Source organism: Bacillus rossius, chromosome 15 (assembly GCF_032445375.1).
Source record: "Bacillus rossius redtenbacheri isolate Brsri chromosome 15, Brsri_v3, whole genome shotgun sequence".
NCBI lineage: Eukaryota > Metazoa > Arthropoda > Insecta > Phasmatodea > Bacillidae > Bacillus > Bacillus rossius.
This window is the reverse complement of record NC_086342.1, coordinates 34608192-34680280: the sequence shown is the minus strand read 5'-3', so window position 1 is coordinate 34680280 and position 72089 is coordinate 34608192.

The following is a 72089-nucleotide window of genomic DNA, read 5'->3' as shown; positions in this document are numbered from 1 at the left end:
CAATCATTTCATCTATGTTTTGTTATGACGTTGTCACGTTAAACTATCGTCCGTATACCAACTTTACAGACAACCAAATTTTAATAGAAAAATCTTAAACAATAAGTACGAACATGTGGAAAACAAAGGCGTCACCCACAATAATTTCTGTGAAATAATTTTACTACAGCGACAAGGTTCGCGGTGGTTTTAGAACTTCATTCATTAAACACTATCCAGAAGCTTAATGTTCTATCTTAAATACGTTTTAAATTATTTACTTGAAAAATATAGTTCAGTTTCAACCATAAAGACATATACCAGCCACGGGAATCACTAAGACCATAAGTAATAAAGAATTATGCAAGTTATTTGGCCTAGATGATCCTGCAGCCGAAGTTAGTCCGTCGAATTCAGACTCAGCCTGTATATACGAGCACATACATTCACACAAATACTTCATTTTGTTTCAAATGGCCAAAGAAAAATGTGTGTTTACTTCCCACGCAAATTTTATTTGTATATCTTCACTGAAGAAGTTTTATTTATTGTACGTAACTCATCTAAGAGAGAAGATTTTAAATATGTGTAGTAAAATTTTAAACATTTTTTTTCTTCTCAAATCACGGTGCCTCGAAAACAGTTAAATAAATACGTGCTCTTGAAAACCTTTCAGAAAATAATTGCGTGCATGTTTAGGTAAATAAAGGGGAATTAATGTTGTTGACATTTACTCAACAGCGATCACTTGCCTCGCATTTTCTCTGAGAGTTTTTATTTCAGTTTGTGGCAGTAAACACGATTACCGTAAACGTTTAAAATAAACTTAAATTGATCGATACCGAAAAAACTCACGGTTTAATTTCGCGATGTGTTAGAAAAACAAATAATTAAACCTTTGGACAACTTCTGCGAGATGCCCTCAGATACACCCACAGCCTGAGTCAATGGGAAAAGCTCGACCTAAGAAGTATCGAATCACAGGAAGCCAAATTGAGACAATTCTCAAGTAAATAAAGTTTTTTTTATTTCTTCTTTTTTGGATTCAATATTTTTGTGCTGTCATCATTTGTGTTTTTTTTTCGTTCTCTTCTGTTTTTTGGAAAACTATTGTGTTTGTTTCGTCTTTTCGTTTTGCTGTGTTTTTGTCTCGTTTCAACTGTTGTGCTGAATTTTTTTGGGTTCAATATTTTTGTGCTGTCATCATTTGAGGGGGGTTTTTCGTTCTGTTAGTCCATTTTTTTTGTTTGTTGACCATATTCCTGTTATGGAATATTATGTGGTGTTTATATCCTGTTTACAACAATTTTTTGCTTAATTTGTGTATTTGTCTTTTGTGTTTTTTGTAGTTTTCTTCTACAGACATACATGTGCTTTAGCAATGGCGTATGTCCAAAAGCTTACATCAAGTCATTCACTCCCATTGCACAAATCTTTCAATGATATTATTTCTTCAAACGTTTATAGAAGTGTGGAGGCTATACTGAAAGTAAATGAATCCATGAATCTGTTTAGCATGATACGAGTTACGTTTTTTTAAAATAGTATTGTTTGTTATTGGCATTAATATTTTATTTCAGAAAAAAATATGCAAAAAAATTAAATAATCATTAATCTCAAAGTTCTGTCACTAAAGTCGCGATCCCACACACCATTTGAATTTTTATCATTTTCTCGTCATCATTATTTAAGGGCTATTTCTAAAATTTTAACACTATATCTACGTTGCATTTTTTGTTATGTATAAATATTTTCAACAGATATTCACTAATTGAAACGTTCATGTCGTAAAAAGTCGTTCAAGTGATAATTTTTACTAAAACGTGCGAGATCATTTACACCCATTACATCACACCTACAAGGGGTCCGAATCCGGACTCACCGACTTGGCTTGGACTGTGTGAGTAGAGGCAGGCAGGTCAACGTCCTAACATATCTCACCCGAGTGGAAGCGAGAGAAAGCTCTCTAAAGATTTTAAAGTAATGTTTGAGAGATTTTTGCCTCATTAATTTGTGAGTTAGTGGAGTGGAGCAATAGTCAGGCGCATCGTTTGGCAATCTATTGGGTGAGGTTTGATTCCCAATGAGACAACTTTTTTCATTTTTTTTATTTCTCGCAATATCAAATTAATATTTACCGAAATTAAATATACAGAACAGTTGAATTACATAATTGTGTGAGGTTTCGAATAAAATAAACATTTACGAAAATTCTAGCAAGTTTCTACGCTATTTTTATTTATTATCAGAAGAAACATTACATTTTTTTTTCATTTTCCAATAAAATAATACGTTTTTATGACAGATCACTGCAGACAAGTAGTGAGACGCTGTTCACAACTAAAGAGACTGTTACAAAATGTAGGGGGGAAAAGGTATAGTAATGGCCGACTTTACTGGATTTTAAACAGCTGCTAGAGGATCCGATGGGGATATAACGACTACGAAACGTTGTTATACGTTTGCTAGACGTTTCTATTAAAGGAAAAAAAGTTAAAATCACAAACTACGCTCTACAGTAAATACGATACAAAAAATTATCATTTAAAACAATACCTGCTTAAATAGGTTAATTAACGAAATTAATATTTACTAAACTAAACTTTACTAAATTGAATACATTCATTTTAAATATATACATTTGATTGTTACAATATATATAAATTTTGTAATTAGTAGTTATATAAAGCTTGAAAAAAAAAAACAATACCAGTAGGTATTTAACCCGAGACGGCTGATTGCCATACAATGCACTTGAACACTGCGCCTCGCATCTGACTTGACCATTCGTGAAAATATCCCTCAAAATCTGCTTTAAAATCTTTAGAGAGCTTTTTCTCGCTTCCACTCGGGCGAGATATTTTAGGACGTTAACCTGCCTGCTTCTACTCACACAGTTTAAGCCAAATCGGTGATTGGCGAATATCCGTGGAAATTATCTGCGAGCGAAAAACCAAAATGTGAAGGGTATCGCTTTAAAAATTTTTTGTTTCATCGCTCAAGGAGCCCGCCTGGTCAGGGGTGTACTTATGTTATTGAAGAGGAATGATAAGTGCGACGTTCGCTGGTGCTTCTAGCGCGCTATCGCCTCTAAGCGCAAAGCTGTGGACTTACACACAGTCTTCTCGTCGTCCATAAGGCAACTACGTATGGCATTTGAGAGGTAACCATAACATCATAGGAAGAAGAAATGAAGACACGTGTACTGCAAGGCCCTTGAGTGCTTTCAAGAATCTCCGGGTGTTTCACGCCAAAAAAAATATATTGGAAAATACACATTTTATCCATGTTCACTCATCTAAAAACATACATAGTTTTAAAACTAAATACGGAAACAAAACTACTCATCCGCTCTCAGCGTGATCTTAAATGATTTTCTTGAACAGACACTTCTCTGATTACTTCAGCAGTTTTCAAATCAATTTTTTTTTCTGAAACTCTGTACACAGTAAGTGTACCCAGTTAGGCGTGGCCCTTAAATACCAGCAATGACGAGAAAATTTTAAATTCAACATGGCGTGAGAGTCCTATTGGTCCAATTAAATGGACAAATTTATATCTCAACTTTACGTGGAGTTTATCAAACCTTGAATATGTTGGTTAATGTGTCCTACTTTATTTCTATTAAATAAATCAATTTTATGATACTTTTATTAGTTATTATAACATAATTGTACATTAATATTATAATTATAGCGTAGGATTATTATACAAAAAACAGTTACAATAAAAATTTTAATTAGTTATATATAAGGAATGGACAAAGTGTGCCTGAAAGTGTTAATAGTCGCAATTCTTTCATTCCTACGGACACTGAAATCCACCCGACAGAGAAACAAGTGTGCAATCTTCTGGTTGTTTGTTTTTGACGTGACAACGTCTAATAAATCGATGAACGCCGGCTGCACGAACGAAAAAGTGTTCCGTTACGCACATTGTTACGTTACGCTGTGTCCCATTACGCTCATTGTACGCTTGCGCCGCATATATCTCTCTTCCACTCGATTGGAACAACCATCGATTTGACTTTTTCGAGGCACATTAAACTTGAAACACTCCCATTCGTTTCCTACTTTTCCTATCATCGTCCTATCCTAACAGAATAACACATATTAGAACAAGTTAAATAGCAAACATGTATAAATGTTATAGTTAAAATAATCTCTTCGTTAAAGTAATAAACATATTTGAATTAAAGTGCAAATAAAAGTAAATTTATCAATTAAATTGTAGATTTAATTTCACTCCTTCTTTGTATCCATACAAAATAGTGATAATTCAATAAAAATGATTCAATTTTATTCATAAAAGTATGCAATCATTTCATCAATGTTTTGTTATGACGTTTTCACGTTAAACTATCGTCCGTAAACCGACTTTACAGACAACCAATTTTTTTTATTACTTGTACAAGAAATCTTGGACTGGTTGAGAGGACTGGGTGTTGTATTGTCCCATCGCAATGCTAACCCCCTCTCCTCCTTCCTTCTTTATTACACCAGAGCCATTCATCCATTCATGGTTCGATGATTCGCTTTCGGGAGTAGTGCCGTGGTCGGTCTATCGTGGATTCTTTCTTCCACGCCTTTCCCACGGTCCTCAGAGGGACCAACGTCACGGAACAGCGTGTACTAACGTCGGTCATCAAAACCAAAATACACTGTTAAATATTTTCATCTTAATCTTACGAAGAACGCTGGTTACAAATCGTTAATTAACAGTTATCTTAGTAAAAAAAGGAGGGGGTTTGTCTGTAAAGTCGGTTTCTTTACGGACGATAATTATACGCGATAACGTCATAAGAAAACATTGATGAAAAATTGCATACTTTTTAATTTTCAAATATAATTTACAGTTTTTGCAAATTTAATTTAAATAATTATGTTTGAATATAATCACGAACAATTAGTTAAAAAGCCCGCTTTAACCTGTTTGATATTATAGAAGATTTTCTCGCACGGTGGTTGGCCGGTTCTTGCATTCTCGGCTCAGGCAGAACGTGACAATGAGTCATGCTTTTTCGTGCGTGCAGCCGGCGTTTATCTATTTATAAGACGTTATCACGTCAAATAAATAATATTAAAAAAAACACGCTTTTATAGAAAATCCAACAAAAAAAATAGAAAACAAATTTTAATAAATTTGAATTTAAAATAGTGTGAAATAAAAAATAATGTATGTTATTAAAAAAAAGCGTGGGGTTCATGGTGTCAATAGTTATAATTATTTTATTGACGGATATGAGTATAAGGATTATCATTTTGATAATATCTTAAAAAGCACCCACGCTTTTTTTTTTTAAATAACATACATATCTTAAGGTTGAATGGTCCTTAACTTGCGGCATATTCTACGAGAACTTGTTACATCTTTCCAACTCCACAAGTTTCTAATTAGTAGCAGTACATAACTCGATAGCAGTTTATCAATCTTATTTCTGATTCACCTACTTACACCCATATAACCTGAGATAGGTACTAATTGAAGAGTCCCGATTGAGCTAAAATAAGTTAAAACTTTGTTACATTTGAATATAGCAAGATTTGTAATATCAAGTTCCAAGATATTATTGCAATATAAATATTAAATTTTTATTTGAAGAGGTGTCCTATTACCCAGGTTGTGCAATATTAATCTTTTAAACCATTCTACTGAATATAGTTATTCGTGTAAAAATTCAAATTATAATGTTATAATGTGAAAAAATTTCATTTTCAGTAATACAACTAGTAATATTACAACAGTGAATCGTTGGTGTTATTCTTTGAATTGGAATGAAAATTAAGATTAATGATAAAGTGTAACTTTGTGTGTGTTAATAACACAGTGGATAACCTTAACGTAAAGTGTTAATGACGGTTATTGATTCACCACCAATAATTATAAATATATACTTAGACTAGATAATGCCCGGCATGCGTTGCAATGCCTCAATCAATTTTTTTTTTGTAATTTTTTAAACGTATACTAAGCATCTCTCTTTATCTCTCTAATTCTCTATCTCTCTATGTATATCTCTATAACTCTATCTTTCTATTTATATCTCTATCTCTCTATATATCTTTCTAGCGGACCCGACAGACATTGTCCTGCCCAAATGTACTTTTTGTGAGATATGGATATGGCGGTAAGTATTTCTACGCTGGACATTTTGTATCTTCTCATTATACATACCCCTCCTCTTGGGCACGCCACTGCCGTTACCAAAAACCTTTCCCATGGTTACGCAGAAGGCAACAACAATGCAAAAGCCCGTTGCCATGGAGGCTAATTATCAACAATGCTTAGTTTTTTTGCTTTTAAAGCGTGTATTGTTAGTTTTTCTTAACTCAGAATCGAGATAAAATATCCAATTGTGAATCTAAACCATCCTCGAATCCCCGTGAACTCACACACAAAATTTCATCAAAATCGCGTACAAACAGACAGACAGAAAAAGTACTGTTTTATTATAGTAAGATAGATAGATTATTCTTACATGTTCGCATCCATGCAGTATAGGCCTATGAAAAATCAGCATGCATAGCCCCACACCTATAACTATACGTATCTGCTGCCCACGACTTTTTCCGCATGGAATTTTGTATTATCTTGCACCATTTAGAAATTTAAACATTATAACATAACAGTTGATACAGTTGTAGTAGTTTTCTTATGTTCACAAATGATAATTTTTCTCACCTCTATTTCAGTCTTTGCAATAAAAATATGTTACTACCTAAAGGTTGAGTAAATATGTTTCTACTTTCAAATGTAATGACGGGAAGACACTTCATAAAATGTCTTTGTAAACCACATTTACTGTTTTTTCCGTCTCGAGCTAGAATGTAAAGATTGTCTGCATTACTGACCCGCGAGCAAGCTACATACATTTCAGAGAGAGAGAGTGAGTGAGAGAAAGACACCTATTGAATGTCTATCTAACTAATTTTTTTATGAGAGCATATTTTCATTAAATAAATCATGAAATCATTCAACGATAAAAGCTGTTTATTTAATTAAGCGGACGGGTTCGCTCCAAGGAGAAAATTGACGCGGCGAGACCTCGTGGACATAGAGAAATGACACACACTCACTATTTGTGTGGCTATGAAACATGATTTTTTTCTGCAATTTAAATTGTAATATACAAAAAGGGTATTGAAAATTGAAACAAATATGGCGACACTATAAACTGTCAGGATCTTTATTTTTTTCTTACTCTCTACTTAGTTCCTTACAATAGTAAAACTTAATGGCTTCTAATAATGCGTTGCAATTTTTGCTTTTAAATCGTGTTTTTTTAGTTTTTATTAACTCAGAATCGAGATAAAATATCCAATTGTGAATCCAAACCATCCTCACTATTTGTGTGGCTATGAAACATGATTTTTTTTCTGCAATTTAAATTGTAATATACAAAAAGGGTATTGAAAATTGAAACAAATATGGCGACGCTATAAACTGTCAGGATCTTTATTTTTTTCTTACTCTCTACTTAGTTCCTTACAATAGCAAAACTTAATGGCTTCTAATAATGCGTTCAATTTTTGCTTTTAAAGCGTGTTTTTTTTTAGTTTTTCTTAACTCGGAATCGAGATAAAATATCCAATTGTGAATCTAAACCATCCTCGAATCCCCGTGAACTCACACACAAAATTTCATCAAAATCGGTCCAGCCGTCTAGGAGGAGTTCAGTGACATACACACGCACACAAGAAATCTTTATATATATATTTCTTGTGTGCGTGTGTATGTCACTGAACTCCTCCTAGACGGCTGGACCGATTTTGATGAAATTTTGTGTGTGAGTTCACGGGGATTCGAGGATGGTTTAGATTCACAATTGGATATTTTATCTCGATTCTGAGTTAAGAAAAACTAAAAAAAAACACGCTTTAAAAGCAAATATTGCAACGCATTATTAGAAGCCATTAAGTTTTGCTATTGTAAGGAACTAAGTAGAGAGTAAGAAAAAAATAAAGTTCCTGACAGTTTATAGCGTCGCCATATTTGTTTCAATTTTCAATACCCTTTTTGTATATATCAATTTAAATTGCAGAAAAAAAATCATGTTTCATAGCCACACAAATAGTGAGGATGGTTTAGATTCACAATTGGATATTTTATCTCGATTCTGAGTTAATAAAAACTAAAAAAACACGATTTAAAAGCAAAAATTGCAACGCATTATTAGAAGCCATTAAGTATTTCTATTGTAAGGAACTAAGTAGAGAGTAAGAAAAAAATTAAGATCCTGACAGTTTATAGTGTCGCCATATTTGTTTCAATTTTCAATACCCTTTTTGTATATTACAATTTAAATTTCAGAAAAAAATCATGTTTCATAGCCACACAAATAGTGAGTGTGTGTCATTTCTCAATGTCCACGAGGTCTTGCCGCGTCAATTTTCTCCTTGGAGCGAACCCGTCCGCTTAATTAAATAAACAGCTTTTATCGTTGAATGATTTCATGATTTATTTAATGAAAATATGCTCTCATAAAAAAATTAGTTAGATAGACATTCAATAGGTGTCTTTCTCTCACTCTCTCTCTCTCTCTGAAATGTATGTAGCTTGCTCGCGGGTCAGTAATGCAGACAATCTTTACATTCTAGCTCGAGACGGAAAAAACAGTAAATGTGGTTTACAAAGACATTTTATGAAGTGTCTTCCCGTCATTACATTTGAAAGTAGAAACATATTTACTCAAAATTTAGGTAGTAACATATTTTTATTGCAAAGACTGAAATAGAGGTGAGAAAAATTATCATTTGTGAACATAAGAAAACTACTACAACTGTATCAACTGTTTTGTTATAATGTTTAAATTTCTAAATGGTGCAAGATAATACAAAATTCCATGCGGAAAAAGTCGTGGGCAGCAGATACGTATAGTTATAGGTGTGGGGCTATGCATGCTGATTTTTCATAGGCCTATACTGCATGGATGCGAACATGTAAGAATAATCTATCTATCTTACTATAATAAAACAGTACTTTTTCTGTCTGTCTGTTTGTACGCGATTTTGATGAAATTTTGTGTGTGAGTTCACGGGGATTCGAGGATGGTTTAGATTCACAATTGGATATTTTATCTCGATTCTGAGTTAAGAAAAACTAAAAATACACGCTTTAAAAGCAAAAAAACTAAGCATTGTTGATAATTAGCCTCCATGGCAACGGGCTTTTGCATTGTTGTTGCCTTCTGCGTAACCATGGGAAAGGTTTTTGGTAACGGCAGTGGCGTGCCTAAGAGGAGGGGTATGTATAATGAGAAGATACAAAATGTCCAGCGTAAAATTCTTACCGCCATATCCATATCTCACAAAAAGTACATTTGGGCAAGACAATGTCTGTCGGGTCCGCTAGAAAGATATATAGAGAGATAGAGATATAAATAGAAAGATAGAGAGAGTTATAGAGATATACATAGAGAGATAGAGAATTAGAGAGATAAAGAGAGATGCTTAGTATACGTTTAAAAAATTACAAAAAAAAATTGATTGAGGCATTGCAACGCATGCCGGGCATTATCTAGTATATATATAAAGATATCATATATGTTCTTTAGAGCTTCTCAAATTTGGTAGTAACCAAATTAATATCTTTGTTGGTCTGCCAATTACCGCTGCTAGAGTGTGCTGAGACATGTTAGTATAATTTTCTGTTCCCCATACCTTTGACCTCGACTGTTGGCATTGAACTTTGACCTTGACCTTGAACTTTGACCTTGAAATTCTACCTTGACCTTGAAGTTTGACCTTGGTCTTGAAATTTGACCATGACCTTGAAATTAGACTTAGACCTTGACGACCATCATGGATCCGACATTTTGTGTTCAGTACATGCAACCAGGAACTGCCACCTGCTAGAGGACATTGCCACCATCTTGTTTTCGTCTGCTGGAGGACACCATCTTGTGTGTGTACTCGTCTTATAGAGTACATTACCATCATGCTAGTTTTATTCTAATCTGCTAGAGTGCAGTAATCATTTATTATTACTGAGGTGCCCACCCACTTGAAATTTGGGCGCCATTTTGGAATCGTGTAATTATTTAGCTAGAAATGCGGGAAAAATTCCAGAATTCACCGAAAAAAATCAGTCATTAATTTACATATTGAATCGATGGATTCCTGTCCTCGGTTCGATACTTGAACAGTGACAAGTGTAACAAAATATTAAATAAATTTAATATTTTGGTTTCCATTGCCTTTCCGTAATTATTTAGCTAGGAAATCGTGAAAATTTTGAAATTTATAAAAAAAATTAATTAAATTTTAATAAATTATTATTTTGAAAACACACTTATACGAGGGCAAAATAATAAACATTGCGACCGATACTTTCTCCACAGAAGCTGCTGCTTCATCTACTAATGCCAAGGTATATATCGCCAGCTAGTATAACGTCACGTTCACCATCTTGTTTTCGTCTGCTGGAAGCCACCATATTGTTTTCGTCTGCTATAGTGCGCTACCATCATGTTAGTTTAATTTATACCCACTAGAGTGTAGTAATAATTTATTATTACTGAGGCGCCCGCCATCTTAACATTGGGATACCATCAGATTGATTCGATCGATTCCTGTCCTTTGTTCGATACTTAATAGAAGCAAAAAAATAATTTTATGTTAAAAAAATAATTTCAATTAATACGGCGGAAATTCCTAAAATAAACTTAAATTCCTCATCTACCAGCCTCAAGTAGGCATATGATAACATATTGCCCGCCATCTTGAAAATTCAAAATAAATAATCTAGAAAATCAGTAAATTTCCAAAATTCATAAAAAAGTCACTCATTAATTTACTAATTCTGCAGCGGTCAGCTTCTACTGTCCGCGCACGTTGGATTTCCCTCCCTCTCCCTTCCCCTTCTCCATTGGTTTCCTTGTTCCTCCCCTCCTTGTACCTCCCCTCCTTTTCCCTCCCCTCCTTCCCCTTTTGCCCTCCCTCTCCGCTTTTGTGCTTCCTTTGACGTTTCTGTGACGGGGTCGGCCAGTCGTCTCCGCGCTCGGCAGGGCGCGGGTCTCGCTTACGGGTATGGTTGGCATCGGATTGTTGGAGCGCGGTGACAGTTCCTTTAGGCCGTGTTAGCCATGTAGCTTCTTTCCTCTCCTTCTTGGTTAAATTTTTCTTTCGGCTTGTCACTTCAAAATTTTGTTTCGGGTAACTGTGCGTTTGTTTTTTCTTCGTGCCAACCATGCCAGTTTATATCTGCGCCTTGTACATTTCCTTTTTTTGTGTCCGTGGCTTGCCGCGTTTGACTTATGTACCGACCTAATTTTTGTTACTGTGTTTGCCGTTTTCTATTCCATTATGAGGTTCTGCCTGGCCTGCTGATGACGGCCGGTCGAAGCGCGAAGCGTAGTTTTTGTTTAGTGGTATTTTTGTAGCGCGGGCTGGTCGTTCTCTATTTTTGATAAGCATTAGTAGACACGGGTGTTTCTCTAGGTCCTCGCGCGTGTTTGTGCGGTGTTCGTTCTTGAGTTACGCCGTTCTTTGTTAGGGCCCCTTTTGCCTGACCTGATACTTCATTTCGAGTGTCGTTTGACTCTGCGATTGCATGCGAGTTTGTTGTGTGAGTTATGTTGCGTATTTTTTTGTTACCTTTAATTTTACGGGTGCCTATGTGACGGTACTTGGTGGTGATCTACTCGTCATTGTATGTTGAATTCGTGGTAATAAATTTAAGAATGTTACCTCCGGCGCGAGGCCTTGGGGCTCGTCTTACTATTGAGCTAGGCCATTCTAGAAGGTTTTAGTGACCTTGAGCCTGTTTGAGTGGTTTGTACATTGATCTACTCCTGGTATTGCCGATGACTGCACATACTGTCTATTCTCACTAGGGTAACTTATAATTTATTGAGGATTAGCCTCCAGTTAAGGTTGATGCGACTTGTTTGTAAATGGCCATTTGGGCTGTGGGACCGTGTGGTTTGTAATATAGGGGATATATATGCTTGTTCTTTTGTCTACTTTGTATGCTGGTTTGTTCTCCTTGCGGGGTTTGAGGCCGTGTCCTCTCTCCCATTGTATTACCTTGTTATGATTAATTGTTTTTGCAAATAAAGGGCTATTGAAATAAATATTTTGGGTGTCTCTCATGTTTTTGCTCACTTCATCCTAGCTCTGCTTTCGTCCCTAACTGAAGGGACGCACTCTAGTTTGGTATTCCCTGCAGTTCGGGGGATTTTTTTGTGATTTGCCTGGAGCGCTGAGGTAGCACACTGCGGTGGGGGCTTTCCCCTCCCCGTTAGCCTGCAATTCGATCTATGGATTACGGTACTTGGTTCTATACTTGATAAATGCAAAAAAATATATTTTAACTTATACATAAAATACTTATTTAATAAAACATGTTTAAAATTTTAAAAGCAGTTTAAGTTTTTCATATACCAGCCTCCAGTAAGCCTCTGTGACCGCAATCTTGGAAATTTGTATTTATTGACTTAGACATTCAGAAAACGTTCTAAAAAATCAACAAAAAACACTTAATTTAAATAATGTTTCCATTCTTGGTTTGATTCTAGGCAAAATATAAGAGTAACTAAAGCTTAAAATAAAATTTGAATTCGGTTTCCTATTACATTTCGTGGTGTTTATTAATAAATCACTCTACGAAAAACAACTCTACACAAGATACCTTAACAGACGAATTAAATATGTTGTCGCGCTGCATAAAACAGACACTTTTTTTTCGATGCATGAAATACATTCCATCTAGTTCATGTATAATGCTATAAGTATAGGCCAAACATCTTCGGAACACGAGACCAGGTCATGTACAATATCAGATGTATAGGCCAGATATTCCCAAACCACAAGACCTTCTTCGTCGATAGCTAATATAACATATTTCAAGCAATCAAGAAAACGTATTCGAACTTTCAGACATAAATTATCGATAAAATCAATTACAAGCAATAAGACCGACGAAACATGTTTTATGCTTACTAAAGGACCAGGAATACCTGATAAATGTTTTATCTAGAGAAATGGCTTATGAATCAGTAAATATTCAGAGCTACTACAGATTTGAGTACCCACATTTAAGCACTTCATCTGCTCCAACGATATTAGGCTACATGGCTATATGTCTACGGGCTCCAATTGCTGCATCTGTCTGCGCTGTCGGCGAGTGCAGTTATGTTAAAATTGACTAAAAAATTATGGTGATTCATATAGGCTAATTGATTATAGATATTTGATTACAGTTTATTTATATGAAAACTTGTTCATAATTATATTTAAACTTTATAGCCCAACGCCAATTTTTAAAATTAATTACAAGTCATCTACACGTGAACTCTTTCGTCGACTGTTTATAAAGTGAAGTGAAAAGTTAATGTGGTTTTCATTGCTTATTACAACAACTATTATGGCAATAAAGGTTAATTATTCTTGCATTTAAAAAATCTGATTACTAGTATAATTTCAAGTATTTATTCTTTTATTATTAAAATAAAAATGATTCAATTTTATTCATAAAAGTATGCAATCATTTCATCAATGTTTTGTTATGACGTTGTCACGTTAAACTATCGTCCGTAAACCGACTTTACAGACAACCAATTTTTTTTTTAAAAAAGAGAATGTTCTTAATCTGTATTTTTTCATCTTGAGCGGCCATGAAGTGAGCCGTACTGCAGTTACTGGTTGATGGGTTGCTGCACGGACCCCCCTGTCCCCTGGTCGTGGTGACGTCACGTGCTCGCCCCGGGAACAGGCGGAGACGATGTTACACGCAGGGAACGACCGGGCGAGAATGGCTGGGAGTGCGTGTTTCCCGGACGTATGCAAATTGCAACTTTCTTTATTCCTTGTACTTGCGGGAGTCGACGCTCGAAGAGTGGCCTCCGTAGTCCAGAGATCGCGATGTAAACAACGGTTAATAGCTCGGACGCGACAGGAGTGAGCCTTTTATCTCACTTCTACACTGTTAAAAAATATATATTTCCACCTTAAAATTCACCGAAAGTACACTGGTTACAAAATATACAGGCACCTTCAGGAATTTACAGATTATCCTCGTAAAGGTTACGATTTTTAAGTTTTCTTACTGTGGAAAAAAAAGTGTTGCAAAATTCATGAAGTTTGCTATTTCTGCAACAAAAAAAACTCCTTCCAAGAACATCTTTACCCTGTTTACAAAGAAATGCAAAATTGGGAAAATCGTAAACCAGCGACCATAGTAAAAAAAAATAACATTAGAGCGAGTCTTTCATTAATCGCCAAAGATGTGTAACATCTAACCCCAGTAACGAGCAAATTCACGTGATACACTTCACAATACGAAACTCGGACACAAAATTTAACGTAGAATTCTTGTATAATAATGCTGAGCGTTGTAAATATATACGCAAATTGTGTTTTCAGCTACAATTCTGGAAGCGAGTAACACGTAGTTTCCGCACCCGCCGCTATTATTCGCTGCCGGAGCAGCTACGTTGATTTGTGACTAACATACCGAAATTATATAAATATATACCTAAAGGAACAGCTACGATAAAAGTGGGGGAAAAAAAACCTTGAAAAATACAAAACCCCGGCTTTAAGAAACCTGATTTTCGACAACGAACTTTTATTAAATATTGCCCATCTTGTTAAAATTAAACGGTAAATACCATAAATTCTCTTTCGGTTTATGGAATTTGGTTCGCGCCATCCACCACAGATTGCCGCAACGTGACTGCTACACATTTCCGTTCTTTGACTTCCGTCGCATTCACGAAGTTACTCCCACCAAATGCCGTATACCGGGAGCTAAATTGTTTCACATATAAAAAATAGTAACTATTTTTTTTGTTGTAAAAATGCCATATTTTTAAGGTCACAAAAAATATTTTTTTTTGTAAGCCTGTGTTTTCTGTACTATTACATGAACAGTAACAGTAGAAAAACAAAAGCCACTTTTGTATTACCGTGGAACTTTTGTAAGAGCTCATACCATTGTTAATGGACTTGGGAAGTTACGTCTACTGCCGATAGATGGCTCTGAAAGTTAAATACAACCCAGACAACTGATTTATAATTTATTTTGCTTGTCGCCGGCCATACTCAGCGTGTAACTATATGTGCCTGGACTTAACACTTTGTGATAACCAACTGACGTAATATTACCTCGATCATGTAATAACAATTCCCTTCAGAGAGCGATCCTCTTGTGACAATACAAAGCATTTATTGTGAAAAGTTTAAGCCATATCATGTAATATCACAAGCCAACTTTTGCAACATTACAAAACATTGCCTGCAGATCTTACAAACTATGTGTAGGCTGAACAGTTAATTCCAAGTAACATGTTCCACTGTTCTTGTTACCGAATTGTATACAGTCTACTGAAACCGTACAAACACTTTTGTAGAAATGCGGCATTTTGTTTGTATTGTCCCTATAAATATGCTGCATATATGACAGCATTTTTCTTGTACTTTTAAGGGGGGAAAAATTTGGCAACTGGTTATAACATTTTTTTTGTAACATATCAAACTACGAACAACCATTTGTTTGTTTGATGTGCGTTATTCGTTATAACAGTGTACCCGACCTTCGCGGTTGCTATCCAAGAAGTTTATAGCCCGGAGCACTGCACGCGTGGGGAGAAGATAACACAGCAAGGTTACTGTGAAATGCAACTTAATCCATTGCCGGGATCGTACCTTCATTATGCACTTTATTTCATAGATTTCTATCGAGAAAACTGCGGTCGGCATGTGATGTCGGACTGGAAAGTCTCTTGTCGACCTCGGCGATGTAGTGTAGTGGTCAACATATTAGCTTCTAGCTCCGGCGTCGTGGGGTCGACTTACGCCTCTAGTTTGTAAGCAGCATAAAGTTCCTATAAAACTAATAAACAATATTATATGTAATAACATACACGACTAAATATCATACTTAAATTTATAAAATCGCACATAGAATTTTTTATGCCTAGCTCTTAGTCTTAGAAATTGTATGGTTGTTAGAGACCGGAAACATTTATATGTTCAATGACTAGGGACTGGAAAAATTTGCTCGTCAATGATATTGAGGACATACTTTAAAAGTTATCTGTATACTCGAGAAAATGTCATCCACTCATAAGACACTCTCTGATGAGACGTCCCAACGTAGCAGCTGTGTTTCGACACAGCTTCGATTGAGGGTTTCTCAATGGACCAGAGTCCAGTTCCAGATGAGTTGTGAGCCCATAGCAGAAACAGCACTATATCTATTTGAATTTTAGACTGTAGCGAAATCTTCCTGTCTCTATCAATGACATCCAGGATGAACTCCATAGTACTTCACATATTCGAACCGAGGTCCTTGGGATGTGTCTTAAATGGGTTGCAAGTGATTCGATATTTCTATGGTAGAGTGTTCTTCTTTGGCTCACAGTAGGTACCCTCATCATAAACTGCGGACCAATCATAGAATAATTTCAAAGTTAAAGTTCCGAAATGAAACTGCTATATTTTATAGTCTCAAATGATTACGAGCATCTCACAGTATATAGGAGACAGAAAATGACTGTGTTCCCTGTCGTTCAGTGGTGTATTTGACCAGCAGGCTAGTCTCCTCTGTCTCACTCGTTCTTGAGGGCTGTTAAACTGCTCATGTGTTGCCAATTATGTAAGACACCATCATCCTCTTTGACTTTAACCACACAGAGCTCGCTCAACCGAGAGCTAGATACTTTAAACATTAGCTAGAGTTATTCCAAGGGATGTCAAACTACGACCGTCCAACTACATATGAAGCCAAGATGCAGATGCCTGATAGTAAATTGAAGGATCTTCTTCAACGACCTACAGGTAGAGACCGGTAAACATCGTGGATTCATTTCGAGATAGAATAAAATTCAAATAACAACTATACTTTTGTGCAGCTTCTACTATCGAATCACTGTTCATCTTGTTATGACTCGCTCTGAGCACTCTGGCAAGCGGCTTCGAGGCTCGCCCTGAGTCAAACACGAGGTGTCAGCAATTTCAACACCGCCAGCGAAACAGCGACGCGGGTCGCCGAAGGCCGACCGCCGCTGCGAGAGAAAAGGGGACAACACGGAACATCAACACGGACGCGGACAGAAGGATAAAAACGACAGGAGCTTCTTCTGGTCACCGGCGACTGGACGGCTGAAGTCGCGACATCGGAACCACGGAGCGCCGTGGTCCTCGGCCGCCGCAGTCCGTCGTCGAGAACCTGCCGCGAGCGCGACCCAGCACAGCGTGGGTAAGGAACCTGCCGAGGTGTGGTAGCGAGGCTCCCTAATCATTGTCGGAATTAGGTGACAACTAACACTGTAATAGTACGTGACAGTAAATGAAGTCTCTATATTGAATTGTCTTTCATTCTTAGTCTTGAGCCTCCTATAACCCTGTCTTAGAATAGTCAAGAATTGAGATCATCTTATAGATGAATCATAACAATCTGGAGGACTTTTGGCCAATTAAAGACCCTAAATCAAAGAAGTATTGAATAACAATTATCCAGTTGAGACGACTCACAAGTCAATGAACGTGTGACGTAAGTCTATTGTGGAGTCTATCATTGAACTCGCGAATATTCCCAGTCTCTACTTATAGGATAGACTCCACACTCTTCTACATACTCAAGTAAGCATTATCTGTTCATTAGCTGCTGTCTTGCAAGGCATTTAAACTGGATAGCTGTGATTCGAGACTTCTTGGTTAGAGGGTTTCTCATTGGCTCACGGCTCTACAGTTTTAACAACGGACCAATGAAAGTAACTGAAAAAAGTAAAATTGTTTGAATTTCAGCCTGTCGCAAAGTTAATTCGCGATTTTTCCGGTCTCTAACAATAGGTATAAATAGACCCGGAAAATTCCGATGAATCGTTTGGTTCCATGCTAAAATTCACAGTATATGACACCCATATACGCTTTCCTATATAGATGATACTTTAATGTAGAACCTCCGCTTCTTTTAATTGGGTCGATGTACTTAAGTCACTCCACTGGTAGCTGGTAGTTTACTGGCCCACAATCGTAGAGAGGAGTATTCAATCATCAATGAAGAGACCTGCAAAATTCGCGGTTTCGATGGCCTTCAGGATAGACAGCACATACCCCTGTACACTCGGGCAAATAACGCAAGTTCATTGGCTGCCGACTTGTAAGTCGTCGCAGCTGGTTTGTCTGTGATTCGATCCTTCTTTTGTTGAGGGTTTATAACTGGTTGAGATTCGTCCAGATGAACAGTAAGCCAATAGCAAAATAATCTAAGAGGTATATGTATTTGAATTCTAGCCTATCACCGAATGAATCCGCGAATTTTGCAGGTCTCTATCAATAGGGACTGCAAATATTCACGGTTTCGTTAACATCTAGGATAGACTCCACTATCCTATAAGTACTCGTACAAATTACACTTTCTCATTCGCTGCTGCTTCGTGACACCTGTGTACTGGGATGCTTCTGATATTTTGTTGAGGGTTTTTCATTTGCACACAGTCCTTCACATAAACTGTGGCCCTATCACTGAAGCAGCAAAAAGGTAAAAGTATTTGGATTATAGTCTGTTGCGAAATGAAACCGCTAATTTTAAATGGTCTCTAATCATCAATACAATGCAAAGTTATACGTGTTTGCATTTTCCCTTACCACCAGAAGAATCTGCAAAATTTCCGGGTCTCTAGGTACAGAATATAATAATAATTACAGGTTTAACCTAACTGAAGAAACATTTATCGATTAATGAACGACGCAAAATAGCTCGTTCAACTTAATGTGACACCCGTGACACTACGTCATATGTCAAAACTAATTATTCGAATTAACAAAAATTAGAAGCTACAGTGTTTTGTAGAATTTACCATGGCACCAGACGATTTCGCGATTAACCACCAATCGACTATCTCTACAGATAATCTTACAGTCCCCGTTAGTTAAGTGCAATCCAATCGCTACAATAAGGAATCAGTTGGATGTTAGCGATAAAATATCTATTCCAGTGATTTGCGGTCACATTTCACTGATTGAAAGATACTTACGCTGTGTAACGTAGTGATGGGCAGAACGATCCAAATAGCCGAATCGATTCATTTGAACCAAAAACATAAAAAATTTTGAAATTAAATAAATTCCAAAATGAATTCCAAATTCCATGTAAAATACAATGTGCCAAATTTTTCCACGAAATTATGGAATACTCAGGTGCACAAAAACGGAAAGAAAACATCAAAAAGAAGACAAAAGTAAGGAGGCAGATAATTCACTCAAAATTCCCCATTGTTTTCAAAATTTGAACTCAATATTGTTAAAACTACGTCAAGTGCCGAGTTAGCTACGACTTTAAAGACTTGCCAGATAAGTTATCTCTTCCACTCAAACAAAAATACATAATGGAAACGGGTAATTCCCATAATAGTCTTAATCAGGTAGAAGGGGTGGAACCTGGCAAGTTTGACATTGGATTTCTTACATCTGTGACAATGACCAATAAAGAAATAGAGCAAGCTGTTTTAAGAGGACCAGTTTCATCCAAATACGTAGCCCCCCCCCCCCCCCCCCCCCCCCCCCCCCGATGCTACTTCCTGTGCATTTCCTTTGTCTCAGCATAAGTGCAAACTGCCAAACAATGAAACTGTACCATGAGACTGGCTGGTTTGGAGTGATAGTCGACAAGCATTATTTTCAAATCAACCAGAATCAGTTCGGTACCGATTTGTATCAGGCTATTCCAAAGATTTGAAATGGAGGATGTTGTACGATAAAATCCCTGAACATCAAAACATCAATAGCCACAAAAAATGTTACGTAAAGTGAAAGAATTTAGACATTCATCTAGGTCACTCAAATACAGTATGTCAAAGCTTGGAGAAAAAATTAGCAAATGAATCAAGTTTTTGAAAACCGGTTTTGCAGCGTTCACTTGATGCTACCTTGTTTCTCAGTGAACGTGGCCTGACATTCAGAGGAACAACCGAAACATTTGGGGATCCAAAATTATGGAAATTGTTTAGGACTTATTTAACTGTTGAGTCATTACGGCCCTTTACTAGCAAAACACGTTGATGTAGTTCGAGAGTCTCAGAAATCTAGCAAAAGGCTACAATGTAATTATTTATCTGGAGAAATTCAAACAAAGAACGCTTTGTTTATTTGATGTGTGGAGACCGGAAACAATTTTGTGTTAAGCTAAAAGTTAACAAATTATACCTTTGTGCTACTACTGCTGCTGCTATTGGCTCACAGTTATTCTGGAGGACTCTGACCAGCGAGAAATATTAAACTAAAAATGTATCGAATCACAATTTACTCAGCAGCCAATGAACAGGTGATGTTTGCCCGAGTGTGCAGAGGATGTGGAGTCTATCCTGGAGGTCAATGGACCCGTAAGTTATACCGGTCCCCAATGCAATTTCTAGTAGTTCCAGTAGTAGAGACCGGAAAAAATCGCGGGTTCATTGACCTCTAGGATAGACTCCACAGTACTTAACAAACTCGAGGAAATGACACCTGTTCATTGGCTGCTGATTCGTGAGACGTCTCAACCAATTTGTCCATGATTCGGCACTTTCTTGGTTTAGGTTTTTTCATTGGCGCGAAGTTCCCCAGATAAAATGTGGGCCAATCGCAGAAGCTGTACGAAGGTACACTTTTTTGGATGTCAGTCTATCGCGAAATGAACTCGCGAATTTTTCAGGTCTCTATCCAGTAGGCAAGAGCGTATGCAGAATTTCATTTGGAGGGAAGGGAAATATAATTATTTTTTCAAAGGCTCTTTTGTTGTTGTTTAAAATGATATATATTTTTTATGATTGCTTAGGATTTTAGAAGGAAGGGGGTACGTTTGGCGTTGGAATACTTAAATATTAATGGTCTCAAATACTGAAACTATTCGATATAAATAAAAATGTTAAATGTTAGTTCCTTCAAAACCTTAAATATCAGAAACTTCTTCACCGATTGCTTTAAAATGTTGACAACACGTTGCAATCAAATATTCGTGTGTTTTTTATATACCTACGCTACACTGTGACAGCTTAAAAGAGAGCTAAAACTAAATAAGTAAACACATATATTTTTTTTTTAATTTTCATTGCTATAGAGTAACATATATAGAGATATATAGATATAGGTATATTTAGGAGATAGTGATATATAGAGAGATGTGTATATAGAGAGAGCTAAAGAGAGATAGATGTATATATGAAGATGGAGGTATATATAGATAAATATAGAGAGATAGAGAATTAGAGAGGTATATATGTTTGTATATCTGTGTCTACTTAAAACAGATAAAAAAAAGAAATTATGGAGGCATTGCAACGCATGTCGAGCATTAGCTAGTAGTTTCATAAAAATGTTGATCCATGAAAAGTTTTTAACACATATATATAGTTAAATATACCCTCTAAAAAAATGGTTGTCTGTAAAGTCGGTTTACGGACGATAGTTTAACGTGACAACATCATAACAAAACACTGATGAAATGATTGCATACTTTTATGAATAAAATTGAATCATTTTTATTTTAATAATAAAAGAATAAATACTTGAAATTATACTAGTAATCAGATTTTTAAAATGCAAGAATAATTAACCTTTACTGCCGAAATTGTTGTAATAAGCAATGAAAACCACATAACTTTTCACTTCACTTTATAAACAGTCGACGAAACAGTTCACGTGTAGATGACTTGTAATTGATTTTAAAAACTGGCGTTTAGCTATAAAGTTTAAATATAATTATGAACAAGTTTTCATATAACTAAGCTGTTATCAAATATCTATAATCAATTATATGAATCACCATAATTTTTTAGTCAATTGTAACATAACCTATTATTACTGCACTCGCCGACAGCGTAACGGAACATGGGCGTAGCCAGATTTCAGTTTTGGGGGGGGTTTACAAAATAAAATGACAAAACAATGCAACATTAATATACACGTGAATAGAAAGTGCATACTGCATACACAATTACACTTATAGAATTATTCTTCTGTTTTTCATTTTGAATATGTCCACTACTTCATCCGCATCTATTTCTGCCCCATAGTGTATATTCATAAGAGCCAAACCGTTCAGTCTGTTTTCACTGGTTGTGTTGCGTAAGTAGTTTTTCAGTCTCCTTAGGCTTGAAAACGTCCTTTCTGGGGTAGCAGTGGAAACAGGTATGGTAGCCAAAATTTGTAGCAATGTGTAAACATTTGGATATAGTTTTTGATCGCACTTATCTAGGCATTCCAAAGCAGATTTTGGAGTAGGGGAGGTGTTTGTCATCACTGCTTTCCACACATCTAGTTCTGCTTTGACTACAGATGTACTTCTTTCGGGAAGCACTGAAGAGTACATACAAACTGCCTCTTCAATTTCAGAACTGGCTGCGAAATTTGATGGCAAGATACCAGAAAGTGCAGTCACTACTTTACGGTGCTTCGTAAACCTTTCGTTCAATTGTTGAATGGTATGGTCAAGGAATGGGATGAAGAAATTTATTTTGTAATGCGAGCATGTATCAGACGCAGGAATGTTTGAGCGGTTCAACTGCCTTCCGACTATGCGTGGCATCTGCAGTATACCGCCATTTTCTTCGAGCAAAACCTTTGCTTCTTCAAAAATATGAGGATACTCGTCATCAACTTTATTCCTCAGAAGTTGCAAGGTATTAATAACATCATCCACATGGCTGAATGCTGTAATCAGGTCGGTGTTAGCTGTTTGCAGCTGTTTGGATAACGACAATGTATAGCTCATGACTTTCTCAAGAATCACTAAGGACATCACAAAATTCGAAGATCGAAGTGTGTTAAGCAGGGGCGTAGCCAGGGGGAGGGTTTTAGGGGTTCAAACCCCCCCCGAAATATTCAAAATATCTCATTAATATATACTGAAATATTAACACTTGTTCCACGGTAATTGCTCACTATTACAACAATGTTTTGAACATGCCGCGCTGCCGCCGCACGCCGCCGATTATCCAATGACACTGCCCGCATCATCGTATTCGTTTGGTAACCTTAGACTTGATTTCGTGTTGTAACCCGCGCCGCGCATGCATCCGTTGCGTGCAATCAGCTCGGCTATCGCCAGTCTCCACCGATCCCTTGCCACCGATCACTGAATCTGTGTACCGTGTACTGTGAAGTGTGGACAATTGGACATAGTTATTTGTGTGATCATTGCTCTGGCTGTGATTTCACGTCGAGTAACTTAAGTGGCCACTGGCCATATTACAGGAGTAAGTAAATTGTAATCTTCTTTACTTACTATAAAATTAATTCGCTTCCCGCTTTTGTCTGGTTGTCTCTATAGCTGTTAGTTTGCAACTCTGTACGCCTAGATCTTCTAAACTACTCAACTTATGTTAAGGCTGTAAGGGTATATTATCGTAATATACATATACACCTTTAGAGAAATTCGAAACTTCATTCGGTGAACAGTTCCAGTCGCCGAGAAGCCATCGTGGATTAGAAAGTTGTTTTGTTTACATCAAATTTTTATTTTTTTTTTGTTTGCTGATTTCGCTTAGAAAACTTTGCTAATTCTATTTTAATATTAATTATATAAGAGTAAAATTACGTTTTTTATAACCTTGTGTTTTGTAAAACTATGAATCAGTAACGGCTTTGTTTGGAGTTTCGGGCTCGCTGCATGTGACTGGTCCTCGTCGCGGCGGGCGGCATTTCAAATGTTTGAATAAAGCTGGAATCACAATACCACGACGGCTCCGACACGACAGGTCCGACAAGCTCAATAGCCAATGAAATGCAATGTCACCGTGACGTCACTCCGTCAGAAAACGCACCCCGACGGCCCGCAACGAATAGATTTTATTTCTAATTCCGTCGTGTCGTACGGCCCGACAGAAAACAAAACGGCAACGGAAAGGAAACAGTACGGAACTAAATTTCAAAAATATTTACCTACTTCGTAATTTTGTTTAACATGCGAGTGAGTTTTATATCTTGCCTTCATCTGTTTGTACAAATTTAATCGTGTTTATGGTTAAAGTTGTTATTGTAGATTGGTGAAGTTTGAATTTAATAATGAATGAGTTTAGCGAATAACTAAATATTAATAAAGTTAAGGCTGAATCTATTTTGTAAGGCATTAGGTTGAAAAACTGCCATAATTATCCTAACAAATAGCGAGAAAAAAGCATGGGCTGTAATAGCATCATCTGTTTCTCTTTCAATTATTTTTTTAAACGTCAGATATACTTTATTTTATGAAAATAATTTGTTTGGAACGATTTGCCGACAGCCAAATCAGAAATCGTCGGGTTGAATATTGTCGTGGCATTGTGACCCTAGGCTATTAAATCTGTCGTGCTGCAATGCTGTACGACGGTTTGTCGGGCCTGTCGTGTCGGACCCGTCGTGGCATTGTGATTCCAGCTTAATAGTGCCGCGGCCCATGGCATGCTGAGACTTTAAAACATCAAAAAGTTTTGATTTGTTCCTTTGAAACTTTTAGCGTCTCCCGCATTAGGGGAAGCTTAATTTTGAACAAATAATATGTGAAAAGTGGTTTGTTATGCCAAAATACAGTAAAACAGTGCGGGTTAAGTGAAATTTGGCTGCACAAATTAATGCAAGAAATTTCATGATTCGGTGACGTAAATATTTGTAAGCTATATTTGGCCGTATTATACATGCATATTATAGTAGAGAAAATTCTAGAAAGATTTGTAATGATGTCGTAAAAAAAGTTTCTTTTTTTTTCCATATTGAATGTTAATTAATAGTATACATAGCAAATGCAATGTTCTTTAATGTTATTTCTGACGTGATAATGTCTTATACCTCGATGAACGCTGGCTGCACGAACGAAAAAGTGTCCCATTCCGTTTGAGCCGAGTGTTTCCATTGTCGTGGTTTACATTGTTTATTACAAAAATAAAAAAACCTTAAAATTAACGAGTGCGAATAAATGTTACATTTATCGAAAAAAATGTAATTTACAACTTACTCCTTCTTTGTATTATACAAAATAATGATAATTCAGTGATATAATAATTCAATTCAGTTCATAAAAGTATGCAATTTTTCATCAATGTTTTCTTATGACATTATCACGTAAAATTACCGTCCATAAACTGACATTACAGACAACCATTTAATTGGGTAATAATTTATATATTTTTTTACTATTATGATTACACATGAATGGATGAGAGACATCACTTTATTTTATTTTCCTCCCTAAAGACGACTCGCGCGGTTAGCACATAGCACTGTTGCTGTAATGTACTTAATGAATAATTTCAGTTACATTAATTTTAATATTAACTCTTATTATTTAGTTGTAATTTTTATTTTTCTTTCTAGGTACGAGTTTCATGTTGTCGAGAAATGGAGGGAAAAAAAAGAAAAGGCGATAAGTTTAAGGGTATGGACTACTGGAAAAAGTGGTGTGGTCAAGCGGTTTCCAGTAAGGAAACACATTTGGCTACTGAAACTACAACAAGCTTGCGCGCTGCTGGTAATGAGACTGTGGTGGCAAGTGAGCCTTCGACCTCAGTTACAGAATCGAACGACAAAGTCGAGTCAGTGGCACCTGTGACCTCAGTTACAGTATCTAACGACGAATTCGAGTCAGTGGTGCCTGCAGCCTGTTTAATGGGTACGACCAACCAGCCTACGTTTATTCAGGAACCGACCAGCTTGCCTGTTTCATCATCATCTCATCCTGTAGCTAAACTGGACGTTGGTTTTTATTCGAATCAAGATGAAATGGTGAATGAATATATAAAAGTCCAAATTTTAAAAGTCCCTTGGACCCCACCCAAAGATTATAAGTTTCCCATTTCCACAAAACGAAATTTGCGCTTTCAACTTAAATGGATAGAGAGATTCCCCTGGTTGTCATATTCTGAATATAAAAGTGGAGCATTCTGCAGAATTTGTGTTGTAATGGGACGTTCACTTGAAGGTAAAGGCAGCCATCAGCGAATTGGCCAGCTTGTAACCGAGCCATTCTGCAAGTGGAAAAATGCATTAGAAATATTTGAAACTCATGCAAAAACAGGATATCACAAGAGAAATTTGGAACTTGCAGAAAACTTTCTTAAAGTAACATCTTTGCAGGCTTTTTCAGTCAGTGAGCAGTTGTCTTCTGAGAGAAAGAGGCAGCAAGAAGAAAACCGAAAGAAATTAATCCCTATCGTAAAAGGAATAATTTTTTGCGGTAAACAAGGCATCCCATTAAGAGGTAAAATAGATTCTGGGCGGATTGTACCAGAGCCTGATCAACCACTGCAGAATGATGGTAATTTTCGGGCACTGTTGCGGTACGGAGCTGAGTCTGGGGATAAAGATCTTTCTGAGCATTTGGCCACTTCTCAGAAGAATGCTCTTTACACAAGCCCTCAGATCCAAAATGAAATAATAGACATTTGTGGTGAAATAATTCAACATAAGATAATCGAAGAAGTAAAGAAAGCCCGATTATTTGCTATTCTCGCTGACGAAACTACTGACATCTCGCGTGTGGAGCAAGTCTCGCTGTGTTTGCGATATGTTGATTTGAAGGATGTTGAACATCATAAAGTTAAGGAGATGTTTCTCGAGTACATTCCTACTGTTGATGTCACAGGATCCGGCCTAGCAAATCTAATTATTACAGCTCTGAAAAAGCATGGGCTTGAGTGTTCTCATGTGGTTGGTCAAGGTTACGATGGGGCTGCAGCTATGAGTGGGTATTTGCACGGGGCCCAAGCTTATGTTCGTCGAGAATGTGCTCTTGCTCTTTATGTACACTGTAGTGCACACTCTCTCAACCTTGCAATTGCTGACTCATGTTCACAAGCAGATATCCGAAATTGTGTTGGGATTGTACAGTCTGTCGGTTCGTATTTCAGACATTCCGCTCAACGCACTGCTGTTTTGAAAGACAAAATTCGAGAGTTGTTACCCGCCGATCACCAAAAAAGCCTGCTTGTAATGTGCGAAACACGGTGGGTCAACAAGCATGAAGCTGTCATGAGATTCAAAGAAATTTATCCAGCGATTGTCAATGCTCTCGAAGAACTCCAATCTAGCCATAATAAGGAAACATCACAACAAGCCGTCCAAATGCTTAACACACTTCGATCTTCGAATTTTGTGATGTCCTTAGTGATTCTTGAGAAAGTCATGAGCTATACATTGTCGTTATCCAAACAGCTGCAAACAGCTAACACCGACCTGATTACAGCATTCAGCCATGTGGATGATGTTATTAATACCTTGCAACTTCTGAGGAATAAAGTTGATGACGAGTATCCTCATATTTTTGAAGAAGCAAAGGTTTTGCTCGAAGAAAATGGCGGTATACTGCAGATGCCACGCATAGTCGGAAGGCAGTTGAACCGCTCAAACATTCCTGCGTCTGATACATGCTCGCATTACAAAATAAATTTCTTCATCCCATTCCTTGACCATACCATTCAACAATTGAACGAAAGGTTTACGAAGCACCGTAAAGTAGTGACTGCACTTTCTGGTATCTTGCCATCAAATTTCGCAGCCAGTTCTGAAATTGAAGAGGCAGTTTGTATGTACTCTTCAGTGCTTCCCGAAAGAAGTACATCTGTAGTCAAAGCAGAACTAGATGTGTGGAAAGCAGTGATGACAAACACCTCCCCTACTCCAAAATCTGCTTTGGAATGCCTAGATAAGTGCGATCAAAAACTATATCCAAATGTTTACACATTGCTACAAATTTTGGCTACCATACCTGTTTCCACTGCTACCCCAGAAAGGACGTTTTCAAGCCTAAGGAGACTGAAAAACTACTTACGCAACACAACCAGTGAAAACAGACTGAACGGTTTGGCTCTTATGAATATACACTATGGGGCAGAAATAGATGCGGATGAAGTAGTGGACATATTCAAAATGAAAAACAGAAGAATAATTCTATAAGTGTAATTGTGTATGCAGTATGCACTTTCTATTCACGTGTATATTAATGTTGCATTGTTTTGTCATTTTATTTTGTAAACCCCCCCCAAAACTGAAATCTGGCTACGCCCATGGTGTTAAGCATTTGGACGGCTTGTTGTGATGTTTCCTTATTATGGCTAGATTGGAGTTCTTCGAGAGCATTGACAATCGCTGGATAAATTTCTTTGAATCTCATGACAGCTTCATGCTTGTTGACCCACCGTGTTTCGCACATTACAAGCAGGCTTTTTTGGTGATCGGCGGGTAACAACTCTCGAATTTTGTCTTTCAAAACAGCAGTGCGTTGAGCGGAATGTCTGAAATACGAACCGACAGACTGTACAATCCCAACACAATTTCGGATATCTGCTTGTGAACATGAGTCAGCAATTGCAAGGTTGAGAGAGTGTGCACTACAGTGTACATAAAGAGCAAGAGCACATTCTCGACGAACATAAGCTTGGGCCCCGTGCAAATACCCACTCATAGCTGCAGCCCCATCGTAACCTTGACCAACCACATGAGAACACTCAAGCCCATGCTTTTTCAGAGCTGTAATAATTAGATTTGCTAGGCCGGATCCTGTGACATCAACAGTAGGAATGTACTCGAGAAACATCTCCTTAACTTTATGATGTTCAACATCCTTCAAATCAACATATCGCAAACACAGCGAGACTTGCTCCACACGCGAGATGTCAGTAGTTTCGTCAGCGAGAATAGCAAATAATCGGGCTTTCTTTACTTCTTCGATTATCTTATGTTGAATTATTTCACCACAAATGTCTATTATTTCATTTTGGATCTGAGGGCTTGTGTAAAGAGCATTCTTCTGAGAAGTGGCCAAATGCTCAGAAAGATCTTTATCCCCAGACTCAGCTCCGTACCGCAACAGTGCCCGAAAATTACCATCATTCTGCAGTGGTTGATCAGGCTCTGGTACAATCCGCCCAGAATCTATTTTACCTCTTAATGGGATGCCTTGTTTACCGCAAAAAATTATTCCTTTTACGATAGGGATTAATTTCTTTCGGTTTTCTTCTTGCTGCCTCTTTCTCTCAGAAGACAACTGCTCACTGACTGAAAAAGCCTGCAAAGATGTTACTTTAAGAAAGTTTTCTGCAAGTTCCAAATTTCTCTTGTGATATCCTGTTTTTGCATGAGTTTCAAATATTTCTAATGCATTTTTCCACTTGCAGAATGGCTCGGTTACAAGCTGGCCAATTCGCTGATGGCTGCCTTTACCTTCAAGTGAACGTCCCATTACAACACAAATTCTGCAGAATGCTCCACTTTTATATTCAGAATATGACAACCAGGGGAATCTCTCTATCCATTTAAGTTGAAAGCGCAAATTTCGTTTTGTGGAAATGGGAAACTTATAATCTTTGGGTGGGGTCCAAGGGACTTTTAAAATTTGGACTTTTATATATTCATTCACCATTTCATCTTGATTCGAATAAAAACCAACGTCCAGTTTAGCTACAGGATGAGATGATGATGAAACAGGCAAGCTGGTCGGTTCCTGAATAAACGTAGGCTGGTTGGTCGTACCCATTAAACAGGCTGCAGGCACCACTGACTCGAATTCGTCGTTAGATACTGTAACTGAGGTCACAGGTGCCACTGACTCGACTTTGTCGTTCGATTCTGTAACTGAGGTCGAAGGCTCACTTGCCACCACAGTCTCATTACCAGCAGCGCGCAAGCTTGTTGTAGTTTCAGTAGCCAAATGTGTTTCCTTACTGGAAACCGCTTGACCACACCACTTTTTCCAGTAGTCCATACCCTTAAACTTATCGCCTTTTCTTTTTTTTCCCTCCATTTCTCGACAACATGAAACTCGTACCTAGAAAGAAAAATAAAAATTACAACTAAATAATAAGAGTTAATATTAAAATTAATGTAACTGAAATTATTCATTAAGTACATTACAGCAACAGTGCTATGTGCTAACCGCGCGAGTCGTCTTTAGGGAGGAAAATAAAATAAAGTGATGTCTCTCATCCATTCATGTGTAATCATAATAGTAAAAAAATATATAAATTATTACCCAATTAAATGGTTGTCTGTAATGTCAGTTTATGGACGGTAATTTTACGTGATAATGTCATAAGAAAACATTGATGAAAAATTGCATACTTTTATGAACTGAATTGAATTATTATATCACTGAATTATCATTATTTTGTATAATACAAAGAAGGAGTAAGTTGTAAATTACATTTTTTTCGATAAATGTAACATTTATTCGCACTCGTTAATTTTAAGGTTTTTTTATTTTTGTAATAAACAATGTAAACCACGACAATGGAAACACTCGGCTCAAACGGAATGGGACACTTTTTCGTTCGTGCAGCCAGCGTTCATCGAGGTATAAGACATTATCACGTCAGAAATAACATTAAAGAACATTGCATTTGCTATGTATACTATTAATTAACATTCAATATGGAAAAAAAAAGAAACTTTTTTTACGACATCATTACAAATCTTTCTAGAATTTTCTCTACTATAATATGCATGTATAATACGGCCAAATATAGCTTACAAATATTTACGTCACCGAATCATGAAATTTCTTGCATTAATTTGTGCAGCCAAATTTCACTTAACCCGCACTGTTTTACTGTATTTTGGCATAACAAACCACTTTTCACATATTATTTGTTCAAAATTAAGCTTCCCCTAATGCGGGAGACGCTAAAAGTTTCAAAGGAACAAATCAAAACTTTTTGATGTTTTAAAGTCTCAGCATGCCATGGGCCGCGGCACTATTAAGCTGGAATCACAATGCCACGACGGGTCCGACACGACAGGCCCGACAAACCGTCGTACAGCATTGCAGCACGACAGATTTAATAGCCTAGGGTCACAATGCCACGACAATATTCAACCCGACGATTTCTGATTTGGCTGTCGGCAAATCGTTCCAAACAAATTATTTTCATAAAATAAAGTATATCTGACGTTTAAAAAAATAATTGAAAGAGAAACAGATGATGCTATTACAGCCCATGCTTTTTTCTCGCTATTTGTTAGGATAATTATGGCAGTTTTTCAACCTAATGCCTTACAAAATAGATTCAGCCTTAACTTTATTAATATTTAGTTATTCGCTAAACTCATTCATTATTAAATTCAAACTTCACCAATCTACAATAACAACTTTAACCATAAACACGATTAAATTTGTACAAACAGATGAAGGCAAGATATAAAACTCACTCGCATGTTAAACAAAATTACGAAGTAGGTAAATATTTTTGAAATTTAGTTCCGTACTGTTTCCTTTCCGTTGCCGTTTTGTTTTCTGTCGGGCCGTACGACACGACGGAATTAGAAATAAAATCTATTCGTTGCGGGCCGTCGGGGTGCGTTTTCTGACGGAGTGACGTCACGGTGACATTGCATTTCATTGGCTATTGAGCTTGTCGGACCTGTCGTGTCGGAGCCGTCGTGGTATTGTGATTCCAGCTTTATTCAAACATTTGAAATGCCGCCCGCCGCGACGAGGACCAGTCACATGCAGCGAGCCCGAAACTCCAAACAAAGCCGTTACTGATTCATAGTTTTACAAAACACAAGGTTATAAAAAACGTAATTTTACTCTTATATAATTAATATTAAAATAGAATTAGCAAAGTTTTCTAAGCGAAATCAGCAAACAAAAAAAAAATAAAAATTTGATGTAAACAAAACAACTTTCTAATCCACGATGGCTTCTCGGCGACTGGAACTGTTCACCGAATGAAGTTTCGAATTTCTCTAAAGGTGTATATGTATATTACGATAATATACCCTTACAGCCTTAACATAAGTTGAGTAGTTTAGAAGATCTAGGCGTACAGAGTTGCAAACTAACAGCTATAGAGACAACCAGACAAAAGCGGGAAGCGAATTAATTTTATAGTAAGTAAAGAAGATTACAATTTACTTACTCCTGTAATATGGCCAGTGGCCACTTAAGTTACTCGACGTGAAATCACAGCCAGAGCAATGATCACACAAATAACTATGTCCAATTGTCCACACTTCACAGTACACGGTACACAGATTCAGTGATCGGTGGCAAGGGATCGGTGGAGACTGGCGATAGCCGAGCTGATTGCACGCAACGGATGCATGCGCGGCGCGGGTTACAACACGAAATCAAGTCTAAGGTTACCAAACGAATACGATGATGCGGGCAGTGTCATTGGATAATCGGCGGCGTGCGGCGGCAGCGCGGCATGTTCAAAACATTGTTGTAATAGTGAGCAATTACCGTGGAACAAGTGTTAATATTTCAGTATATATTAATGAGATATTTTGAATATTTCGGGGGGGGTTTGAACCCCTAAAACCCTCCCCCTGGCTACGCCCCTGTAACGGAACATAGCGAAACGGAACAATGAGCGTAACGAGACACAGCGTAATGGAACAATGTGCGTAACGGGACACTTTTTCGTGCGTGCAGCCGGCGTTCATCGATTTATTAGACGTTGCCACGTCAAAAAAAAATATAGAACCTCTTCCTACCCCTTCCCCACCAGCTGGCTGGTTATATTCGAGTAGAATTACAAGCAGCTGCTGACCGGGGTTTATTCTTGTTTGTTTGAAGGTTTTGTTTCGAAAGCCGCGTGGGCTAGGCTGTAACTGGACGCGGCGCGGGTCGCTCTGGGAACATTACGACCCCCAATTACAGTCTCCGGGCGCGAGGCTTCGAGCGGCGACATCTCTTCCTGTCGCGTGGTTTTCACGCCTCTTGCTCAACGACCCACGGTCCGAGCTGGCGTGAGACGCGGGGAAAATAAAATTTATGGTTATAGGGACAAAAATTTCTGTACCAACACACGCGCGCGCACACACACACACACACACAGTGGCAGACAGAGGAAAAATATTCGGAAGGGAACGGGGGAATTGTGAAAAAAAATGAAAATTGAAACATTTAGCCTATATTACAAAAACACATTGCTAGAGACCTGTAAAATTCGCGATTTCTAATCCCTAACTCTATCCTATCGCGAAATGAATTGAGTAGGCCAGTTGCAAAGTAAGCCTTGTCCAGCATAAATAATTTTGCGTAATGCAGGAAAAACTGCTGCCGCCATTTACCAAGCGTTAACAGTGATTTAAAAAATACTACCAAACTGCTAGTGAGTCTTCTTTCCACGGCACAAAGTATCATACAAATTGCACAATTGCGGTGTCTTAAATTAAATAAAATTGTTTGGACATAGCCTATTTTGCAACAGTCAGCTGGACATGGCTTATTTTGAAACTGCTGGGTTTGGACAAGATGCACTTTGCTAAAGGAATGTACATTATAACTAATTAAATTTATATTGTGTATTTTAGCTACAGATGCAGACTTTGGAACAGACAGGTCATTTAAATTGTAAGTTAAGAACACTAAACAAACCGACTTGCTTACCATTGTTTTCAACACAATTTTAACATACATATGCAAATAAAAAAATTAAAGGTTTGCAATGAGCAAACAGTGAGTTTCTTAGTTTGTCCTAAATACTATATACTAAGTTCATCATCTGTCATGATAATGTCATCTTCAGCATCTTCTGCCTCATCTACTGTTGTGTCTTCAAGGATAGAACTGTACCAGCCAAGAAGGGGATTGTCTTTCCATTCACTTCCATAATGCTTACACAAAAGGCTTTCCACATCTTTTAGTTTCTCAGGTTTTATTGTTACTCCAAATTTCAATCCTTGTGGTGTTATGTATGAAATGGTTTTGCCACGCCTGCATATTGATTTAGCAGCTCCAGCATCTATATACCTTGTAGTTAGGCTCTCCTCTTACGAGAACACTTCCATTTTCTGAACGATGTATTACGAACCGCTTGAACGGAGAAAATTGAAAATGCCAGTTACCAGGTTTCTTTAATATTACTTCAGCTGCACTCTTCCAATCATAAACCTTATAATCTTCTACTGGTCTAAATAGCTGGCCATGCTCCCTGGACAGTTCATAGTAAGTAGGTAATTATAGTATGTATGGGGACACCGGTGGGTGGTGGGGGAGCCGGGGAGCCACGGCGGCCATCTTGGTTTACGTCACTTCCGGCGACCATCTTGGATTACGTCATTTCCGGCGGCCATCTTGGATTACGTCATTTCCGGCGACCATCTTGGATTTGACCTTGACCTTTGAACCCGGAGGCCATTTTGTTTTTCTAGAACTTTCCTCCATTTTGTTTTATAGATCATTCCGCCATTTTGAGTTTCGTCCGCCATCTTGAAAATCTTTATTTATTATCCGATTTTAATGAAAAAAATTTAAAATTTAAAAAAATTAAATAATCAAAATTTTAAAATAAAATTAAAAATATTATTTAATAAAATTTTAATTAAAAACCTACGCATCGAACACCCCACTCCTCTAAATTACAAATACATCATCTAGCACCCCCACCCCTCTGTTACAATGACATCATCATCGAACACCCCACTCATTCCTGTTACAATTTTTCGTTACATCCACCATCTTGGAAAATCATAATTATTAACTTAGAAAATCAGGAAAAAAAATATACCATCGTTGTCTGCTGGAGGCAGCCATCTTATTTAGTGGAGACTACCATCTTGATTTCATCTGGTGGGTGTCGTCATCGGTTGTAGGTTTCTAAAGTATGTTAGTGTATGTAAGGTCGAGTTACAATTCTCTACCAACATTGTTATGAACCTTATAGACCAAAATCCACAGAATCCACAAGATCCACAAAATCCACAGTCACTTTGTTGTTGTAACCGACATTTTTTCTTAAAGTCTTATCACTTATAGGTTTTAACTAAAATATATGTTATCAATACTGTCGTTGTGGATGCGTTAGTTAAAGTAATGATAATTTAAAAAACATTTATTACTCCATCTTAGCTGACCAGAAATTTTTCATAGTCCTATCATACATGTAAACATACTAAATAAATTAATGTTTGTGTATTCGTGTTTAAAACTGCATGGAAGCAGATATTTAGGTGTTTGTGTATAATATCATTTCTTAGTGTTCGTGTTTGCGTTCCTGTGTTTAAAAGCTGCATGGAAGCAGATATTTTAGGTGTTTGTGTCTAATTACATGATCATTTTACGATATCAAATTAAGTATAAGTACCTAGAGAAATATAGGGCATTAATTAAAAAAAATAATAAGCGATATGTAGGTAAAATTATATTTACTGAATCAAAGAAATATATTGTACAAAACAAAACCCTCAAGGAGAGAAAAATATACTTGTCAAACGAAGCTATAAAAAAAACAGAAACTATATACAAAAACGAAAACTGTTTACAACAAAAAGACTGGAACTATACAACAGATAATTCATCTCCAACATAGCCGTGGGGAACCGTATGGATGCCATCCTCACATATTTGGCGCTTATCATCCTCCCATGTTATGGCCAGCTTATTTGTGCTCTCGCTATAGAGCACCTGCTGCCTCGAGCGTATGGCCCTAACTGCTACTCGTCGTGTGTGGTGATCGTGCAGGGCATCCAGGTAGTCACTGAATGTTATGCGGTTTTTGACCACACACCGCTGGATACCCTTGGCCTTCTTCTCAACTTTGTCACCACACTTGTATGCATACAGTTTGGCCCGCAGACCGACAAACTCACTCATCACTTTCCCCCCACACTCATCCTTAAACTTTCCGACAACCTTTTTGTTGATGGGGGAGAAGCAAGGGTGGTCGGAAGGGTAGCAGCTGGTGTCGAACTTCTCCATGAGTGTAGGATCGGCTTTGAGGTCATGGTAGAAATCATCGGTTTGTATCTCGTATACGAAACTATCGGTGTCCATGTATGCCAGATGAATGTTTTCTGCATATCTGGGTTTCATTGTGCTGTAATGGAAGTCGTACATGAGTGTTTTTGAGAGATCAAGTACTGCGAGTCCGGCATAGATTGGCTTATCGAAAATTATGGTCTCATGGTTCAGGTGGACTAGAGTCAAGTTCGGTTCATACATTGTGCGGTCCTTGAAGGATGGACGACACACCAGTTTCTTGAACCGCTTCTCGGAACATACCAACTCCATTTTGAGCCTCCGCCTCTTGTTCTCCATCAGTTTCCCGAAAGTACTGTTTACAGCGAGCTTAAAGAACTCCTTCTCGAATTCGTTGGCTGCAGCCTTGCGCTTATTGGTGTTGAGCTTAATGTATGGCTCCAACCACGCCGACTGCTCAAACTGGAGGACTCTGTGTACCTTAGTAACTATCAACCCATGTGATACTGCTTGCTGGAGGTTTCTGTAGTGTACAATGTAATGTTCCTTAATTTCTAGTGTTGTCATGAGCTTTGATTGTTTGGAGCCGGGCGGACATTGATTGATGGGGAGAAACGGAAGGTCTTTGTGACTTTCGTGGAGTTCAGTAGGGTACTCCACGTCACATTCGATAATGTACCCGATAGGAGAATTTTCTGGAATAGTCATGACATCAATAGATGTGTCTGACCATTTGAAATGTCGAATCGGAAGCGACAGCGACATCGCCCACCCGTACAAATTATTTGCATCAATGTACTGTAGATATGTGGATGGCTTGGACACATCATGTGTCTCAGGAACGTATTTGTTGTTACCCACACAATGACGTTTGATGCTTTGCGCTACACCCCCACGAATACCTGCTTCCACAAACATATACATATCGTAATCTGTCAGAAGCTCGAGTTGTACTCCTGTGGTGCGAAGCATCGCATCGAAAGCGAACCCAGGACAGGAAATGTAGTGTGACGGGTCTAGACTGTACGTCTCCAAGCAAAGACTGCGAAAATTCTCGAATACGTCCGCCAAAATCAGGACATCCGTCTTTAGGTACAAGTCAGCGTACTCCCCCAAAGTAGCACACTGAAACTTGTCCCAGACATTTTGTGCGTGAGCGTAATCCGCCTCGGAAATACCAGAATCAGTCAGAATATTAAAGAACTCATCGATAGATGGAAGACTAGTATCGTCTAGTCGAGCAAAAGAATCAACGAAGTCGTAGGGGAAGACTCCCTTGCGAGTAACCAACTCCAACTCATCAGGAGCGAAAAACTCAGCAGTACTGACAAACTTGTCTGCAGGCAAGAACTCTGCGAGCGAAGCAAGACCCCTACTCATGAAACGGAACGTATCGACAAACTGAATGCTGAACTTATCATGCAACTTCTTGGAAAAAGTTATCAACTTCTCTTCCGAATTAGGAATGATGAAGATGTCTTTAGTGTCGTACCCCAACTTCCTGATAATGAAGTTCTGGTCGTACGCCAGGTTGTGGAAGAACACAATCATCTTTTTCGGTCTGCGCCTGAGAAGGTTGCAGTCATTACATGCAGGTCCAATAAATTCGCCGGTGAAGTGATTATGATCACGAACTTTCTTTACGACCCCTCCAAACTTTCCTCCACAGTAGCAACAACACCTTGCTTGCAGAAAAGCAGTGTTTTGTGCATGTGTGAGCGGAGTCATAGGAACAGACATAGAAAATATTTTCTGCACGTCATGTCCAATCTCCACAATGCGGGATATGAATTTATCTTCTGCGTCACAACCGCGATACACTTCAGGCTGTGAAGGAAGTGAAGAAGTGAGGTGTACTGGAATCACGGAGTTATCTGCTTTCACGTAAATGCAGTAGCTGTACGCTTTATGCTTTTGATACTGCAGTGTGTATGCTTCATCAGGATTCGGGTGACATGTATGGATTTTCTCCAGAATAGCTTCAAAGTCGCAATATACCACGATGGGCATTTTATCACTGTGATGGAAGTTTTTGAACTTCAAAACAGGAGGCAAACCATTTTCATCAACCTGGGGCATTTCCATCCTAACAGCAGCATGCTGTTTACAGAGCTCACTGTGTTTTTCCAAACACTGAAGACCAGTAAGCCCGCTAACCCTATCCTGATCATCATAATGCTTGAAGCATCTTTTGCAAACATGAATAGCCTCAGTGTGTGTAGTGATTTGGGACCGAACCAGAGCAGAAAAATTATTGATGTAGGCGAAATGGGACGAATTGTCATTGACCAAGAGCAGAAGATCGAAATGATGTTCTTTTTCTTCAGGAGCGACTCGTGCAGGAACAACGTTCAGATTCTCGTCGATACTGTAAATGTTGATGGAGACTCCGGGGTTCTGTTTTTCAAACAGCGGTATTTGCTTGATTGGAGTAGGGGAGTCAATGTTGTTGAAGTTGAACTTCCCCTCCAAGTCATGGTAGCGCTGGTTGACACGTTCAGGATGCTCACCTTCCACGTACTTAACAAGAATTGACCACTTGAAGCACATGTTGTCTTGGAGGTTTTGCGGATTGATCACAGCGTATTTGTCTTTGATGGAAGTAGGTAATTCAATGTAGGAGCTGGCACGGAGTGGATCAAGCTTGTTTATTCGGAGTTGAAGTCGCTTAACGGCCGACAAAGTCCATCCGGACCCCTTACCCATGTAATCTTCCTCCTCCTTGCAGATCTTGGAGATGGACTCGGTAACTGCCTCCTCCACCTCATGAACTGCGTAGAGGGGAACATTCATGGTTTTGAAGGCCCTCTTGTCTTCACAGGCATCTACTGGTTTTTCGTAGTCGCACTCAAGAACGACATTAAACTTCAGCGGTCCATTCTCTTCAATCTCCTCCTCAAGTTGGCTTATTATTTTTGCCTTGATGGAGTCCAGGTACGTACAAATGTCCTTGGCAGAACTTGACGTATTTACAGCAACATAAGTCTTCAAGTTGCCCTTGAATCCCACTTCGGCGGTGATGAAGCCATGGGTATTGGCCAAACCCGCGCCGGTCACCACCTTTGTTCGGCTGGTCGATGGTTTAGGCAGTTCTGCTGGCTTAACTGCTGCCATTCTCTGCTTCTTTGTTGGAGGCGGAGCAGGCCCCTTGCACACCTTAATGTGGTTGCGAAGAGTGTCAGCCCTGACGAACTCTTTAGCACAGTTCGTGCAGGAATGTGCTATGCGGTTAGGGTTAAGACCGCAAGCCGACTTCTCATGTAGTCTGGCGACATCAGCACGGGCGAAGGCCTTATAGCAGAAGCTACACCGGGTGCCTGATGTCGTGGCGACAGCACCAGTACATGTTGACAGGTGCTGCTGCATCTTGTCGCTGCGTGCGACCATCTTGCCACATAGGTGGCACTGCTGGTAGTCACGATGCTGGTTCTCGGCACACTGTCGCTCGTGCCGGTAGCGGTTCTTAGCTGCTGTGAAGGTAGCAGAGCAGAAACTGCATTTCTGCGCGGTAAATGCCATCTCGACAATCGGTAGACTGGTCTCAACGTACGGAACACGCGAAGGAAGCTCGACGTACGGAGAACTATAACATAAGAATAAAGAAAACAATGTAGCTAGATGTTACATGAAAAAAAACATATCCTCAAAACTCTAGCCTCAAGCTTTCTAACCTAAACTACTAGCAATGTTACTAAATAAAAAAGTTGCAAACATAACCTCAAAACTCTAGCCCTCAAGCTTTCTAACCTAACTTGATAGCAATGTAATAAATAAAAAAGTTACAAACATAACCTCAAAACTCTAGCCATCAAGCTTAATAACCTAACTTGATAGCAATGTTACTAAATAAAAAAAGTTGCAAACATAACCTCAAAACTCTAGCCCTCAAGCTTACTAACCTAAACTGTTAGCAATGTTACTAAATAAAAAAAAGTTACAAACATAACCTCAAAGCTACTCCTTCATTCATGTACAATCCTAAAAATGGTAGAATATTTAAAGTACTGATAAAAGTCAAAGCTGAAAAATATTCAATGTTAACTAAAAATGATTGATTACATAACCTCAAAACTACTCTAATGCACAACCCAAAAATGCTAGAATTTTAAAGTACTGTTAAAAGTTTAAGCTAAACAATTCCTGGTTACCCACACATAAGTGTACAGAGAAAAAACTAGTTAGCTGATAACCTACGAAAAAGCTGAGAAACATTCAATGTTAACGAAACATGTAGCATACCTCAGAAAAAGATGAAGTGGAGCTGTAGAACACAAAGTAGCGTTGGCGGTAGAAATCGTGGTAGCAGCTAAACTCACACACGAACTAGCTCACTCAAACTCCAAGAACACAATGAAGCTCCGACAGCTAATCCCGGCCTTTTATAGCCGCGGACCTGCTTGTTCTTGGAAAAACCATTAGGAACATAGTATTTTTACCGAACCTACCAATAGGAATATAGTATGTGGAGGGGAAGTACCATTGTCTTCGGAAAAACCCAGCATGACTCATGCGCAGGTCGTAGCAGGTCTGTGAGGGGTGGGAGGTAGAAATGTAGGTAATAACTTAACATAGGAAACCACTCTCGGGTAAAACCACTAATGACCTAGGTGATGAGAGATTAGGTCGCGAGGCACTTCATGCATCGTGACTCATCACTCAGAAATGTCGTCTCGCAGTGCCGAGGGGACCCGAACAATAGACTTGACCGTGCATGTCACAACAGATCCATTAGTCGCCCGACTTTGTGGTGCCATGAGGCGCTCAGGTAACAGTCATGGTCAACGGCAACAGACTCGTTAAAGTGTCATTACGAAGCACTCAAGCTGAGTTCGAGGAAAATACAGCTAAATATTCATTATAGATATGTAAGGAAATAAATAAAAAATAAATCGGGTAAGTTTAATACATTTGTTAAAAGTAAGAACACATTACAAAACTACAACATTAAAAATTTAACCTACATTTATTATGACCAACATTCGTTTAAAATTTTTTAGCATTTCATTGCGAACAATCAGTTGAACATCCACAGAATGACACATTTTGCTGATGTTCCAGGAACAAACCCTTTTCACAACCATTTAAGGAGACTTTCCTTAAGCTCTCTTTTCATTGGTCAAATAAAACATCTCCCTCTCTTCCCCTCATACAATGATGCTGCTTCACCATCACGCTAAAATTCTGTAAGACCAAACAAAATATACTTCCCTTAAACCTTATGGTAGAAATTTCATCCTAGGATGCTGTTACTGCATCTAGAAATTAAAAATTATATTATCTCATACAGGTTTTATTTACATGTTAGACTTAACCATCCTACCACACACTGGCTCACACTTATACACACATGCGTGCGCATGCGTGCACTGAGATTAAATACATACTTGCCCACATAATGTACTTTTATTTACAAAGGCAACATATTAAAACACATAATATTTAAATTTTGTGTAGATTGGATGGTACCAGGAAACCATACTGCAAAACGAGCGGACAACACTTGAGTCTTTACTATGATTGGGCTGACGGATTGCCTCTGAACGCCCTTACCTTCAACGACTTAGAATTAATACTTTTATCCATCAAAAAACAAAACAGTTTTACTAAGCAAACATACACCCCACACCCCTCAAAAAATTGTTATTACACAGGGCATTATTTACATGGCAGGAGACCGCACATACGAAGTGCGCAGCTTCAGGTTAGAAATATTGATTAAAATAACTGCTAAAGATGATAATTTGTTTATGAAAAAACTGCACATGAAATACAGACACTTGGTTATTTACACACACATACATACATACATACATACATACATACATACATACATACATACATACATACATACATACATACATACATACATACACCCTGCATCGCTTCAGATGGAAGTACGATATTTTGAAAACCACTCAAGACTTACATCTGTTTATGAAAAGGAGCTAAAAATTAAAAATTTTCAAAGTTAATTTTAGAGATGAAACATCATGTGCAAGTCCTTGCATGCGAGAACATTTTATAACGCAATTATCTTCATTTTTCCCAAACCATAGGTCTGATGTCTGGATACCACACAAATCTCATACTTAACATATGCACTACGAGATGACTGCGCGCCAGTCCAAGCCCCCTGCGCTTAGAGACGAAACTGCACTAGAAGCGTTAGCAAGCATTGCAATTATCTCGCTTCAGTAATGCAGATTCACCTCTGACTAGGTGGACCTCCTGAAACACTAAACATAGGACAGTGAAACACATTAAAATAATGCATTTCAAAATAATTGAATAATATAAAACACTGAATATTTCTCTAGAATCACCACGCAACTGACAGCCCTTTCAATCACAATTCTGCGAATGCTATCACAGAATGCTATATTAAGAAAGAAAGGATCATTCATTCCTTCATTATGGAACACAGTAATACATCACATGAAGAGAAACAAAAAAGGAACACACTTCGTTCTTAGACTCGTGCCGCCTCCTTGACAGAGAGAAAAGTTTTTACACATAAAATAGTATATATTTCTTTTCCAGCGATGAAGCTGTACTAATATCACCTTGACAAGCTTAGATGATCTAGGGAGAGACAAAGTAAATTAATTAACAATAAAAAAGTCGACTAAAATCATTTACAAACAATATACTTAATATTTCTTCGATTACATATTTTTCTCAATTTAATAAATGTGTGAACACAAACATTTCCTTAAATCACTATTTATCAATTTTAAACTCTCATGTACATCAGGAAAAAATATATAGTTTCAGGCATTATTAGTTGTAATGTAAAAAATTCAAAACAGTTTCTTTGTGGGATGTGGAATGCTCACTCACGATCGAAAAAAGGAGGCGCTTCGCTGTAACACAAGGGGAGGGGGAAACCATCTTTAAAGTTGTCGTTGCTCATATATTTGGATATATAGTAATCAAGCAAGTAATAACATTTGGTGGTATAATCTCCGGCTGATTAAAGTTTATTTGCTAACATGAATTCACAAATTAAACGAATCTCTAAGTACATTTGCTTATCTTTTATAGAAAAAAAATGCACAGATTGATTTTTTATCATGAATAACCAGGAGCACACTAAAAAAACCAACGAAATTCTCGCCAATAATAACCAACAGCACACGAACAATAGAAAAAAAACATTTTCTCAGTAATCACATACAGCATGCGGAGAAAATCACCAAAATATTGTCAAGAATATCCATTAATACATGTAGAATACCAATAAAGTCTTGACATAAAAAAGGCTGAAGTGCACGGACAAAAATCATCAAATTCTTGTCAGGTAAAAAAAGCAGAAGCACATGAAAAAAAAACCCCAACAAAATTCTAACACAGTAAAGTTGAAGCACACGTAGAAATCTATCGAAATTTCATGTGAATAAATAGGAGCACTCAGAGAAAACCATCAGGGAGAAGATGTTTAAAAACATCATAAATTATCAATTGTTTAAGAAAAAGTTCAAATTAAATCCTGCCAGATCTCTTTGCTTAAGCAAAGAGTTCACAAGCTGACTTGCGCTAGAACTCTCATGTTGCTTAAGCAAAGAGATCTGGCAGGATTTAATTTGAACTTTTTCTTAAACAATTGATAATTTATGATGTTTTTAAACATCTTCTCCCTGATGGTTTTCTCTGAGTGCTCCTATTTTTTCACCTGAAATTTCGATAGATTTCTACGTGTGCTTCAACTTTACTGTGTTAGAATTTTGTTGGGTTTTTTTTTTCATGTGCTTCTGCTTTTTTTACCTGACAAGAATTTGATGATTTTTGTCCGTGCACTTCAGCCTTTTTTATGTCAAGACTTTATTGGTATTCTACATGTATTAATGGATATTCTTGACAATATTTTGGTGATTTTCTCCGCATGCTGTATGTGATTACTGAGAAAATGTTTTTTTTTCTATTGTTCGTGTGCTGTTGGTTATTATTGGCGAGAATTTCGTTGGTTTTTTTAGTGTGCTCCTGGTTATTCATGATAAAAAATCAATCTGTGCATTTTTTTTCTATAAAAGATAAGCAAATGTACTTAGAGATTCGTTTAATTTGTGAATTCATGTTAGCAAATAAACTTTAATCAGCCGGAGATTATACCACCAAATGTTATTACTTGCTTGATTACTATATATCCAAATATATGAGCAACGACAACTTTAAAGATGGTTTCCCCCTCCCCTTGTGTTACAGCGAAGCGCCTCCTTTTTTCGATCGTGAGTGAGCATTCCACATCCCACAAAGAAACTGTTTTGAATTTTTTACATTACAACTAATAATGCCTGAAACTATATATTTTTTCCTGATGTACATGAGAGTTTAAAATTGATAAATAGTGATTTAAGGAAATGTTTGTGTTCACACATTTATTAAATTGAGAAAAATATGTAATCGAAGAAATATTAAGTATATTGTTTGTAAATGATTTTAGTCGACTTTTTTATTGTTAATTAATTTACTTTGTCTCTCCCTAGATCATCTAAGCTTGTCAAGGTGATATTAGTACAGCTTCATCGCTGGAAAAGAAATATATACTATTTTATGTGTAAAAACTTTTCTCTCTGTCAAGGAGGCGGCACGAGTCTAAGAACGAAGTGTGTTCCTTTTTTGTTTCTCTTCATGTGATGTATTACTGTGTTCCATAATGAAGGAATGAATGATCCTTTCTTTCTTAATATAGCATTCTGTGATAGCATTCGCAGAATTGTGATTGAAAGGGCTGTCAGTTGCGTGGTGATTCTAGAGAAATATTCAGTGTTTTATATTATTCAATTATTTTGAAATGCATTATTTTAATGTGTTTCACTGTCCTATGTTTAGTGTTTCAGGAGGTCCACCTAGTCAGAGGTGAATCTGCATTACTGAAGCGAGATAATTGCAATGCTTGCTAACGCTTCTAGTGCAGTTTCGTCTCTAAGCGCAGGGGGCTTGGACTGGCGCGCAGTCATCTCGTAGTGCATATGTTAAGTATGAGATTTGTGTGGTATCCAGACATCAGACCTATGGTTTGGGAAAAATGAAGATAATTGCGTTATAAAATGTTCTCGCATGCAAGGACTTGCACATGATGTTTCATCTCTAAAATTAACTTTGAAAATTTTTAATTTTTAGCTCCTTTTCATAAACAGATGTAAGTCTTGAGTGGTTTTCAAAATATCGTACTTCCATCTGAAGCGATGCAGGGTGTATGTATGTATGTATGTATGTATGTATGTATGTATGTATGTATGTATGTATGTATGTATGTATGTATGTGTGTGTAAATAACCAAGTGTCTGTATTTCATGTGCAGTTTTTTCATAAACAAATTATCATCTTTAGCAGTTATTTTAATCAATATTTCTAACCTGAAGCTGCGCACTTCGTATGTGCGGTCTCCTGCCATGTAAATAATGCCCTGTGTAATAACAATTTTTTGAGGGGTGTGGGGTGTATGTTTGCTTAGTAAAACTGTTTTGTTTTTTGATGGATAAAAGTATTAATTCTAAGTCGTTGAAGGTAAGGGCGTTCAGAGGCAATCCGTCAGCCCAATCATAGTAAAGACTCAAGTGTTGTCCGCTCGTTTTGCAGTATGGTTTCCTGGTACCATCCAATCTACACAAAATTTAAATATTATGTGTTTTAATATGTTGCCTTTGTAAATAAAAGTACATTATGTGGGCAAGTATGTATTTAATCTCAGTGCACGCATGCGCACGCATGTGTGTATAAGTGTGAGCCAGTGTGTGGTAGGATGGTTAAGTCTAACATGTAAATAAAACCTGTATGAGATAATATAATTTTTAATTTCTAGATGCAGTAACAGCATCCTAGGATGAAATTTCTACCATAAGGTTTAAGGGAAGTATATTTTGTTTGGTCTTACAGAATTTTAGCGTGATGGTGAAGCAGCATCATTGTATGAGGGGAAGAGAGGGAGATGTTTTATTTGACCAATGAAAAGAGAGCTTAAGGAAAGTCTCCTTAAATGGTTGTGAAAAGGGTTTGTTCCTGGAACATCAGCAAAATGTGTCATTCTGTGGATGTTCAACTGATTGTTCGCAATGAAATGCTAAAAAATTTTAAACGAATGTTGGTCATAATAAATGTAGGTTAAATTTTTAATGTTGTAGTTTTGTAATGTGTTCTTACTTTTAACAAATGTATTAAACTTACCCGATTTATTTTTTATTTATTTCCTTACATATCTATAATGAATATTTAGCTGTATTTTCCTCGAACTCAGCTTGAGTGCTTCGTAATGACACTTTAACGAGTCTGTTGCCGTTGACCATGACTGTTACCTGAGCGCCTCATGGCACCACAAAGTCGGGCGACTAATGGATCTGTTGTGACATGCACGGTCAAGTCTATTGTTCGGGTCCCCTCGGCACTGCGAGACGACATTTCTGAGTGATGAGTCACGATGCATGAAGTGCCTCGCGACCTAATCTCTCATCACCTAGGTCATTAGTGGTTTTACCCGAGAGTGGTTTCCTATGTTAAGTTATTACCTACATTTCTACCTCCCACCCCTCACAGACCTGCTACGACCTGCGCATGAGTCATGCTGGGTTTTTCCGAAGACAATGGTACTTCCCCTCCACATACTATATTCCTATTGGTAGGTTCGGTAAAAATACTATGTTCCTAATGGTTTTTCCAAGAACAAGCAGGTCCGCGGCTATAAAAGGCCGGGATTAGCTGTCGGAGCTTCATTGTGTTCTTGGAGTTTGAGTGAGCTAGTTCGTGTGTGAGTTTAGCTGCTACCACGATTTCTACCGCCAACGCTACTTTGTGTTCTACAGCTCCACTTCATCTTTTTCTGAGGTATGCTACATGTTTCGTTAACATTGAATGTTTCTCAGCTTTTTCGTAGGTTATCAGCTAACTAGTTTTTTCTCTGTACACTTATGTGTGGGTAACCAGGAATTGTTTAGCTTAAACTTTTAACAGTACTTTAAAATTCTAGCATTTTTGGGTTGTGCATTAGAGTAGTTTTGAGGTTATGTAATCAATCATTTTTAGTTAACATTGAATATTTTTCAGCTTTGACTTTTATCAGTACTTTAAATATTCTACCATTTTTAGGATTGTACATGAATGAAGGAGTAGCTTTGAGGTTATGTTTGTAACTTTTTTTTATTTAGTAACATTGCTAACAGTTTAGGTTAGTAAGCTTGAGGGCTAGAGTTTTGAGGTTATGTTTGCAACTTTTTTTATTTAGTAACATTGCTATCAAGTTAGGTTATTAAGCTTGATGGCTAGAGTTTTGAGGTTATGTTTGTAACTTTTTTATTTATTACATTGCTATCAAGTTAGGTTAGAAAGCTTGAGGGCTAGAGTTTTGAGGTTATGTTTGCAACTTTTTTATTTAGTAACATTGCTAGTAGTTTAGGTTAGAAAGCTTGAGGCTAGAGTTTTGAGGATATGTTTTTTTTCATGTAACATCTAGCTACATTGTTTTCTTTATTCTTATGTTATAGTTCTCCGTACGTCGAGCTTCCTTCGCGTGTTCCGTACGTTGAGACCAGTCTACCGATTGTCGAGATGGCATTTACCGCGCAGAAATGCAGTTTCTGCTCTGCTACCTTCACAGCAGCTAAGAACCGCTACCGGCACGAGCGACAGTGTGCCGAGAACCAGCATCGTGACTACCAGCAGTGCCACCTATGTGGCAAGATGGTCGCACGCAGCGACAAGATGCAGCAGCACCTGTCAACATGTACTGGTGCTGTCGCCACGACATCAGGCACCCGGTGTAGCTTCTGCTATAAGGCCTTCGCCCGTGCTGATGTCGCCAGACTACATGAGAAGTCGGCTTGCGGTCTTAACCCTAACCGCATAGCACATTCCTGCACGAACTGTGCTAAAGAGTTCGTCAGGGCTGACACTCTTCGCAACCACATTAAGGTGTGCAAGGGGCCTGCTCCGCCTCCAACAAAGAAGCAGAGAATGGCAGCAGTTAAGCCAGCAGAACTGCCTAAACCATCGACCAGCCGAACAAAGGTGGTGACCGGCGCGGGTTTGGCCAATACCCATGGCTTCATCACCGCCGAAGTGGGATTCAAGGGCAACTTGAAGACTTATGTTGCTGTAAATACGTCAAGTTCTGCCAAGGACATTTGTACGTACCTGGACTCCATCAAGGCAAAAATAATAAGCCAACTTGAGGAGGAGATTGAAGAGAATGGACCGCTGAAGTTTAATGTCGTTCTTGAGTGCGACTACGAAAAACCAGTAGATGCCTGTGAAGACAAGAGGGCCTTCAAAACCATGAATGTTCCCCTCTACGCAGTTCATGAGGTGGAGGAGGCAGTTACCGAGTCCATCTCCAAGATCTGCAAGGAGGAGGAAGATTACATGGGTAAGGGGTCCGGATGGACTTTGTCGGCCGTTAAGCGACTTCAACTCCGAATAAACAAGCTTGATCCACTCCGTGCCAGCTCCTACATTGAATTACCTACTTCCATCAAAGACAAATACGCTGTGATCAATCCGCAAAACCTCCAAGACAACATGTGCTTCAAGTGGTCAATTCTTGTTAAGTACGTGGAAGGTGAGCATCCTGAACGTGTCAACCAGCGCTACCATGACTTGGAGGGGAAGTTCAACTTCAACAACATTGACTCCCCTACTCCAATCAAGCAAATACCGCTGTTTGAAAAACAGAACCCCGGAGTCTCCATCAACATTTACAGTATCGACGAGAATCTGAACGTTGTTCCTGCACGAGTCGCTCCTGAAGAAAAAGAACATCATTTCGATCTTCTGCTCTTGGTCAATGACAATTCGTCCCATTTCGCCTACATCAATAATTTTTCTGCTCTGGTTCGGTCCCAAATCACTACACACACTGAGGCTATTCATGTTTGCAAAAGATGCTTCAAGCATTATGATGATCAGGATAGGGTTAGCGGGCTTACTGGTCTTCAGTGTTTGGAAAAACACAGTGAGCTCTGTAAACAGCATGCTGCTGTTAGGATGGAAATGCCCCAGGTTGATGAAAATGGTTTGCCTCCTGTTTTGAAGTTCAAAAACTTCCATCACAGTGATAAAATGCCCATCGTGGTATATTGCGACTTTGAAGCTATTCTGGAGAAAATCCATACATGTCACCCGAATCCTGATGAAGCATACACACTGCAGTATCAAAAGCATAAAGCGTACAGCTACTGCATTTACGTGAAAGCAGATAACTCCGTGATTCCAGTACACCTCACTTCTTCACTTCCTTCACAGCCTGAAGTGTATCGCGGTTGTGACGCAGAAGATAAATTCATATCCCGCATTGTGGAGATTGGACATGACGTGCAGAAAATATTTTCTATGTCTGTTCCTATGACTCCGCTCACACATGCACAAAACACTGCTTTTCTGCAAGCAAGGTGTTGTTGCTACTGTGGAGGAAAGTTTGGAGGGGTCGTAAAGAAAGTTCGTGATCATAATCACTTCACCGGCGAATTTATTGGACCTGCATGTAATGACTGCAACCTTCTCAGGCGCAGACCGAAAAAGATGATTGTGTTCTTCCACAACCTGGCGTACGACCAGAACTTCATTATCAGGAAGTTGGGGTACGACACTAAAGACATCTTCATCATTCCTAATTCGGAAGAGAAGTTGATAACTTTTTCCAAGAAGTTGCATGATAAGTTCAGCATTCAGTTTGTCGATACGTTCCGTTTCATGAGTAGGGGTCTTGCTTCGCTCGCAGAGTTCTTGCCTGCAGACAAGTTTGTCAGTACTGCTGAGTTTTTCGCTCCTGATGAGTTGGAGTTGGTTACTCGCAAGGGAGTCTTCCCCTACGACTTCGTTGATTCTTTTGCTCGACTAGACGATACTAGTCTTCCATCTATCGATGAGTTCTTTAATATTCTGACTGATTCTGGTATTTCCGAGGCGGATTACGCTCACGCACAAAATGTCTGGGACAAGTTTCAGTGTGCTACTTTGGGGGAGTACGCTGACTTGTACCTAAAGACGGATGTCCTGATTTTGGCGGACGTATTCGAGAATTTTCGCAGTCTTTGCTTGGAGACGTACAGTCTAGACCCGTCACACTACATTTCCTGTCCTGGGTTCGCTTTCGATGCGATGCTTCGCACCACAGGAGTACAACTCGAGCTTCTGACAGATTACGATATGTATATGTTTGTGGAAGCAGGTATTCGTGGGGGTGTAGCGCAAAGCATCAAACGTCATTGTGTGGGTAACAACAAATACGTTCCTGAGACACATGATGTGTCCAAGCCATCCACATATCTACAGTACATTGATGCAAATAATTTGTACGGGTGGGCGATGTCGCTGTCGCTTCCGATTCGACATTTCAAATGGTCAGACACATCTATTGATGTCATGACTATTCCAGAAAATTCTCCTATCGGGTACATTATCGAATGTGACGTGGAGTACCCTACTGAACTCCACGAAAGTCACAAAGACCTTCCGTTTCTCCCCATCAATCAATGTCCGCCCGGCTCCAAACAATCAAAGCTCATGACAACACTAGAAATTAAGGAACATTACATTGTACACTACAGAAACCTCCAGCAAGCAGTATCACATGGGTTGATAGTTACTAAGGTACACAGAGTCCTCCAGTTTGAGCAGTCGGCGTGGTTGGAGCCATACATTAAGCTCAACACCAATAAGCGCAAGGCTGCAGCCAACGAATTCGAGAAGGAGTTCTTTAAGCTCGCTGTAAACAGTACTTTCGGGAAACTGATGGAGAACAAGAGGCGGAGGCTCAAAATGGAGTTGGTATGTTCCGAGAAGCGGTTCAAGAAACTGGTGTGTCGTCCATCCTTCAAGGACCGCACAATGTATGAACCGAACTTGACTCTAGTCCACCTGAACCATGAGACCATAATTTTCGATAAGCCAATCTATGCCGGACTCGCAGTACTTGATCTCTCAAAAACACTCATGTACGACTTCCATTACAGCACAATGAAACCCAGATATGCAGAAAACATTCATCTGGCATACATGGACACCGATAGTTTCGTATACGAGATACAAACCGATGATTTCTACCATGACCTCAAAGCCGATCCTACACTCATGGAGAAGTTCGACACCAGCTGCTACCCTTCCGACCACCCTTGCTTCTCCCCCATCAACAAAAAGGTTGTCGGAAAGTTTAAGGATGAGTGTGGGGGGAAAGTGATGAGTGAGTTTGTCGGTCTGCGGGCCAAACTGTATGCATACAAGTGTGGTGACAAAGTTGAGAAGAAGGCCAAGGGTATCCAGCGGTGTGTGGTCAAAAACCGCATAACATTCAGTGACTACCTGGATGCCCTGCACGATCACCACACACGACGAGTAGCAGTTAGGGCCATACGCTCGAGGCAGCAGGTGCTCTATAGCGAGAGCACAAATAAGCTGGCCATAACATGGGAGGATGATAAGCGCCAAATATGTGAGGATGGCATCCATACGGTTCCCCACGGCTATGTTGGAGATGAATTATCTGTTGTATAGTTCCAGTCTTTTTGTTGTAAACAGTTTTCGTTTTTGTATATAGTTTCTGTTTTTTTTATAGCTTCGTTTGACAAGTATATTTTTCTCTCCTTGAGGGTTTTGTTTTGTACAATATATTTCTTTGATTCAGTAAATATAATTTTACCTACATATCGCTTATTATTTTTTTTAATTAATGCCCTATATTTCTCTAGGTACTTATACTTAATTTGATATCGTAAAATGATCATGTAATTAGACACAAACACCTAAAATATCTGCTTCCATGCAGCTTTTAAACACAGGAACGCAAACACGAACACTAAGAAATGATATTATACACAAACACCTAAATATCTGCTTCCATGCAGTTTTAAACACGAATACACAAACATTAATTTATTTAGTATGTTTACATGTATGATAGGACTATGAAAAATTTCTGGTCAGCTAAGATGGAGTAATAAATGTTTTTTAAATTATCATTACTTTAACTAACGCATCCACAACGACAGTATTGATAACATATATTTTAGTTAAAACCTATAAGTGATAAGACTTTAAGAAAAAATGTCGGTTACAACAACAAAGTGACTGTGGATTTTGTGGATCTTGTGGATTCTGTGGATTTTGGTCTATAAGGTTCATAACAATGTTGGTAGAGAATTGTAACTCGACCTTACATACACTAACATACTTTAGAAACCTACAACCGATGACGACACCCACCAGATGAAATCAAGATGGTAGTCTCCACTAAATAAGATGGCTGCCTCCAGCAGACAACGATGGTATATTTTTTTTCCTGATTTTCTAAGTTAATAATTATGATTTTCCAAGATGGTGGATGTAACGAAAAATTGTAACAGGAATGAGTGGGGTGTTCGATGATGATGTCATTGTAACAGAGGGGTGGGGGTGCTAGATGATGTATTTGTAATTTAGAGGAGTGGGGTGTTCGATGCGTAGGTTTTTAATTAAAATTTTATTAAATAATATTTTTAATTTTATTTTAAAATTTTGATTATTTAATTTTTTTAAATTTTAAATTTTTTTCATTAAAATCGGATAATAAATAAAGATTTTCAAGATGGCGGACGAAACTCAAAATGGCGGAATGATCTATAAAACAAAATGGAGGAAAGTTCTAGAAAAACAAAATGGCCTCCGGGTTCAAAGGTCAAGGTCAAATCCAAGATGGTCGCCGGAAATGACGTAATCCAAGATGGCCGCCGGAAATGACGTAATCCAAGATGGTCGCCGGAAGTGACGTAAACCAAGATGGCCGCCGTGGCTCCCCGGCTCCCCCACCACCCACCGGTGTCCCCATACATACTATAATTACCTACTATAGTATTCTTCAGGAGCAACTATGGTTTCCCTCTTCTTTATCACTTGTTCAATGAGGCCAAAGACTCTATCGGGAGGGATGTATGAATGTCCTGTGATCGGAAACGTCAGTATAATTCTGTTTACATTTTGTGGAGCATATGATTGTAACCATTTGCATAGCATACCGATCATTGAGCTATTTTTGTTCTGGCCACCACAGCCATCACAGTACAGACTTACGGTATGTACACCAGCAAGGCTTGTGTTCCTTAGTCGATGGTAGACTGCAGATGCAACAGCATTAGACCCGTTATATCTTTCTGGCTCAGTCCACGTGTAAACATAAGTACTATGGTAATCTTGTATGGAGGATGACGTGCCCTGGCATATCGTAAAGTTGTAGCAATAGAGTTGTCGGCTGCAGTAAGCAGACTGATCAGGTAGTTTAGGTAGCACTTGATTTTTTTGGCAATCAAAACTAAAACTAACTACACCATCTTCTTCTTTCTTAAGCAGTTCATAAAACACTTTTGCTTTGAGCTTATGCATTCTGTATTGAGTAATTAGATCTTGTTTGCTGCCCTGATCATGGGTGTAACTAATATCCTCTTTCAACCGAATACAGAATAAAAATGCATCTGTTGATGGGCAACCAAAACTATTATTGAAGTCCTCAACAAAGATCTTTCTAAAGTATTCATATTTAACTCTTAGGCTGATGTCTGAAGCTTGGTTAAAATAACGCCAAAGCTTCTTTATTGTAAGAGAACTCTGCAAATATTGCTGTTTTGATTTGCCACGACAGTAGTGCGATTCTAGTAGTTGTAGTGATTGAATGTATGTTTTGACAGCTTGTTTTTTTAAGGAAAATTGTTTGGATCTAACATCACCACTGCGATTTTCTTTTGGTGCACCTTCAACAAAACGAAACCAAAATTAAGTAACAATATTAATGCTATGGCTGAAGTGATAATAAATTAATATAGTATTCAACTCCTGTAAGCAATTAATGTTTGAAGTTGATGTTAGATTTATCACTTTGGTATATTTTAAAAACTCGTTTTATTTTATGCCTACCCAGTACAAAACTACACGAGTGAAATAGTTTTACGACACTATAATATTTACGACAATATTCATCAATATTGGCCTTTTTATTTTACACAACATTTGTAGATTTATAAAACCTCTCACAGCACGTACTAATGTTTAAATAATGTTAAATGGACAAGACCCGTTTTGACACCACGCATTTGAAAACACTAGATTTTTAAAGGACAAGACCTATTTTGCTACAGTATTCGGGATGGACATAACCTGTTTTGTAACAGTAGCAAATTTGGACAAGGCATGTTTTGAAACTGTACTGGTATTTTGTGCTGCTTTTAAACAGGGACAAGAATTATTTTGTCCCAGTTTCTTAACTGTCACTGATACCAACCACAAAGGTGCACCCAAAACCACCATAAACTCGTTTTTCAATTTTTGTGGACAAGGCTTACTTTGCAACTGGCCTACTCAATTCGCGAATTTTAAAGGTCTCTAGACATTGCTAATGGCAATAACAACTGACACGTGGGTATACAGACGTAGCAGCAGGCAACGCAGATTCTCACACATATGAAATTGAAAGTGTCGTAACAGCTCAAATATTTTGATACCGCTTGATTATCATGATAGTTATAGTGGACGGCGTGAACTAATCAATTATTTCCTCGCAGCGCTTACAAGATATAGCCGGTTAGTAAATATGTGGTTGCAACAAGGTATAGAAGGTCTGGATATGATTCAGGCCATGCCAAAAATTGAGATAAATAGTATAATATTATAATTATAGCAAAAATTTGGAAAAAACAAGATGGCGAGGCCTAATCCTCCTTAACATACTTCTTTCTCTGATATTTTGTAAAACATTTTCTTACTTCGGGGTTATATGTCCTCCTTTCCCCCCTCCCTGCAACTGTCGGTGCACACGTATACTGTTACAAAAAGGACATTTACCTATCTTATGGGTAGAGACTGAAAAAATTCGCGGATTCATTTCACGACAGCCTGAAAGTTATACCTTAATGCTGCCTCTGCTATTGGCTGACAACTCACTGGATGACTCTGGGCCAGTGAGAAACACTCAACCGCAGCTGTATCGAATCACAGGCCGCTATGTTTGGACACCTTCACAAGACAGCAGCCAATGAGAGGGTGGCATTTGACTGAGTGTACGTAGAGGTCATGGAACCCGCGAATTTTTCCGGTCCCTACTTATGGGAGAAAAACATTTATCGACGATATAGTCTGCAATCCACTGCAACCTCTCCTTACTCGTTTGATTGGAAGAAAATAATTTTTACATGATGTAGTTATTTTAGTGTATATCACGGACAGTCTGTATTGCAGTATGTGCTTCCTCATTGGCTTAGTTAAGTGCTGAACGAGCTTATTTAGCCGATAAGAGACAATAAGGTAAGGAATAAAAATTGGTTTGCAAATATGTTCAAAGTGTATCAAACCATAACATTTTCCCGCGTCAAGTCATTATCTCTCAAGATGCTAAGTTGTATTTATTTCATAAAATCAATTAGGCTTTTACTTCTGATTTTAATTGTCAAATCTTATAAAAAGTGAGGAAAAAAGATACCAAGATTTAAGAATTTAATTTTTTTTTGATGGAAGATTGCTATGGGTCCTGAAACATTAAATTCGTATTCTGTATACGCATTAAGTTATCAAATATTAATTATATGGATTTTTTAAAGCAAGTCTTCAATTAATTGTGATATTTTGGAGGTGATTAAACTATTAGTACCTATCTGTAGTCTTAATTAGACTTGTGCGTTTTTATCTGGAAGAAAGAAGAACAGATAAAATTAAGTGGATAAAATATTTCTTTTTCTTTTTAGAGATAGTTACATAGGACCTTTGGTACACAAACACACCCGAGATATCTTTCCGGCTTGTGAGTCATTGTACGGTATGCGTACACGACATCTATACTGGATATGCCTGGCGTGAGAATGCAAACATTTCGAACAAGTACTGTGTTTGAATAGTTAGAGATTAGAAGCCCTGTCACAAGATAAGTAACGGAAAAATTATCAAAGAAGTAAAAAAAAATCGAAGCCGTTACATGCAGTTGGCTGGGTAACAAATTGATATTTTTGAAGTCAATAAATAGAGAACTGCAATCCACTTTTTTTGTTATTTACTGGTACCAGGCTGGATATACTCTGTACATTTTTAAATAAATTAGTTAATGTCCGAATGACTGCTGTTACATTTTATCTTCAGTCTGGGTGGCTGTGTAAAATTAAGTTTCTTCTCAAACTACTAGAAAAATTCGTGATTTCAATTACCTATAGAAGGGACTCCACCATCCTCTATGTACTCGGGCAAGTTACATCTGCCCATTGGCTACTGACTCGTGACACCTGTTATGTGGGCTGCTTTTGATTCGACACTTCTTTTGTAGAAGGTCTTTTTTTTCCATTAGCTCACAGCTCAGATAATCTGTAACCCAATCACTGAAGCAAGCAGCAAAAAGGTAAACGTATTTGTCTGTCGCGAAATGAAACCGCGAATTTTTCCAGTCTCTACGCATTAGCCAAATAACTGACATACACACACATATATAATAGTTTAAATTCTAGCATTTTTCCAAATAATAAGTAAATTTTGCAAGCAATAAGCAATTTCCTTTCTGTAACCACCGCGCCGTGGCGATGTTGTAGAGGTTAGATCACTTAGATCCGGGTTTGAAACGTGATGAGCTTCAAAACTGATTTTTTTTTTCCCTGCAATGGGCAACGTGACGTGCCGACGCCATGAGATGATGGGTGGTGTATTTTCCGGAGTACTCCCTTTTCCCTCCTACCACGCACATGTTCCTTCCACCAGTGGATGAGATGCGCTCCAGCAAAACTGCGTGCTTCTCACGTTCAGCTGGCAAGCGCTGCGAGCGTGCCCGTCACTGCTCAGACTATCTGCTTGGTCAGACAACACTGCGACACAGTGTGTAGTGTCATCATAGCTACTGCGAACCTCGTGGTCCGTGTGCCAGAGACGAGCATCGAACCAAGGGCCTGTGAGGAGTTCCAGGCTGCGGAATGCCGCCCACTGCCTCTGGTTCATGTGTGGATGTCTGTGAAAAAGGGTGATACTGGGTTACTTCTAACGTGTTGTTTAATTTGTTTCTTTGGCGGGATCGCGGGAGGAACCCATGTGCTGCTGAGGGCAATGCGATGAATAAAGATAGGAGTCACTTCTTTTCCTAGAGCCATCTGCAACCGATGTAGGTGATTTCTTGTGGACAAGAGTGAGATGACTAGAGACCTGCGAAATTCGCGGATTCATTCGGTGATAGGCTAGAATTCAAACACATATACCTCTTAGATAATTTTGCTATTGGCTACCTGTTCATCTGGACGAATCTCAACCAGTTATAAACCCTCAACCAAAGAGGGATCGAATCACAGACAAACCAGCTGAGATGACTTACACGTCGGCAGCCAATGAACTTGCGTTATTTGCCCGAGTGTACAGGGGTATGTGCAGTCTATCCTGAAGGCCATCGAAACCACGAATTTTGCAGGTCTCTATAGATGACACACGGCGAAGGAATAAGGCCCCTGGGAGCTCCCCCCCCCCCCCCCCCATGCAAGAGAACGTCACTCGAGCCCTCCGCTCGCTCCAGGAGACTGCACAGCCAGTGCTCTGGCTCGCCGGGCAGCTGTGGTCATAACCGCACGGCACGTCTGCCGTCTCCCCCTGCTGGCTCCTGGACTGACCGCTGGTACCGGCCGCCGTGTGTGTGTCGTCATCCACCTCGACTTCACTTTCCCTCTTCGGGACGATCAGCTGCATCGCATTTCCAAGAATACCTTCCTTATGGATCGCGATGTTTCAGTCGAAGCGATGTTGGACCGATAACTACAGACCGGAAAAAAAATCGCAGGTTCATTGACCTCTAGGATAGACTCCACAGTACTTAACAAACTCGAGGAAATGACACCTGTTCATTGGCTGCTGATTCGTGAGACGTCTCAACCAATTTGTCTATGATTCGGCACTTTCTTGTTTTAGGTTTTTCCATTGGCGCGAAGTTCCTCAGATTAAATGTGGGCCAATCGCAGAAGCTGTACGAACGTATACTTTTATGGATGTCAGTCTATCGCGAAATGAACTCGCAAATTTTTCAGGTCTCTACCGATAACATACTTCTTGTCTTAAGTTCACCAATAACAACTGGCGGCCGTCTGCAAGAAGAGTCATTGCCCTGTTTGGCGGGGCCAATCAGGACGTGTTTGCTTCCGCACAGGGTGGCCAAGATCGGTGTACTGACAGTAGACATGTAACTGAAATAAACCCAGCCAACCACGAGATACAAACAATGCAACAAAGAGTTAACACACAGCTGGTCTGAAAAAATTGATGGCTCTGCCAATAACTATCATAAAGATGTATCAATTTGCTATCATCAACAAGCTATCAGCAGAGACCGGAAAAACTTCGTGGATTCATTTCTCGATAGGTTAAAATTCAAATACATATATACCTTTAGGTTCCTTTGCTATTGGCTCACTGTTCATCTGGACGACACTGAACCAATTATAAACCCTCAAACCAAATAAGTATCGAATTCCAGGCAAACTAGTAGAGACGACTCACAAGTCAGCCGCCAATAACCTAGCGTTATTTGCACGAGTGTACAGAGGACTGTGTAGTCTATCCTGAAGGTCATTGAAACCGCGAAATTTTACGGTCCCTAATCATAAGGTTTTTTACAGCCTCAGAAAGAACGAGTATCATCCGCCATTGACGCGTGTTTATGTCAGTAATAATGACAAAAATTAGACGAGAAATTGTGAAATTCACATTTTATTTTGGAGACAAGCTCGAAAGTATACAATTACATTTTTAAATGTATTTTTCTTTGGATCATGGGTCGTTGGTAGTTTGACACGGCTTGATGATAGGGACACGAAACATTCTTTGTTTCAGTGACACCTAGTACAGACTCCACCGTCCTCTGCATTATTGGACAAATGACCCCCTGCTCATTGGCTGCTGAATTGAGACGCGTCTCAACTGGGTAGCCTGTCATTCAATACTTCAATGGTTGAGGGTCTCTCGTTGGTCACAATCCCCCAGGCCTATCGCGAAATGAATATGCAAATTTTCTGTCTCTTTTTGTAGAGCAAGCAACAATAAGAAAATCAAATAAATCGAACCCCATCAATTACAAAGAAATATTTTTCTGTATTTTTAACAAAAGATTCCTTTGGAATGAATTGTAACTTTGTTGAACACATCACTATGGTTATTTTTGCAAATATGAATTACGTTTTATGAGATAATACTGAGTATTACTTACGAAAATTGACGCATAATTGTATATTTTAATCGATGTTTCAATAAGTATAATTTTTTAAACCATATATCTGTAATTTTACATGAATATTTCTGTTCCATTTACAAAATAATATTACCGTGTGTAGAGTCTGGAAAAATTCGCGGTTTTATTGCGCGAAAAGTTAAAATTAGAACTGTTTTAAATACGACCTTCTTCGAACATGGTATCTAATCAAGAACGGGGTTGCCAATGTGCTAAAGTGCTGCTAAAGTGGCATTAAACCGAGTACTTTTTTTTTGTTTGCTCGAGTCCCTGAAAAAGCACTCCATTGAGTGCGGCCAGGAGACACTTTGCAGTTTTATTTGGGGCATCAGGTCCACTGGCCCTTACTTCCGTTTAGGGGATGATAGTAGTTGGAAATAGGGGGTTCAAGCACAGGCGGAGGAGCCAGGAGCCGACCGCCATCTTGGATGACGTCATCGGCGGCCATCTTGGATGACGTCATCATGACCTTTGACCTTGACCTTTGACCTTGCCAATCTATGCTAATCTATGCCAATCTATGCCAATCTACGCTAATCTATGCCAATCTATGCTAATCCGTATGCTAATCTATGCTAATCTGTATGCTAATCTATGCTAATCTGTATGCCAATCCATGCTAATCCATCCGCCATTTTGTATTTCTAGAAATTTCCACCAACTTCGAATTATGACGTCACTGTTGCACTTTGTGTCACGGACGCCATCTTGGATTTTAATTTTTTTTTCGAACTTTGAAATTCGATGTAAACATCAACCGCCATCTTGTTTTCGTCTGCTGGTGGCCGCCATCTTGTTTCGTCTGCTGCAGGCCGCCATCTTGTTTCCGTCTGCTGGAGGCAGCCATCTTGCGACGTCATATAGTTCTGTTGGTCGCCACCAGATAGCAGCAGGGATTATTTTATTTTTTTTCTTTAACTAAAATAATTTCAGTGCCGAGGCTGGGATTCGATCCATGGGACGTGAAAACGTCCAGGATGTCGTGGTTACGAGGCGGACACCTTGACCACTAGACCACGAGACCAATTGGGATATGGTGGAATAAATAATCTATATATGCCACGTACTGACGTCAAGTTTTATGATAAAAGGGGGGAGGGTGTCTTTGCCTTCCCAAATGCATGAAATTCAAATTATTATTATACCATCGCCATCTTTAATTCCAGCACAGACTACCAGATGGCGCCAAATTCAAATATTAGTTAGGGAGTCGGCAGGCAGGTGTCGCATGCCGCCATCTTGGTTCTCAAGTTGGCTGGTAGATGTCGCTAGTATCGCGAGCCAAATTCAAAAATTAGTTGCCAGAGGCGCCGCCATCTTGGTTCTCAAGTTGGCTGGTAGATGTCGCTAGTATCGCGCGCCAAATTCAAAAATTAGTTGCCAGAGGCGCCGCCATCTTGGTTCTCAAGTTGGCTGGTAGATGTCGCTAGTATCGCGCGCCAAATTCAAAAATTAGTTGCCAGAGGCGCCGCCATCTTGGTTCTCAAGTTGGCTGGTAGATGTCGCTAGTATCGCGCGCCAAATTCAAAAATTAGTTGCCAGAGGCGCCGCCATCTTGGTTCTCAAGTTGGCTGGTAGATGGCGCCACCATCGCCATATTTTGATTCATACAATCAATACCAGATGACATAACCATCGCCATATTTAGTTCCTAGTGTTGCTACCAGAGTGTGCCACCGTCACCATCTTTAATTCTTAAAGTTACCGCCGGAGCGCGCCCCCATCGCCATCTTTAATTCTTAAAGTTACTGCCGGATGGCGCCAAGTGTTATGTAGTCAGTCTAGACAAGTCGGGATAAGTTTGGAACCTGTAGCCATATTATTATTAATTAATAATGTATGTTTATTAAATATGATAGATTATTTATAAAATATTGGTGTTGTGTAGAGACTCTCTCTTCTTCTCGTAGTGGCGGAAGACATCTCGAAGGTAGTGTTAGAATTTATGTATTAAAGCAATCACTCTAGCTGAGGAGACTAATAACTTATAGTTACAATTCAATAATAGCGGCAATTAAATGTTTTGAAATTAAAGCAAACAACGTAAATGTTACACACATATTTATTTAAATCTTATTACAAACAGCAAGGGGTAAGAACAATCGATGATTTAAAAGAAGTAAATAACGAGTAATAAAATCACATAATATTCACACACTACACATCATAGTGACAAAGGCAACATTAACTCGAGACCCAATTATACATAGTAGTATGGGTGGTCGAATAGCCAGAATTTAAGTAGATGAACATTACAATGGGCGCAATGGAATTTGCCATACAGTTTTATACATTTATCCAGGCGGTTTCCATAAGTCTTTAAAAGTTTGTTGAAGCTAGGACAGTTTCTTTCATTATGTAAATCAACAATGTTGGCACTGCACAGTTCACTAAAGATACTTTTTTGTTTGTCTCCTAGGACGTATACTACATCTCCTTCTTCAGGGTTGACGATGTCACATAACACTGATGAGATTTGGTCAAAGCTCACTTCACCTTCGTTCCACGAGAGTCCATGCACTTCATAAGTCAGTTTACGATTCTCGCTTTGCGACATCCTGTCTAGTTCGGACCAGTCACATGGCGGTTTGAATATGTATTCATAGGTCCTCAATACATCACCGTCCTCGATGAACATTGCTGCAAGTTGCTTAACCACATACACCTTTTGTGATGTGAGGCACTGAATGTTGCAGAGAAATAATGACATTTTTTTGCCAGTACTCACGATAACTGATGTGTGAAGCTGTGCTAGCTCTGCAAGGCTGATGCTAGTTCTACAGGTATGACTGCAAGGCTGCAGTGCTGATGTCTCTAGGATGCTGAATGTCAGAATGGTTGTAACAACCTTTGGTGTCGTAGTACACACAAATTTACAATTCGTCTTCATCACTATCCCCCAAGCCACTATCCGTTCCTTCATCCACATCTTCGTTCACCTCTTGCGCTTCCTTTGCGGCCTCGATGCAGGTCATAACAGCCTGATATAAATAGGTAATAAATTCCTCTTCCTCAGGGAACTCAGCGAGAATGTTGAGGGTGGAGGATGTAAGGTGGTAATGTATATCATTAAAGTCCATACCTATGTAGTGACGTACTACCTCCATTACAAATTCCCGAACATCGTCCATCGTAACACTGTTTAAATTACAATCGCAAACACTCTCCGCGTAAACACTGGTGGAAGCCATGATGATAGGAGCGTGGTTAGAAGCAGACTACCACGTTAGCATGGAGATGTCGTCAGAGCCCCCCACACCACTGGGTGGCAGTTACGGTGACTCCAGAACTCGCTCGAAATATCCTGCACAACACATTCCAAAAACATGACGTAGCCTATGGTTGACGGCACAAACACCCTGAGTGGCTCTGTGTGTTTCCTCCTGCCCGAACACGCGCTGCTGTGAAAGCCTCTTCCCAAGCACAGACGTCACTCCCGCAGCAGACAAAACAGGCGTATGCTACAGGAGCTAGAACAATTGAATAACCAAATATATTTAGACTACCCAACTACATAAATGACATGAGATAATTCCTGTGCGATAATCGTACTTTAAATGTTGTAATGTATGTATAAACATTAATCATTCCGAAGTACTTGAAAAAAAAATGTAAGTGAGGTGTTATTAACCTTTAGCGCTTCTCGATTTCTGTATCCGCTACCCACGAATTAAATTGAGACGGGAAACCCCACCATTTCACAAAAGACCGGCCATTTCTTCGTTTGAGAACTTTCTCCACCAAATATGTGTCCGGATACATCGTAGGCTGGATCTCTTCAGCATAGAAGCCACCACGAATAGGCTTGTGGTCCAAGTCTTCGAGGTAGTAGGTCCTGGGTTCCGATTCACGAACATGTGTCACACGGAAAAGTTCAGAACTCCAATTCGTCGTGAAACCTTTCTCAAAGACACCTTTCTGCTTGGAGATTCTCACAATGTCACCAACATTAGCTTTATGCTTGCGTGTATCTTTCTTCTTCGTGTTGGTGAATACAGTCCCAAGCAGACGATCATCCTTTACATCTTTAGGCTTCATTTTCGTGGTAGAATGCACTGTGGAATTATATTCACTTATAAGTTTCGACAAAAGATCCAACCAAAAACACCTCAAAGTCTTTTACAAACATAATATTTATTACTCAATTTCTATCCTACTACAGAATCACTTGCGAAAGCCAGCAATCGTATAAACAATTAGCCCTGCATAGACGTGCAACGACTACTTCTTAGCTCCAAATGGCTTCAAATGCTCCAAAACGGCCTTCAAATGCTCCAACAGCTCCTTAACACAGCTCCAAATGGCTCCAAATGCTCCAAATGGTTCCAACAGCTCCAAAAGGCTCCAAATGCTTGACAGCTCCAAATGCTCCAAATGGCTCCAAATGCTCCAAATGGCTCCAACAGCTCCAAAAGGCTCCAAATGCTCCAAAAGGCTCCAATTGTTCCAAGAGCTCCATCTTCAATTGGTTCCAACTGATTCCAATTACTTTTCTTATCGAACTTGGCATGATTACTAACATGTCTTTATTAGTATACATTTTGACTGGCAGTGGTAACGTATTTTGCACCTTTAAGTTATAAGTTTTATTTAGAAATCAGATTTCGATAAATGGTAGATACCATTTGGAAAGAAAATATATTAATTTATCTTCAAGTTTATACACATACATTTAATTTAAGCCATTATTGTATGTAGCCAGCTTCCCTCAGTTCTTTGAGTATGAAGGATATTTCTTTAATGTTCGAATAGTTTCCTGCACAAAGCGATCCATGTAGTAGTCGTAGCCTGTCAACCAATATGTTAGGATCTTCCCATGAGGTATAATCAAACTCTTCTGCTGCGTTCATCATCCTTGCATGTTTATAATAAATATTATCTCTGGTGTCTATCGTTTTTACACCAACCTCAAGGTCACTTTCGTCATCGCGCCAGTGATTATCACAAGCTTGATCAGGATAATTTATTTTATTACGACGTTTCCATCGTTTTGGTCTCAAACCACCATCACAGTCTTCACTCTTGCATGCTTTTGGTGCTTCAGCACAATACTCAATCATGTCAGCCTTAGATGTGTCAGCACAGTCTTCGTTCACGCCAGCTTCTGATGTGTCACCACAGTCTTCAATCATGTCAGCACCACAAACTTGATCAGGGTAATTTATTTTATTACGTCGTTTCCATCGTTTTGGTCTCAGACCGCCATCACAGTATTCGATCTTACCTGCTTTAGGTGCTTCAGTACAGTACTCAATCATGTCAGCCTCAGATGTGTCACCACATTCTTCAATCATGCACGCTTGAGATGATTCACCAAAGTCTTCGACCTTGTAAGCTTCAGATGGTTCTCCATCTTTCTCATTTTCATGGAGACGACTAGAAATTGGAGTAAATATATTTTCATTTCTAATGTGGTTACAACTACCTTCGTTTGTTTTAAATTTTAAATTATTATCTTCATCTAGATCAGTAATTTTAGCATTAGCTTTTTCGCCTTCGTTCCTCTTCCGCGATGTTGTCGCCCAGTCTTCGTTATCTTTATTCATCTTAATTGTACAGGTCTTGTAATGTCTATCCAAGTAATATCTTCTACCAAAGGATTTCTGACACTGACTGCAATGAAACGGTTTTTGACAAGGGCCCAAATTACACTCGCTTCTCTCATGTCGTTTAGCATTCTTTCTCAAGGTAAACACCTTGCTACAGTATCTACAGTGATGACGTTTCGATACAGCGTCAGATCCTAAATCGGAGTTCATATTAGTTACCGAGACATAAACAGATTCTGCTAGCTTGTGAACTTCTCATTGTTGAGCAAAGATATAGTTCTAGTACAAGCCAGAATTTTATGTATTTTTGTATTTTATTTTGTCATTTAAAATTTTTTATTAATTTTTTTTGTTATTTATTAAATATTTTTTCTGTATTTTTATGATATCAAAGAAAACTTGTGATGGTTTTCTCCGTGTGCTTCTGATTATTCTTGTCAATATTATGATGATTTTCTCCGTGTGCTTCCGATTATTATTGTTAATATTATGGTGGTTTTCTCCGTGTGCTCCTGATTATTCTTGACAATATTATGGCGGTTTACTCCGTGAGCTTGCGATTATTCTTGATAATATTATGGCGGTTTACTCCGTGTGCTTCTGATTATACCTAACTAGACATCTGATGGATTTCTCCGAGTGCTTCTGATTAATCTCGCTGATGAAATAATTAAAAAATTCTATTTAAGTAATATATCTAATTTAAAACTCTTAGTTTGCATCTGGCATTAGTCTCGGTAACTAATATGAATTCCGATTTAGGATCTGACGCTGTATCGAAACGTCATCACTGTAGATACTGTAGCAAGGTGTTTACCTTGAGAAAGAATGCTAAACGACATGAGAGAAGCGAGTGTAATTTGGGCCCTTTTCAAAAACCGTTTCATTGCAGTCAGTGTCAGAAATCCTTTGGTAGAAGATATTACTTGGATAGACATTACAAGACCTGTACAATTAAGATGAATAAAGATAACGAAGACTGGGCGACAACATCGCGGAAGAGGAACGAAGGCGAAAAAGCTAATGCTAAAATTACTGATCTAGATGAAGATAATAATTTAAAATTTAAAACAAACGAAGGTAGTTGTAACCACATTAGAAATGAAAATATATTTACTCCAATTTCTAGTCGTCTCCATGAAAATGAGAAAAATGGAGAACCATCTGAAGCTTACAAGGTCGAAGACTTTGGTGAATCATCTCAAGCGTGCATGATTGAAGAATGTGGTGACACATCTGAGGCTGACATGATTGAGTACTGTACTGAAGCACCTAAAGCAGGTAAGATCGAATACTGTGATGGCGGTCTGAGACCAAAACGATGGAAACGACGTAATAAAATAAATTATCCTGATCAAGTTTGTGGTGCTGACATGATTGAAGACTGTGGTGACACATCAGAAGCTGGCGTGAACGAAGACTGTGCTGACACATCTAAGGCTGACATGATTGAGTATTGTGCTGAAGCACCAAAAGCATGCAAGAGTGAAGACTGTGATGGTGGTTTGAGACCAAAACGATGGAAACGTCGTAATAAAATAAATTATCCTGATCAAGCTTGTGATAATCACTGGCGCGATGACGAAAGTGACCTTGAGGTTGGTGTAAAAACGATAGACACCAGAGATAATATTTATTATAAACATGCAAGGATGATGAACGCAGCAGAAGAGTTTGATTATACCTCATGGGAAGATCCTAACATATTGGTTGACAGGCTACGACTACTACATGGATCGCTTTGTGCAGGAAACTATTCGAACATTAAAGAAATATCCTTCATACTCAAAGAACTGAGGGAAGCTGGCTACATACAATAATGGCTTAAATTAAATGTATGTGTATAAACTTGAAGATAAATTAATATATTTTCTTTCCAAAAGGTATCTACCATTTATCGAAATCTGATTTCTAAATAAAACTTATAACTTAAAGGTGCAAAATACGTTACCACTGCCAGTCAAAATGTATACTAATAAAGACATGTTAGTAATCATGCCAAGTTCGATAAGAAAAGTAATTGGAATCAGTTGGAACCAATTGAAGATGGAGCTCTTGGAACAATTGGAGCCTTTTGGAGCATTTGGAGCCTTTTGGAGCTGTTGGAGCCATTTGGAGCATGTGGAGCCATTTGGAGCATTTGGAGCCATTTGGAGCTGTGTTAAGGAGCTGTTGGAGCATTTGAAGGCCGTTTTGGAGCATTTGGAGCCATTTGGAGCTAAGAAGTAGTCGTTGCACGTCTATGCAGGGCTAATTGTTTATACGATTGCTGGCTTTCGCAAGTGATTCTGTAGTAGGATAGAAATTGAGTAATAAATATTATGTTTGTAAAAGACTTTGAGGTGTTTTTGGTTGGATCTTTTGTCGAAACTTATAAGTGAATATAATTCCACAGTGCATTCTACCACGAAAATGAAGCCTAAAGATGTAAAGGATGATCGTCTGCTTGGGACTGTATTCACCAACACGAAGAAGAAAGATACACGCAAGCATAAAGCTAATGTTGGTGACATTGTGAGAATCTCCAAGCAGAAAGGTGTCTTTGCAGGGGCGTAGCCAGGGGGAGGGTTTTAGGGGTTCAAACCCCCCCCGAAATATTCAAAATATCTCATTAATATATACTGAAATATTAACACTTGTTCCACGGTAATTGCTCACTATTACAACAATGTTTTGAACATGCCGCGCTGCCGCCGCACGCCGCCGATTATCCAATGACACTGCCCGCATCATCGTATTCGTTTGGTAACCTTAGACTTGATTTCGTGTTGTAACCCGCGCCGCGCATGCATCCGTTGCGTGCAATCAGCTCGGCTATCGCCAGTCTCCACCGATCCCTTGCCACCGATCACTGAATCTGTGTACCGTGTACTGTGAAGTGTGGACAATTGGACATAGTTATTTGTGTGATCATTGCTCTGGCTGTGATTTCACGTCGAGTAACTTAAGTGGCCACTGGCCATATTACAGGAGTAAGTAAATTGTAATCTTCTTTACTTACTATAAAATTAATTCGCTTCCCGCTTTTGTCTGGTTGTCTCTATAGCTGTTAGTTTGCAACTCTGTACGCCTAGATCTTCTAAACTACTCAACTTATGTTAAGGCTGTAAGGGTATATTATCGTAATATACATATACACCTTTAGAGAAATTCGAAACTTCATTCGGTGAACAGTTCCAGTCGCCGAGAAGCCATCGTGGATTAGAAAGTTGTTTTGTTTACATCAAATTTTTATTTTTTTTTTGTTTGCTGATTTCGCTTAGAAAACTTTGCTAATTCTATTTTAATATTAATTATATAAGAGTAAAATTACGTTTTTTATAACCTTGTGTTTTGTAAAACTATGAATCAGTAACGGCTTTGTTTGGAGTTTCGGGCTCGCTGCATGTGACTGGTCCTCGTCGCGGCGGGCGGCATTTCAAATGTTTGAATAAAGCTGGAATCACAATACCACGACGGCTCCGACACGACAGGTCCGACAAGCTCAATAGCCAATGAAATGCAATGTCACCGTGACGTCACTCCGTCAGAAAACGCACCCCGACGGCCCGCAACGAATAGATTTTATTTCTAATTCCGTCGTGTCGTACGGCCCGACAGAAAACAAAACGGCAACGGAAAGGAAACAGTACGGAACTAAATTTCAAAAATATTTACCTACTTCGTAATTTTGTTTAACATGCGAGTGAGTTTTATATCTTGCCTTCATCTGTTTGTACAAATTTAATCGTGTTTATGGTTAAAGTTGTTATTGTAGATTGGTGAAGTTTGAATTTAATAATGAATGAGTTTAGCGAATAACTAAATATTAATAAAGTTAAGGCTGAATCTATTTTGTAAGGCATTAGGTTGAAAAACTGCCATAATTATCCTAACAAATAGCGAGAAAAAAGCATGGGCTGTAATAGCATCATCTGTTTCTCTTTCAATTATTTTTTTAAACGTCAGATATACTTTATTTTATGAAAATAATTTGTTTGGAACGATTTGCCGACAGCCAAATCAGAAATCGTCGGGTTGAATATTGTCGTGGCATTGTGACCCTAGGCTATTAAATCTGTCGTGCTGCAATGCTGTACGACGGTTTGTCGGGCCTGTCGTGTCGGACCCGTCGTGGCATTGTGATTCCAGCTTAATAGTGCCGCGGCCCATGGCATGCTGAGACTTTAAAACATCAAAAAGTTTTGATTTGTTCCTTTGAAACTTTTAGCGTCTCCCGCATTAGGGGAAGCTTAATTTTGAACAAATAATATGTGAAAAGTGGTTTGTTATGCCAAAATACAGTAAAACAGTGCGGGTTAAGTGAAATTTGGCTGCACAAATTAATGCAAGAAATTTCATGATTCGGTGACGTAAATATTTGTAAGCTATATTTGGCCGTATTATACATGCATATTATAGTAGAGAAAATTCTAGAAAGATTTGTAATGATGTCGTAAAAAAAGTTTCTTTTTTTTTCCATATTGAATGTTAATTAATAGTATACATAGCAAATGCAATGTTCTTTAATGTTATTTCTGACGTGATAATGTCTTATACCTCGATGAACGCTGGCTGCACGAACGAAAAAGTGTCCCATTCCGTTTGAGCCGAGTGTTTCCATTGTCGTGGTTTACATTGTTTATTACAAAAATAAAAAAACCTTAAAATTAACGAGTGCGAATAAATGTTACATTTATCGAAAAAAATGTAATTTACAACTTACTCCTTCTTTGTATTATACAAAATAATGATAATTCAGTGATATAATAATTCAATTCAGTTCATAAAAGTATGCAATTTTTCATCAATGTTTTCTTATGACATTATCACGTAAAATTACCGTCCATAAACTGACATTACAGACAACCATTTAATTGGGTAATAATTTATATATTTTTTTACTATTATGATTACACATGAATGGATGAGAGACATCACTTTATTTTATTTTCCTCCCTAAAGACGACTCGCGCGGTTAGCACATAGCACTGTTGCTGTAATGTACTTAATGAATAATTTCAGTTACATTAATTTTAATATTAACTCTTATTATTTAGTTGTAATTTTTATTTTTCTTTCTAGGTACGAGTTTCATGTTGTCGAGAAATGGAGGGAAAAAAAAGAAAAGGCGATAAGTTTAAGGGTATGGACTACTGGAAAAAGTGGTGTGGTCAAGCGGTTTCCAGTAAGGAAACACATTTGGCTACTGAAACTACAACAAGCTTGCGCGCTGCTGGTAATGAGACTGTGGTGGCAAGTGAGCCTTCGACCTCAGTTACAGAATCGAACGACAAAGTCGAGTCAGTGGCACCTGTGACCTCAGTTACAGTATCTAACGACGAATTCGAGTCAGTGGTGCCTGCAGCCTGTTTAATGGGTACGACCAACCAGCCTACGTTTATTCAGGAACCGACCAGCTTGCCTGTTTCATCATCATCTCATCCTGTAGCTAAACTGGACGTTGGTTTTTATTCGAATCAAGATGAAATGGTGAATGAATATATAAAAGTCCAAATTTTAAAAGTCCCTTGGACCCCACCCAAAGATTATAAGTTTCCCATTTCCACAAAACGAAATTTGCGCTTTCAACTTAAATGGATAGAGAGATTCCCCTGGTTGTCATATTCTGAATATAAAAGTGGAGCATTCTGCAGAATTTGTGTTGTAATGGGACGTTCACTTGAAGGTAAAGGCAGCCATCAGCGAATTGGCCAGCTTGTAACCGAGCCATTCTGCAAGTGGAAAAATGCATTAGAAATATTTGAAACTCATGCAAAAACAGGATATCACAAGAGAAATTTGGAACTTGCAGAAAACTTTCTTAAAGTAACATCTTTGCAGGCTTTTTCAGTCAGTGAGCAGTTGTCTTCTGAGAGAAAGAGGCAGCAAGAAGAAAACCGAAAGAAATTAATCCCTATCGTAAAAGGAATAATTTTTTGCGGTAAACAAGGCATCCCATTAAGAGGTAAAATAGATTCTGGGCGGATTGTACCAGAGCCTGATCAACCACTGCAGAATGATGGTAATTTTCGGGCACTGTTGCGGTACGGAGCTGAGTCTGGGGATAAAGATCTTTCTGAGCATTTGGCCACTTCTCAGAAGAATGCTCTTTACACAAGCCCTCAGATCCAAAATGAAATAATAGACATTTGTGGTGAAATAATTCAACATAAGATAATCGAAGAAGTAAAGAAAGCCCGATTATTTGCTATTCTCGCTGACGAAACTACTGACATCTCGCGTGTGGAGCAAGTCTCGCTGTGTTTGCGATATGTTGATTTGAAGGATGTTGAACATCATAAAGTTAAGGAGATGTTTCTCGAGTACATTCCTACTGTTGATGTCACAGGATCCGGCCTAGCAAATCTAATTATTACAGCTCTGAAAAAGCATGGGCTTGAGTGTTCTCATGTGGTTGGTCAAGGTTACGATGGGGCTGCAGCTATGAGTGGGTATTTGCACGGGGCCCAAGCTTATGTTCGTCGAGAATGTGCTCTTGCTCTTTATGTACACTGTAGTGCACACTCTCTCAACCTTGCAATTGCTGACTCATGTTCACAAGCAGATATCCGAAATTGTGTTGGGATTGTACAGTCTGTCGGTTCGTATTTCAGACATTCCGCTCAACGCACTGCTGTTTTGAAAGACAAAATTCGAGAGTTGTTACCCGCCGATCACCAAAAAAGCCTGCTTGTAATGTGCGAAACACGGTGGGTCAACAAGCATGAAGCTGTCATGAGATTCAAAGAAATTTATCCAGCGATTGTCAATGCTCTCGAAGAACTCCAATCTAGCCATAATAAGGAAACATCACAACAAGCCGTCCAAATGCTTAACACACTTCGATCTTCGAATTTTGTGATGTCCTTAGTGATTCTTGAGAAAGTCATGAGCTATACATTGTCGTTATCCAAACAGCTGCAAACAGCTAACACCGACCTGATTACAGCATTCAGCCATGTGGATGATGTTATTAATACCTTGCAACTTCTGAGGAATAAAGTTGATGACGAGTATCCTCATATTTTTGAAGAAGCAAAGGTTTTGCTCGAAGAAAATGGCGGTATACTGCAGATGCCACGCATAGTCGGAAGGCAGTTGAACCGCTCAAACATTCCTGCGTCTGATACATGCTCGCATTACAAAATAAATTTCTTCATCCCATTCCTTGACCATACCATTCAACAATTGAACGAAAGGTTTACGAAGCACCGTAAAGTAGTGACTGCACTTTCTGGTATCTTGCCATCAAATTTCGCAGCCAGTTCTGAAATTGAAGAGGCAGTTTGTATGTACTCTTCAGTGCTTCCCGAAAGAAGTACATCTGTAGTCAAAGCAGAACTAGATGTGTGGAAAGCAGTGATGACAAACACCTCCCCTACTCCAAAATCTGCTTTGGAATGCCTAGATAAGTGCGATCAAAAACTATATCCAAATGTTTACACATTGCTACAAATTTTGGCTACCATACCTGTTTCCACTGCTACCCCAGAAAGGACGTTTTCAAGCCTAAGGAGACTGAAAAACTACTTACGCAACACAACCAGTGAAAACAGACTGAACGGTTTGGCTCTTATGAATATACACTATGGGGCAGAAATAGATGCGGATGAAGTAGTGGACATATTCAAAATGAAAAACAGAAGAATAATTCTATAAGTGTAATTGTGTATGCAGTATGCACTTTCTATTCACGTGTATATTAATGTTGCATTGTTTTGTCATTTTATTTTGTAAACCCCCCCCAAAACTGAAATCTGGCTACGCCCATGTGTCTTTGAGAAAGGTTTCACGACGAATTGGAG